The 72,089-nt window shown below is 41.4% G+C and overlaps 2 pseudogenes; one reads left to right on the forward strand and one right to left on the reverse strand.

The window, feature by feature from the left end:
• The first annotated feature begins 23,496 nt into the window (after window positions 1-23,496).
• Window positions 23,497-24,126, forward strand: LOC131291221 (putative nuclease HARBI1; annotated as a pseudogene).
• A 17,855-nt stretch (window positions 24,127-41,981) lies between these two features.
• LOC131291222 (uncharacterized) lies at window positions 41,982-59,204 on the reverse strand (annotated as a pseudogene).
• Between the last annotated feature and the right edge of the window lie 12,885 nt (window positions 59,205-72,089).

A 72,089-nucleotide genomic window follows, 5' to 3' on the forward strand; every position in this document is an offset into this window, starting at 1 on the left:
GCTGAGCACGAATAGCATATTTTAGAATCATGATGGAGTTTAAAACTGTTATTATTATTTTTCCGTACCATAATATTGTTGAAACATGACAACTTTACTCCATAGATGAAAATAATGCGCTGCAACTGTCGTTCCAACCAGGCGTTAACAAACAAAAATACTCGTTCTCTTTTCATCGTTTTTTTTCTTTCATAATAATTGATACGATGTATTTGCTTAAACATTTCTACCCGCTCTGTTGGTCATAGTTCTTAATCCAACAACTATTTCGTTTTGAAAGGAGTTATGCAGCATTCAATACGTTGATAAAAATATTCTCATGTTTTCTAAGTCATGAAACAATGTGGTAAAACGAATCTTATTGTTCCAGTATCTTCGTACCAGTTTTTTGGTATGGTACGCCTAATGTAGTCACGCGGTGACGAGCTCATGTGGGGCTCGTGCGTTCCTAATCCCTCTCTTTCTTTCTCACTTCTCTCGCTAATTTGCCTCATTCGAATTTTCTGTCATCCTGCTTTTCGCCTGATTTTAATTTAAACTCGTTTGCGATTCTGCCCGATATGCATGTCGTTGGCCATACTCTCATTCCGTTACGCTCTTCTTTCTTTTTACTTTAACTATTCCTTATCTTTCCTTTACCCTGTACTCGCTCCCTACACATACATTCAGTTTAAACGATCGAGAACATGGCAGCCGGGGCCTCATTTAACCTGTGGTCACAGCTTTGCGCAATGTCTTGCGGTTGCGTTTTTTTCCATGGGAGAGATAGGGGCTGTCATCGATGACGCAAGACCTTGAGGTTTCTGTGCTAAAAATCAAACAAGTTTGATTCTTGCCGCAGACTCTTGCGTTTTTATAAGTCAACAGTAAATATTGTTCCTAGTAGATTTCAATGAGATTGTATGCTCATATAAGTGGTATATTCAAACATTATAGTATAATTTTTGGCAAAAAGCTGTGCTCGTTTGACAAATCAAAAACGCAACCGCATGCGGTTGCGGAAAGCTGTGACCACAGGTTCAGCCTTTATGGTCAGTGGCCTTCTTTTGGATACATGGCAAACGCATCAATAATTTTATATATGCTCGGTGGTTTTTGAGTTGGTTGCAATTTTTGTATTATGCGAAATGCATTTAACGGATACATATTCAAAAGGCTGGATCAAAACGAGCGAATGAATGTCGCTCCGAGAGCGAATTAATATCGAATTCAATGCCTTCCAATCGCTCCAGTTCCGGCCTTCCACCTCTACTTTGGCGGCAAGTTCATCTGTCATTCGGCATTTCAGCGCCATTTGGAATCTGGAACTCGAAGCTTATTGTGTTGCCGAAAATCGTTTTCAATTATGTCTGATCCCACGTGCTTCAAATTTACCACGACTAATAACAGTTTTACGTTAGACAATGGGAAAGATGCTCGTTTGTTGCTGCAAACATTCGGACCAACGTACCAGGTGTTCGTTGCACCCTACGCCCCTGACGTTGTGAACGTGAAATACAAGAAAGCGAGGTAAGATCGTTGATCGATGCGGCTAACCTTACTTGGTTGATACTACAAAAGATTTACACGGAATTCACAGTTCTGCCAAGAATGCGAAGAGGGCATTGGCGGATGATCCAAGCGTTGTTTCTATAGAACCAATGGACAACTGGCCCTTTCATAACCGAAGTGTCCGCACCTTGTCGAGTGAGCAGGTTTGTATTTCCGAAGAATTGAAACTATGGTAATCTTGCTTATTTTGTACTTTGTTTTTTATTCATGCTAGAAATCAAAATCCAGCTCAAAATCGTCTGATCCCGTGTCGCGAGATCGCACCATGAGGGAAGATTTGCTGGACGGATGCGTGAAATGCCGTAAGATTGATGCGGGTTTCATGTGCGGCATTTGTTTTGCTTCGTACTGCAGCCAACAATGCCGCGATGCTGATTTTGCCAAACATCGCAAAATCTGTATGGCGTAAGTAATGGAAACCACCTTCCAATCTAATTTCCGATGTATGTGTATTTCTCTTAAAATGTGAACGTGATTGTTTAAAGTGAATAATAACCCAGTTCGAAGTCACGCAAATGGAGGTTTGGGTAGTGAAGTAGGAAAGCCTAATCTCCAAGAACACCAAAAACCCGACACAACTAAACTGTGGTTTGCTAGCTGAATTCCCCACTTTCACACATCGTTTGCATTCAGGAAATAATTGTTACTGTTGCAAATCGTTTTACGCGAAAGTAAATTTTGGTCGCTTGTGGATGCGCCACAAATTTAGTGCTTTATTTGGCGATCGATTTGCAACTTGAATGGAGCCTTCCTTTACAATTCTCCCGCTTTTATACTCCTACCTTGGGTAGGCGTAATCCTTAATCGGTGTAATCGGTGTAACTACACCGTAGTTTGCGCCGGCTTGTTGACGAATGTCAGCAGTATCAACCCTACCTTGTTTCCATTCGTGACAATTACCATTTTCTTAGTTGTTAGGGATTCTATGGACATTGGAAACTTTTTAAAAATATGTTGTAATGTTTCTCATTGCCAGACCCTTGTTAATAAAACATCGACCGCACCCAAGTTTGTACTCCGATGGAGCTGCTAATGTGGCCGTGTCGAATGGTCCCAAGAAAAACCCGACGACAGAGATACGCGTACCGCAAAAAAATATCGAAAACGAGCCACAAGTAAAGCAGCAGCCGCAGCAAGAGCAACTCCAAAAAACAAAACAGGATTTGAAAGAGCTACAGAACAAACCGCAAGCTCCGAATCCTCCGGAAAAAAAGTCGAATCGTGTTGCCGTGCCGGAGAATACAAAGAAAGCGGTGCAACAACAACTACAACAGCGAGAGCAGAACCAGGGGCCCAATCCTACACAAGCATCCAATGCTTCTCCGCAACAACCATCCTCGACGCTATTGAAGAGAATGCAAAAGAAGGCAGCGACGACGAAGCGGACCATTGCGTTCGATCCTTTCCCGCCGGTTGGCAGCAAGGTGGCCATTTCGTCCGTTTCGAAGAAATGGCTGCACATTCACGAGGTGTACGGTGGGAATGATGATCCGTTCCTGAGTTACATAACGCGTTGCATGAAGCATGCGGATGAGATAGATGAGGAACTGCTGCAACCACCGCAAGAGGGTGACATTGTGTTCGCTCCGTTTGACGGTTATTTCTACCGTGCCGTCGTCACGAAGGTCGAGGGATACAATGGTACCGTGGTGTTCCCTGATTTTGGAAACTTGGTAACCCTCCCTTGGCGCAAGATGAAGGAAATTCGCGACGCTTCTGTGAAGTATGCCAACTGCCTAACGCATGCCGTTGCCCTTCGTGAAGGAGCGCCGTTTACAAAGGTTGTGAAACATTTCCTCAACGAGCTGGTCGAGGCGCACCAGTTTGAGTTAATGCTTGTGGAGGACGGTCCCACGTCGGGTGTTAAAACGGTGGAGTTGCGTCACGTCGAGTCACAGTATCTTTTGGGCGCCAAAGTGCGTTCCATGACAACCCCACGGCAGTGAAAACGATCAAGCTCGAGGCAACGGATCCTGCAACGTACAAACCCGTTTACGAAAGTGAGGTAAGTTTTTCCTTTTTTTCAATTACCTCTAGAATGTGTCTACTTATTGTCGGGTCTGCTGATAATTAATACTGTCCTTGATAATACAAGTCGCAAGAGATGCATCGTGATAATACAAGTCGCTTTCTATTTTAGTTCGATGAAGCTTCCTTCCGGTCTGACATTCAATAGCAAGAGGAACAAGAGCTCGTCATAATGGAAGTGTCCGAGTTTGCCACCAGCCATCAGGTTGGTGCAATCTTGGCCAATTCCGAAGCTGCTTTCGCCAACATGATGCGGGAGTGCCAAGAGTACGGCCAGTTTAATCGGAACGAATACTTAGGAGAGCCCGAACATAACTATGGATGTTTGGTAAACTTCGAAGGCGCCTGGATCCGGGCGGTCAAGCTAACTGCGGACTGTGAAAATCAATTCTTTTTGATAGACCTGGGACTCTTTTCCCAGCTTGACAAATCGTGCCCCAAGCGCCGATACACCTCAGGGCTCACAAGGAAGCTTTTCTGTTCGGAATATCATATAGAAAAGTAAGTGGTGATCTCTCATTCAGATTTTTTTACCTGAAGGTATGGAATAATTTTTCGTTCTTATCTGTTTTTTTTAGATACTGGATTTCTTTATGAAGGTTAAAGCAAAGGTGTACTTGGATGAAGAATCTGAACTATTTCGTATGAAAATCATTTCTATCATTAATCGTTAAACGCAGAAATCGTAAAGCATTTTAATGGCATCATTTTCTTTGTTTTAAATTTTTATCGTTTAACTTTAAATTTGATTTATTCACGTAGAATTTAACATTTGCTCCATAAGGTTCGTTAGGGATATAAGGATATTAAATGAAATGACTATTAAGAACTAAATGAAATAATTATATAGAACGGAACAAACAATAGCGCTGGAACTATTGACTATTGACAAATAAAAAAATTAGACTTGAAAGCGAAATGAAGCAAATTTCAGCATATCTTTGTAATCCGCTGTCGCGTGCAGAGCCTATTTTTATGACGACAATGCTTCAATTATTGCTTGCCACTGCTAGGTTATTGACACAGCCGGTTTAATTTTGTGAGTCGTCCCAAAACGAACGGCAACGAAACGAAGCGATACTTTGGATGAGCTCGTTACTATTTTTCATGGCATTAAAGTGTCAAACACTATCGGAAAAGTAAGCACTAATGGTAATGGTGGTTCGGTAATATTAAGTTGGCGGTGATCATCAGTGCGTGCGTGTCGAAAAGATCGAACCGGCGACGATGTTCGATCGCGTTTGGAGATTTGCTGCTATTGGTGGCGGTGCTACTGGTACTACCACTGCACTTTGGAGCGAAAAGAGCAAATTGCTGGGATAAAATTCGGAATCAAATGTTTTGCAATTTTTTCATTGTAATATCGTGTATTACTATTACATTACACGAAATTATGCTGTTTTTGGACAATCCTGCCAGGTGGCGCTGCAAAAACCACATATTTTTGGACTGTTCTATGGGTGCATTATTTTTTCAATCTTTTTTTTATATTAACTTAAAGTTTTTTTTTCAGTTTGATTAAAACAAGCTAAATTTACTACAAAGTTTCATTCAAAATATTGTTATCTGGAAAATAATTGATATTTAAAGCATCTAACGCAAACATAACGTATCCTAACTAACACATACTATCTGAATATTCTGAACTTGTACCATCATCTTCTTGGTTTTTAATTGGCAAGGGTCTGTTACTATTTGAGGAACTGTAATCTACGAAGAATGTTTTTACTGCGTCTGGGTATGGGATTCGTTTTTTATTTTTCAACGATTTAGCCAGAGATATTGTTGAAATGTATGGATCGGATGATTGTTATGCTCTCATAAAAATGTCTTTAATATTGAATTCTCGTTACATTTTACAATTTTAATTGTAAATAAAAATACAGGCATTTTGTGCCAATTGTAATTATGTATGTATCTTTGCGATGTAGACTAACAGTTTTTGGATTTAAAGGCTGTGAACAGTTGATGGCTATTAAAATATTTCGAAACCTTTCTATAAGTTCTGTTTCTATTTGCAAAATATCGCTCAATTTTTCTATGTTTGAATAAGCCCAACGACAAACATTTCCCGTCGTACTAATTCCACCAACTTGCCTTGGTTCATCTACTTTAACACCAAATTCCTTGTACATCTGTTCCAATATATTTTTTTCGATCATTGTATATGTTTTATCATTTTTAGTAACCTTCGATTTTTTAAATTCAATTCTGTACGAAACACGAAGCAGGCATTCGAAAAATCGCATCCAACAGTGCAGTGGAGATATTCCATAAGATAAATTCTCAGGATTTGAAATAAATCCATTTTCTAAGTGCTCATTTCTGTTGGTTTTGCACCACATATACAACATGTTTGTATAGACAGAGTGTCGGTGCCAAAATTTTTCCATCAATTAAACTCGTATAAAATGAATAGTTTACCGCCATATAACTTGCTCTCTTTTTCTCAAACTCGATTACAATGGGCCTGCGAAACCTAACACTTTGGGGCATCAAGTTTATCCAGATGATGAACTAATGAACGAATGCCGGATAGGCGTTAATGCCGATACTAGTAAATACACTGTCTGATGCAGTATTTTCTGCGGAGCCATGAAACAGTTGATTGTAAATGCTGTCTCCACTAGATCCGTCAATGCCCCACGAGCGCAATAATACAACGCTTAGTGAATCACACAAAGAAGATGAAAGGTGCCGCAAGATTTCTGCCTTTTGCATTTCAATTAATCTACACGCAGTGTGATTCACCAACTCTTGAAGATTAACTTCAACTTTTACAGGTAAAGGTACAAACAGAACAAAATGTTAGTGTAGGGTACATTATTAATAGGAATTTGGGGTATAAAAAGATGGGTTTGTGAGCTGTAGAACAAGAAAAACCGACCTAATACATTCAAAGCAAACCAACCAAATTTCATTCTTTGCCATTGACTTGGCTTGTCTTTACCCTTTTACGTGATGTTCAACCACTACCCTGCTTCACATTTTTACGATATGATCATCGGTCTATATTTCATTGAATGAGAATTTCATATATTTCTTACCACACATGATGCTGCATATGGCATAATGGAGACGCCTAGTAGGTGATAAACTATAAGCTTCACATATAAAGTACAGAATAACGTAAAGATGCGCGCGTATGCGCAAAAAAAACTATCATTTATTGTTACAAAACATTCTAGACTATCAGTGGGTATGCATCAGTGGGTATACAATCTTTCACAATCCTTAGCGATGGCGTAAGGTTAAAAACAGAAAATTGAAAAAATTTCCAGGAGTTTTGCGAAACAATGCTTAATATTTTGTGACATTCAATTTCAATTTACTTATACTGTCAACAATTACAAAGCATGATAATATACCTTTCCACAACTGTACTTGAAATTCGATTCCGGCCATTATTATAGGAGTTTCAGACCTTCAAAGTTGATGGATTTTTTTCAATTTTTCACGCAATTTTTTTCACAAATCTTGACGGGCTATTTCTCAGAACCTGGAAGAACAGAGGCTCTATTTTTTGGGTCATTTCTTAGTTTCATCTTGTAGTTTAAGAAAACATATTTCATTTTTCTGAAATCCAAAAATGAATTTTTGATTTTTATCCCGGCTTCGCTCCATCGTGCACTGCCAACGATCCTTGATGCGGTAGTGCGCAGTGAGTCGGACAATGGGACGGCGCGGCGGTCTGCATGCATGCAGACATTGGTTTCCGTTTGCCGTTCCACTGCAGCTGATCGATCGTGGTTTGAACATTTCTGTGGCGGAACGCACCTGGGTGACGGGTAGATCCTGACGGCGGCAGATTGCGTGATTTCGTTGTAAGTAGAGTGTTACGATTGCTGATGGTTGATGCATCAAGCTCTGTCTGCTCGTCTGTTAAAAAAAGTTACTTCAATAACAAGGTCAAGTAACACGTTCTTCCATTTATTTGCTTTAATATAAAGATGTATTTTTTTAACAAAATATACCGGTGGACTAATTTTAAGAATAAAGGGGAACTGGGTATACTAACTGATAGAAGCTGGTGATTGATTTGGTTGTTAATATAAAAAATAATAAACTTTTACTGTATCAGTTAATTTGTGAAGCATCTCCAAAAAGTTCATTGATAGACAAAAATAGTATATTTTAGAATCATGATGGAATTTAAAACTGTTATTATATTTCCATGCCATTATATTGATGAAACATGACAACTTTACTCCATGCATGAAAATAATGCGCTGCACCTGTCGTTCCAACCAGGCGTTAACAAACAAAAACACTCGTTCTCTTTTCATCGTTTTTCTTCTTTTATATTAATTGATACGATGTATTTGCTTAAAATTTCTACCCGCTCTGTTGGTCATAGTTCTTAATCCAACAACTATTTCGTTTTGAAAGAAGTTATGCAGCATTCAATCCGTTGATAAAATTATTCTCATGTTTTCGAAGTCGTGAAACAATGTGGTAAAACGATTCTTATTGTTGTTATTTGCCTGTAATTACCATCTGTAACCGTAAACTGCTGGAATCAGTTTGAATATATAAGGTGAGCAGGACAAAGCTTAGGGTTATGGCTCCCCAGCGAACGTCGGTACACTGAAAATCGAGCAGTTTTTTGCCTTTTTCTTTCGGACCCCCCGATTTCCGCTTAACGGGGGGTCGGATTACACGCACACAACGTTGAGTCAGAGGTGACACGCACACCAAGCGCGCCAGGCAAAAAAAGAGCAAAAACATAGTTGCTCTCTTATTCCGCTCGCTACTATGCTCAGCCCCCACTCTTTCTCACAGCTCGTCTTCAATTCTCATCAATGCGTCTTTTTCTACTATTTAGTCGTCATGTTGTCTCGATAGGATAAGTCAGTGCAATAATCACTCTGGGCTATTTGTCAGTTGGCGATGCCCGAGGTTTAACATCCAATATTAACCTAGGAGGAATGGACATCGTTTCCATGACGTTCCATTCTCTCTCCCATCATGGCGCACTACTTTGCTCCGCTCAGGTGTAAGCACGGATGGTTTCGCTCACAGCTGTTCGTAGTCAATGATATGAATGGTGTATGTGTTCGATGCATGCATGGGGATTGTTTTGATTGCGGAATGAAATTGCGTGAAGCTAATGGAATGAAATTGCTTGCATGAAACTAAGTAATTTCTTTATTTGTCGTTTTCCTTCTTCATTTTCTTTGTTATTCGTACGTTTTACTATAGAATTGAATGAATGAAAGAACTACATTAAAATAACGATTAAAAATTTATGAATTGCAATGGGTTGAAATATGGTAGTACTGCGTTATCACATTAGCACAACAACCGCAATAAATCCGTTAATCGCTGTATGCATGTTGTACGGGTTGATTAAGGTAAATTCAATTTACGTATGCTCGTGTCAGCTTGAGTAAAGGTTCATCGGATTTCGGTTCAAAGAAGTGAGCCAAAGCCTTTGGTTAATAATCGCCATTCACATTATTGAAACAAACAGAACCGTGCAGCGATTGCTACTAATTTCGAACGCTTGTAAATTTGGAGACCGCTGCATTGCTCAGCAATCAGCTGTGCCAATAACATAGAAAAAAAATCATAACACATACAAACAAACACAGGTCCAATAAGAGTGAAAAAGATAGCACATTTGAGGCATGCTCTTTTTGCACATAGCAGAAAGCATTGAAAGAGAATCCGCAACACGCATACAATGCATATGCCTTCCGCTTCACGCACACCATCAACCGGTTTTTATTCCGCGTTAACCACAAATGCATGACCCAATGAGGAAGAAAGAGTCAGGGCATAGCATCAATAGCAGCTATCTTGTTCTTGTCCACAGTAGAGGGTCGCGGAGGTGATATTCTCCCTACCCCTCGCCTGTAAAATCAACTGATTCGAGCAAAACCGTTCGCAGGGTACCCTGATCAGCTGATTCGCACGTCGGCAAGTGGGAAGTGCAAGTGGCAAGTTGCCGCGTACCTACCCCGTGCGAATCAGGACCTAGCAAGTAGCTGGGTCCCGCTAGCCGAGGTCGCATGCAAGTTGTCCTCCACTTGTGTCATCAGGCCTCGGGCCTGGGTAAAGGGAGGACGTTTTTATATGGGAGCTTGCACGGGGCAGAACGATGGAGGACGTTCGAGCAGTCGAATAAAAAAGCAAATGGGGATAAATAAACAAAATAAACAAGTCAGACTCCAATTCGAAAAATTATGGAAAATTTATTGAATATTCACTGGACACTTACAAATTCAATCGGATATATTAAATACACACTTTGCAAAGATAGACTTACCAGAATGATGGCACAACTCATTACAATCACCAACACCAACCACTGTTAGCCGGTCTTCGACCAAGCCAGTAGCAAACACATTTTGCACTTTGAAAAGCTTCGAGGTGATGGATTCGCTAGAAGAGGGATCGAAGGATAAAAAAGTACATGTTAATTTACAGGAAAAGGTGTAAAAAGGATTGCCCGGTTGCGTTTTGCTTGACCTTATTTCTTTCTACCGTTAATTACGTTTGTCGGCAACGATACGATGTAGGAATTCTAGGAACACATCGGGTGTAGGAATATCCCGGGCACAGTGTAAGTAAGCTTTCGTCTGTCCGGCGAATAATCTAAAAATGTATTTAGATTTCATTATACTGTACAAAAACTGGTACGGACTGAACAACGACATGCTTGTGCTTACCCTCTTTAGCAAGACCAGGATTGGCGACACCGGTTGCACCGAAACTTCCGACTCCGTCTTTGCTGCATCAGATGAAGATTCCCCGGTCACTCCGTCGACTTCCTGAAATGCTGCTTTTGCAGCAATTACTTTAGGTGCGCAACCGTGTTAGCCCGGCTAGCTCTTGACTACAAATGGCGCTTTGAACTTGTCAAATTTTCACCGAATCGTTGAGCAATTCTAGTACCTACACAAGGAAACACACAAGTGTACAGACACGGGCTACCATGTTTCACACACCATGTTGGATCGAAGCAGTACGTTCATAACTCAGAAGAGGAAGATAGCAAAAAATAGCCTGGGCGTGTAAGGGAGAAAGCATGCACCGAGTCTTGTACACAACATCCAAAGTATAGGTCAGGGGTGGTTGCGGATGAAGGAAAGTACTCGAAATCGCCTAGCGGAGCATCGCTCGATTCTGACAGAAAAATCGGTTTTTGATCGCGTACCATACATTACACTACACTACATTAGGCGTACCATACCAAAAACTAGGTACGGTCTAGCTCCAGTGTACCATACCAAATGCAACCCTGCACTTCTGGGTTGGCTGACGATGGTGTGCTCGAAAGAGCTCAATGAGGTGCTCGACTTTTCATATTGGTAAGAACCCCATTCTTTAGTATGCCGATGTCGGTATCACAGTTAGGTCAATAGCTGAATTTCTTTTCGCACGGTCTAGGCTTATAAACGTTTCCTCCCTGTTGTGCACTAGCATGAGGTTCGTTGCGTTGATCTCTTGTGTGTTGCCCCATGTATGTGTTGCCCCATGTCGTATGGTGGGCATTAAAATCCCCGGTTAAAACTGCTGTCTTGTAAGTTGTCCTATCCACGCTGGATACTATTTGTCGTATAGTTTTCTTGAATATTACTATCGGGGTTTTGGGACTCACATACACGGACCAAACCACCACGTTTAACTCCCTGACATAGACATTTGCAATTTGGACATACTTGTTGGACGTTGCTGCCCCTAGAAGCCTTTCCGTCTTGTAGCATTTTTTAATGGCATACCCGTCATCTCGGTTCTCTGTTATTAACGAGTATCCTGGTAGTGACCCTCTGTCATTTGGCTTTAACCATGTTTCTTGCAGGGTTATTATGTCGGCCTGCTTTTGGGCCGCTAGGCTATGTATTTCCTCCTTGTTCTGCCACCATCCCTGTATGTTAGCTTGCAGAATTATAAGCATTGTAATTCTGCCCCCCGCTCCTCATCCGCGATGTGGATATCAATATCCTCCACATCCGTCATACGCGTCTCCTCAATTATACTCCCTTCTAGAAAGGAAGCTAGAAATTCTATGGTTACTGTTTCTTCTACTTGTATAATTGTTTCTGTATCGTTCTCACTTTCGTATTGTGTTTTTTCCTTCGTTTTTTCTGTGTTATTGTTTATGTTCATTGTTTTCTGTGTTTGTGGTTCTCTATTGGCTGTGTGGCTATTTGTATCTGTTTTGAGCGTGTTGTAATTTTTGTGTGTGCCGTGGTTTGCGTTCTCTGTAATCTGCGTTTGTGGTTCGATATTTACTGTTTGATTATTCTTGTTTTTTGTGTGAGAGAAGATTTGATTATTCTTGTTTTTTCTTCTCGTCAGAGAAGAACCACAACGTGCCTGGCTGCGCCGGGTGCTTCAGCCAGCTCAGCAAGTGCTTAGCGTTGGCAAGCCGCTTTTCGCGCGTTTTTGCTGTTATGAGCTGTCCCCATTTAACGCCATCTTGACGGTGCTCGGGGCCAGGGCCCGGATGCCGACGCCGGGATCGGCCGTCGCCCGCTGCTGCAATCCGGCCAGGAACGCGTCGGTCCGCACACAATCCGACCGCCTGCTATGCTGTTTGCGAACAATAACACTATCCACGTCTTCACCACACTCCTCGAGCTGTACGCGGATTGTTTTTACGGTGTTCAGCGAACACATCGCCGCCTTCCGAATTTCGGCATTCGTATGGCCGGCACGAACCATCATAACACACGTAACGCGCTTGTACAATTCGGACGGGTTCCACATATTTACGGAGCTAGACATTTTTTACACTTGTTCGCACAACTTTTAGCAATCGAATGACATATCAATCATTTCGATACGTCAACTCAACCCTGAGATATAAACCCAAAGGCCAGGTGTCAAATTTAGCCCGCACACCCTGTCAGTATGTGTCTTACGGCTGCATTTGGCACAAGTTCTCTCGCCTCTGCACCATTTCTTAGTGTGGCCCAATTTCATGCAGTTAGTCATTGGCCTTGGTATGTACAGTTCCACTTTTACTGGGTACAGCCCAAAATCAACCTTTCTTGGCACTCGAGCAAGCTTGAATGTTAGGATGCCGTTTTTGTATTGACGATTTCCCCTTCTCGGTTCTTTCTTTTCATTATAGTGACTTCCGTTACCATCTGCTTTGTTAACCCTTCTAATACTTCCGCTTCACTCAAGAAGAGAAGATCTTCGCATCTGAAACCCTTTGACTACGTTTAGCGTAGGGTGCTCCCTTACGCTCACCGTGATGTTTTCGTTGCCATGCGGGATCAAGCTTATCTTCATAAGTTTGAGCGCTTGCCTTTTAGACTTTACCCTCATCAGCATTTTGCCGTCTCTCAAGCGTCGTGCTTCAATAGGTTTGTCGTCCAGTACTTTGTCGAATATTTTCGCTAGGATAAAAGGATTCTCGTTAGCTAGGTCTTTGCCAGGTGTCGTAGATTCCATCAGCATAAACTGTTCGTTCTCGTACACAGCCTCATCATCGCTGATGTGTAATGCCTGTTTCCTTTTTTTCTTTTCCTTTCTTGGCTCTGCCAATAAGGCATAGCCGTTTTTTAGGAGTGTCCTCCCTCCGGGGTCCTCCACCCCCATCACCTTCCTTGGCCACCCACTGAGATCGTTCGCTCTACCTCTTTTCTCTCGTATTTTCCTCTTTGTCCTCTCAACCCTCGTCCACACGTCCAAAAAGTCCTTTTGTCTTCTCGTCTAGAAAAAACCTTTGTACACGAATCGATAGCACTTTATACACGTCCGGTCGCTTTGAAGCCCTCCTGTCGACTGAAACTAAATAACACGGTTAAAAGACCACATATGTCAAAAAGTGGGGATTTCGAAAATTCGAAATAAAAAATTGTCCCTCCTTTTTTCGAACACCCACGTCTCTGTCCTTCGTTATTGCTCTGACTGCTACGTGTTGTTGTAGAGTTTCCTTTTCTGAAAGCATGTAGATTTTCATATATGTATTAGTTAATTTTTATTACATACCTGCATGTGTATCAAACCATCGACTGCATATTTCGTGTTCAGCTCCCCTAACCACTAGACCATTCGATTGGACAATTCTGTTTAGTCAGTTGTCATTTATAAATGGAACAAGTGCATGCAATTCAGTATGTAGAACATTTTGTTACAAGTTTTTTATTCTGAGTATGTATTTTTTAAATACATATTCCAAACGCTCGCACGACTACAAAACAATAAATTCCAATACTTTCCAACAGCCAGATCTTTTATTTATTTTCAATCCAGTAATACAAAAACACCATTGTTACATTTACATGATGCAAATCTTTCAGTCCGTTGTCCGAAATGTGCTCCTGCTGGAATGGATTGTTGGCCAAATTTTTCGATGCGGCCTGAGCCACGGTCTAACTATCACTGTGTTAGGCCGCTAATAGACGGCGCGCGTCCGACGCGTCCGCGTCCTGAATGTTATCGAACATCACTCAAAATGGGAACTAATTGACGTTTAACGAATTGTCATTTACCCGCGTGGGACGCGCATCGTCTAGGTGACCGCTCGCCATTTTGAACGCGCGTCGTCAACTTAACCGTCTACCCGGGTGGTTTTTGGAATTTTGTTTTCAAATAACTTTCTAGAAAAACTTATCGTATTGCTAAAGAACAATTTTTTTCCAAGGAATATAAGTAATTTTTATTCGCGGTTTTTGGTTGATACCCCGTTCGAACGTTCAATCGGACTACCCGGGTAGTCCATACAGTTTGTATGGTAGATTTCGTTTTCCTGTACTTCACACCAAATAACTTTTTATTGAGATGTCGGATCGATATGAAATTTTCAGTGAACATACTCCAGGGGGCTTTCCAAAATATTGTGTAACTTTTATAATTTTAAAAATTCATTAAGTATATTAATTTGAGTTTCCAAAAAATTTTACCCTGCATATCTATAACCCAAACCTGTGTAGCTCCAACATTTTTGGACGGCCATACACACTAAATGGGTGCCTGGTGAGTATGATGAGTGTCGAAGCACCCGTCACTCACCATACTCACTACCATACTCACTACCATACTCGCATCGTGGAAAGAGCCCTTCAAGGGCTCACGCTATGTACCCAGCGAACGGCGGTACACTGAATATCGAGCAGTTTTTTGCCTTTTTCTTTCGGACCCCCCGATATCCGCTTAACGGGGGGTCGGATTACACGCACACAACGTTGAGTCAGAGGTGACACGCACACCAAGCGCGCCAGGGAAAAAAAGGGCAAAAACATAGTTGCTCTCGTATTCCGCTCGCTACTATGCTCAGCCCCCAAGCTTTCTCCCAGCTCGTCTTCAATTCTCACCAATGCGTCTTTTTCTACTATTTAGTCGTCATGTTGTCTCGATAGGATAAGTCAGTGCAATAATCACTCTGGGCTATTTGTCAGTTGGCGATGCCCGAGGTTTAACATCCAATATTAACCTAGGAGGAATGGACATCGTTTTCCATGACGTTCCATTCTCTCTCCCATCATGGCGCACTACCTTGCTCCGCTCAGGTGTAAGCACGGATGGTTTCGCAAACAGCTGTTCGTAGTCAATGATATGAATGGTGTATGTGTTCGATGCATGCATGGGGATTGTTTTGATTGCGGAATGAAATTGCGTCAAGCTAATGTAATGAAATTGCATGCATGAAACTAAGTAATTTCTTTATTTGTCGTTTTGCTTCTTCATTTTCTTTGTTCTTCGTACGTTTTACTATAGAATTGAATGAATGAAAGGACTACATTAAAATAACGATTAAAAATTTATGAATTGCAATGGGTTGAAATATGGTAGTACTGCGTTATCACATTAGCACAACAACCGCAATAATGCCGTTAACCGCTGTATGCATGTTGTACGGGTTGATTAAGGTAAATTCAATTTACGTATGCTCGTGTCAGCTTGAGTAAAGGTTCATCGGATTTCGGTTCAAAGAAGTGAGCCAAAGCCTTTGGTTAATAATGGCCATTCACATTATTGAAACAAACTGAACCGTGCAGCGATTGCTACCAATTTCGAACGCTTGTAAATCTGGAGACCGCTACATTGCTCAGCAATCAGCTGTGCCAATAACATAGAATAATTTGTAATTTTGTAATTTTTATTGAAATTCAACGGACCATATTTGGCCCCCTTGAAGCGATTAAGTTTAGTACAATACATAGCTTAATACTATTTACATCTAACGGGTGACCGGTTGCACCCCACGAATAGAAAACAAAAACGCGGATCTAGACATGTCAGGTTCAAAACGATCACAGACTGCATTAAATTCGCGGCACATAACAAGAAACGGGTCTGAGGATCCAAAACAGGTACGACGAACCTCAACGTCAAGTAGCGTTCTAGCACGGAGTGTTCTCGCAGGGACGTATAAACAGAGCCCCGAGAGAAGTTCCGGCGCGTCAATGTGATGGTCAAGTAGGCCCGCAACAAACAATCTCTGCGCGGTACAGTGACGTTGGCTGAGCGAGTCGAGGCCAAGTAACGCGCATCGTCCATTGTAGTCGACCGGGACACTCGAGGAGCGTAAGGCCAGCCGCGTAGCCTTTCGCTGGATCGACTCGAGGCGCGCCTGTGGACGTGAGCCCGACGGCCACCATACCACAGAAGCGTACTCCACGACAGACCGTACTAACGAGCAGTACAGCATCTTTATGGAGGCGGGATCGTCGAGCTCGCGCGTAAGTTGCCTCAGCAGACCAATCAGCTGGTTGCCCTTCGCGACGACGTGTTCCAGGTGGTCGTGGAAGCTCAACTTTTCGTCAAGGAGCACTCCTAAGTCCCGAACACAGCTTTTCCGCTCCAGGACAGCGCCGTTCAGCGAGTACCCATGAACTAATGGTCTACGGCTTCTAGCAAACGAAATAACGGAGCATTTGTTGGCGCAAAGCTCGAGACCATTCAGGGTACACCACGACTGGAAGGTCAGCAAGACGGCCTGGAGTTGGACCTGGTCGGCTTGGCTTCGGATCGGGAGGAACAGCTTCGCGTCGTCAGCATAGAGGAGGTGGCTGCCAGGGGGTAGAACAAGCGTGACGTCATTGATATACAATACAAAAAGAAGCGGCCCCAGGTTGCTTCCTTGCGGCACCCCCGAGGTGGCACTGATGCTGCGCGACGTGTGCGATGCACATCTGACGCAATATGAACGGTCGCTGAGGTAGGACCGCATCCAGGCCAACTGGCAGTTGGGCAGTCCCAGGACACGAAGCTTGGCGAGCAGCAGGGAGTGCGGAACGCTATCAAAAGCAGCTTTGATGTCCGTGTAGATAGCATCGACCTGGGAGCCGGCATCAATCGCTTTATGGCAGCTGCTGACAAACTCGACAAGGTTGGTAATTGTTGAGCGTTTTGGGGTGAACCCATGCTGAGCCGAGCTGACGTAGTTCGAAGCGGCGACAAGAAGCGGCTCATAGACGAGAAGCTCGAACACTTTGGCGCAGGCGCTTAGCGATGTGATGCCACGATAATTCGCGGCGTTGCTTTTGTCCCCTTTTTTGTGCACTGGGACCAGCCACGAAGCTTTCCAGGTCGCAGGGTAAATTCCCGACCGAAACGACTCGCGGAAAATTGCGACCAAGATTGGGGCCACGGCAGCAGCGCAGCGTTTCAGGATAAGCGACGGAATCCCATCAGGTCCAGGCGAAGTGGATGGCTTCAATCGCTTGATCCCTTTAGTCACGGACTCTACGTCTACCGATGGCAGGTTCGGGGCCATGGCGTCCTGTGGTACGTTAACGAGCGCATCAACTATCCGACTATGGTCGTCAATGTCCGGAAGGAACGTGTCAGCGAAGCGCTCTGCGAAAATGTCACAAACAGCAGACGGGGTGTTGCCACTCCGTCCGTTGTAGCTGACACATCCAGGAAAACCGGTGGATTTCCGTCTGGCATTCACGAAATTCCAGAGAGCACGAGGGTTTTGGCGTGAACGCGTGCCTAGGCGCCGTACGTAACCTTGATAGCGGAATTTATTGTATCGCCGATGTAGAGTGTGAGCAACGTTGAAATTACCTCGCGACGTTTGGCAACCTCGGGATCGATATATGCGATAGGCGGCAGCCCTGGCCGTCTTCAACCTTTGCAGAGTCCGGTCACTCCAGGGAGGACCACGTTTCGGGCGCTTTAACGGCGTGCAAACATTAAGCGCGGACACCATAAATGAGGCAAATCCATCGACAGCGAGGTCAAGCGAAGGATAGTTCGAGCACTCGAAGTTGGCCGCAAACGAAGAGATGAGCGCAGAGAGCTTGCCCACGTCAGTCCGCGCGTAATTGAGGCAAGGTGATGGCGCAGGAACAGCCAAGTCCGCACGAGGAACCGAGAACACCACCTCAAGCGGAGGATGATAGTCATCCACTGGAAGGAGAGGGGTACTGCAGGTGGTTACCGGCGAGCAGGCTGAGGCGACGACACTATTAGCAAAAATCAAATCAAGCACTCGCCCAGAAGTGTTGAAGCAGCAATTTAGTTGGAATAGTCCGCTACGGTGCATTCCATCGGCAAACTGAGCAGAAAGTGCGGAACGCGTACGCGGCTCATAAAATACAAACGGCACATCCGGATCCGGCTGAGCAATAATCCAAGAAATCGCTGGCTGGTTAAAATCCCCAAGGAGAATGATCCCGTCTCCAGGGTGAAGAGTCGCACATAGCGCGCTGATGCAGTCCTCGTATGCAAGGAGCGTGGTAGCGTTAGCGGAGAGCCTAGGCGGGAGGTATCCCGCAACAATGAGCAGGCGAGTGTTTCCCAGGTGAATGATAGCACATGTGAGCTCTAACGACGGCTGCCTCGAAGGGAATTCCCGTGACGTCAGCAAGCGGGAGCACGCAATTAAAATTCCACCGCCGCGAGAGCAAGTACTGTTGACTGAGTCACGATCGCAACGGTACACCCGAAAGCTATCGTCAAAAAATAGCGAAGAAGGCAGACTGGGATCAAGCCAGGTTTACAGGTGGGTTAAAAATTACAAATTACAAATCAACCGGTTTTTATTCCGCATTAACAGCAAATGCATGACCCAATGAGGAAGAAAGAGTCAGGGCATAGCATCAATAGCAGCTATCTCGATCTTGTCCACAGTAGAGGGTCGTGGAGATGGGATTCTCCCTACCCCTCGCCTGTAAAATGAACTGATTCGAGCAAAACCGTTCGCTGGGTAGTCACACCATGAAAAGAATTGAGCAACAGTTTGACAGATGTCACATAAGACTAGTGGTGGGAAAACTAAATCCCTACATGGATTTGAATCGAAAGATTTAAATCCATGTAGAGATCCGGGTCTTCGAATCCGAATCCCAATCCCTCATATCATACATGCTCATCTAATGCCGAGTTTTCATATGATATGTTTAATTCAATGAATGATTTACATAAGAATATCAGTATAGTCGACATTATTCTTCTAATTGTATTCAAAAAACATGAACAATCTAGTCCTTTTGGGGAATATGCAGACTAACTGATTTACCCGAGTTTATTCCAAGAAGAGTAGCATTTGTTATGTTTCAAAAACAATTATGACAGCGTTATCATTCAAATTGAATCCATCGTGGGTCACTGAAACAGTGAAGCAAGTCCTTTTGATGTTTTTTCGCACTTTCGCCTAGCGCCTCAGATATGGCTGATATAATGTACAAGCTGACCCAACGAACTTCGCCTCGTCCCACATTACCAATACGTTAATATTGGAATAACAAAGTATTGAAACTCAAGGGAAGCCCTATATATTCGGTGCATGAAGATGTCGACACATAACAACAGATCCATCTTTAAGTCGCGGCATATCCGATAAATCCAAAGAATGTTTTAAAATTCCAGTTTTTCCATTTTATTGTTCAAAATTTCCTTTTCAAAAGCGATGTGAAATATCTTCGAAGATGTCATTTTCATACGTACCTCACAAACAACGGGACTTTTTATGGCTTCATCGATATAATCTTTCTATTATGTATAGACACTTTAGTCCTCTCCTTCAATGCCAAAAAACGGTATATCCCATCAGGCGACGTACTTGCAAACTTGTTTGATAGATTTCCCTGAACTTAAATACTCAAAATGCATATGTGTTTAGCAACAAAGCTCTTCTGCCACTTAACAAAATACATTCAACGCCTATCAGAACCAAATATACCTGATCTAGGCGATAGCTTGTTGATTAACCAAGATGAAATTATTCGATGATCCGTGAATTCGGATTCATGATTTGTCACAATTTTAATCGGTATGGGTAAGAAGGAAAAAATCTCAGAACTTCTTTAAGATTGGCCAAGCGGTTTATTAGTTTAAATTATACATCGTTTATTTGATTTGATTGTATGGAAAATGCACTTTACACAAATCTTTCCATTTTCCGGCTTTTCCTTAGACAATATCAAAGTTGTCTTTTCTTTAAAACTTGCATGAATGAAAACGAACAAATAATCTGATTACATCGTCAAGATTGGCTCAGCCGATTTTAAGTTATAGCGTTAAAAACAAACACTCATTTTTATAAGTTTCAATTTTTTTATGGAAAAAAGCATTTATCGAGTTTTCTGGGTTTCTGGCTTTTCCAAAGAATTTTTCTAACTTGGATTGATTTTACTGAGCCAAAAGAAACAAATCATCGAAAGACTTTGTTGGGATAAGTCCAACCGTTTTCGTTAGAAAAGGTAATTTTTTTTTATATGGAAAAAAGCAGTTTGTACCGAATTTTCCCATTTTCCGGCTTTTCCTTGGGAATTTTCAATTTCAAATTTTCATCAATTTTTTTTTTCCTAAACCTTCCTTGGGTAAAAAGGAACAAATCAAAGGAAGACGTCATCAAGATTGGTCCAGCCGATTTTGAGTTTTAGCATCACGAACATACAAACATTCATTTTTATAGATATAGAGAAGAGAAGAAGAAGATTTAAAGCTAGATTGCACCGACAGGTAAGTAAACCAAATCCCCAAATCCGAATCCCAATCCAAGAAACAGTCGGAACAGTTTAAGCAGTGGATAGTGTTCCTTTGGAACTGTGGTCTTTGTGTACAAAATTTTGAAAGGCCTGGTACCAACATATTTGCAGGAAAAGATAGTAGTTAGGACTCACACCCCGCTAGGCAATTTCGAGCAAATCGTCCTCAAAAACGTCCTCCATGACACAAACATCGAGCAGTTTTGTATGGTGAGGAGGACAAGGAGGACGATTGCTCGAAAAACGTCCTCCTTTTGTTTCATCCCCATACAAAAATGGAGGACGTTTGTTCGCGCGGAGGACGTTTTGAGGACGATATTTCGAGCTGCCTAGCGGGACTCGTAATGCCGGTGAGCCAAGACTTTCTGGCTATCTGTCTGGAAACGCCCGAAACTCGTTGTTTTTCAAAGGAGTACCAGCCTGCTACACGACCCGCAAACTCCAACCGCAAACTCAAAAACCGTATAAGTTTACGTCAAAATCTTTGCGGTTCGTGTAGCCGCGTTTTGCGGTACCAACCCAACTGGCAGATTTTGTCTTGTTATCATATTGTTACCATGTTGTTAGTTAATTTTCGGGGCGGATAACAAGACAAAGTGTTGCACCAAAAAAGGGGTGGGGGAGCAACATTAAACCGGTTATTTTGTGGTGGTGTTAGTGCCAAACAGGGGGTTATGATGGTGTGCGTGTTATTTCACCAGATTGGCATGCACACATTTATATAATGCGTTTCGGATATCAAATGAGAAAAGAGTGTTGTGTTCTGCGCAATCCGTCGACGCGGAAATTTCTATTCTTCATTAAATTTGGACTCTACTTCTACACTCTGCTCTCCCGGAACACTAAGGGCGGCTTCTTCCTCCGGTGTTATTTCTGTTGAACGAAACAAACAAAGGAAATGAATTAAAGAATCGCTGTTATAAACGGTCATGATGTTGCTCTATCACACTGTTTACTTACCGATTCCATGATGCTTCTAAACAATCAAACTTCTCTTCCGTTTTACGGACCAGATCGTTCATGAGCTGACGCCGTCGCGGACTTGTTGATGGATGCACTTTTTCTTCTATAAGTTTCCCATTGGGCACCATGAACTTTGGAAAAACACTTTACACTTTTCAACACGACTGTTCTGGCGCTGGATGTTTCGAAGACTGAAAACTTCACCGCGTCGCTATTGGCAGTTGGTTTCGTGATAGCATTCATACAAACGTACTTTTTATTCTGTACATGATTGACCGACATAAAGTGCACGAACACATTTGCTTCTCGCTGTGCAGTGTGGGAATGCTACACGATCGGTTCCGCTATTGTAATGTGTCAGCCTGAAAGGGAAGATGTGAAAGGGGAGATGTGACTTCTCCCCTAGCACGCCGGTTCATCATTAGAACGAGTAGGAAGACAAGGAGTGCAAGAGAAAGCTGACAGTTCTGGACTCGCGGGGGTAGGAATCTGTGGAAACAGGGCAATGTTGCATGTCGCAGTCAGTTGGGAATTCTGTGAGCCACGCTACACGAGCCGCAAACTCAAAAACTTTGCGGCGCAAAGTGGTTTTTGTTTTTGATTTTTCAGTTAACTCAAAAATCTTCCTTCAAAGCAAACAAGATCTTATTTCAATGCACACAAAAAGTAAAAGATGGATAATCTGTTGATGAATGAAGTGTGGCTAACTACCCTATCGCGGGTCATCGAGTTGAGTACCCAAAACTTGCAACAACGCAACAAGCAACGCAACAGGCGTATTGTGCGTAGGCAAGAAGATGGCAACCGTTTGCTGGACAATACTGTAGCAGAGCAAGCAAATGAAACTATAATTAACTTTCTTCGCATGAAGAAGGAAGATTTTGATGTTCTCAAGTTACATAAAAAGTGGTAGGATAAAATATTTTAATCTTTATCATTAAACTTTTTGAAGCTTTTGGATAAAATCAGTTGGTGGGCTGGACTTTGCCGACCCCTGATCTATAGCGAATTTATAATTGATATTCTAGCTATAAAATGACAAAATATTACTGTAGCTGCAAAATAAACACGTAAATTTATCACCATATGTTCGATTATTTTGTTTTTGAGATTTGTTATGTTTACATTTATTTCTTCTTCATCTTCTTCTTCTGGCGCATTTGAGTTTGCGGATAGCTGCCAAAAACTTCGCGGGTGCAGTTTTCAGCTCACGGAGTTGAAAAGTTTCTGACGCAAACTTTTCGGTTGTTCCCCTCTTTGCGCCGCAAAGTTTTTGAGTTTGCGGGTCGTGTAGCGGGGCTCGTACAATGGTACAACAGGATGCAGAGAGAGATTAAACAAGCGTGTAATCTTACCCGGGGTCCACACTACCGCGCGACTTCGCCTGACAGGAGCTGAACTCCATATAAAAAAAACCTTGCGCGATGTCGCGCGAATCGCGCTAGATTTTTTTTGCATGGAGTTCAGCGCCTGTCAGGCGACGTCGCGTTACGCGACGGTGCAGTCTGGAAAGCGTGCTTGGTTTTTTTTGTATCTCGCGGTCCACACTACAGCGCGACGTCCCGTCACGGAACGCGACGCCGCCTGGAAACATCGGATTTTTCGTTGTACTACTTATTTTTCGGCTTCACAAATGTAATTCAGTTATCAAACTCCGTTTTAATTGATATTTTTACCAAAGTTTTTTCGGGTGCTGAAACGTAAACAAACTGCTCTTCAGCAAGTAGGAGATGATGTGGAAATATATACTTCCTACGGCGGGCCAAAATATCGACATTGGTACCTATCGCGAAAGCAGTCGGTAAAATTTACCAACCCGGTTGATTATATCGACCGATAAATTTATCTACTCGAATTGGTATCGCGAATGTATTCAACTGAGCAGTCGGTAAAATTATAACAACCCATAAAAATACCTATCGAGTAGTTTCGCCGTCTGTCAAATTACCATGGAAACCTAGAGTTTGTTTACTTGTAACAACGTTACAATTAGTGCGACTTCTATCGTATCGAGAAGCATTTTAGTTTGTGAAGCATCCAAAACATTAGAATGATAAATTCATTATTCTTTTTAAAAGATGCGGAGAATGAAGAGGGAATAAATCTAGCAGCGTACCGTAGGCGATTGAAGAAGCATTTTGATCCGCTTGAATTATCGGATAAAACGTAAGCGTATTAGCTCAACAATCGTTGCCACTGTTTTAACATGTTCCTTTTTCAGCTTCATTAACAATTACCGAGTTCCGAAGAGGCTGTTTGAAGAAATCCTTGACAAAGTGGAACTAGCTCCAGGATAAGCATAAGCGTGGGTTATCGGCGGAAGAAAAATTGAGAACAAAACTGCGATTTTTTGCACAAGGGTCGTACCAACAAGGTGTTGGTAACGATTTTACTATGGCAATTGCCCAATCTTCTTTTTCTGAAACGCTAGATCAAACTCTAGCCGCGTTGGAACGTGAACTAGCGTATTTCATAACCATGGATATGATTGCCGACGAAAAAGCAGACGCCAGGAGATTGTTTATAAAAAATTACCTGTCCTTGTGTAGTGATGTGCACTGATGGAACTAACATCAGAATTGTCGCACTTTATGACATCTCAATTCAATATTTGAATAGAAAAGGGTTTTACAGTTTAAACGCTTTAAAGGTAAATATTAAATTTAACACTTCTTTATAAAATGCTTATTGATAATGATCTTCTAGATATGTGACCACAGACAAATGATCCTATTGGTAGATAGTACAATACAAGCCCAATATCTTTATACTTAGAAGAAAAATGAAACAGTGGTGACCGAACGATGAAGCTGTTGGGTTTGTCTATTTACATATGACATTCTTGTACCCAATATTAATGATTCTTTTTTTATTGTTGTTTAGGGGACTCTGCTTATCCTTTAAAACCATGGATGATTAAGCAACGAATATTTCTATTTTTCTATTTCTTTCTCATACATTCACGTACTTTTTTCTACCAAGTTTTTGACCTGCCATTATTCTAAGGTTGTCTTAGAGTGCTACAGGGCCAATAAGATTCATTTTGTACCAAAACCAAATTTCCCACAGTTTCGCCCCAATGAAATATACTGGGCAATCACAAAACTTTGTCTTAGGCGAAGTGGTGTAACAGTTAGAGATGTTCTTGGCAAGAGGAAGTGGACGGAAATTGCGAAAACGGTGTCTTCTTCCATGATACGGGCGCTAATGCAGGAACCAAAAAACAAAATACGTGTATTTATAAGAATAGGGAACACAATGCATAACTGTACAAAAAAAAAAAATACTCATTTTTTATATCGTTGAAATTTTTTGGAACCTCAAATTAATATACTTAATGAATTTTTGAAATAATAAAAGTTATACAATATTTTGGAAAACACCTTCAAGTATCTTCACTGAAAATTTCAAATCGATCCGAAATCTCTATAAAATGAAAATTGGTCGGAAGCACGAGAAATACGGAACGTTTGAGGGGTATCGACCGACAACGGCAAATAAAAATTATTTAAATTTGGTTATAAACGTTTTTTTTAACAAAACGATAGAAAATTACTATTTCTAGGCATTCTAAAAGTTTCATGCCGATACGACAATCCAATCAATTGTTATTTGAATATAATACGGTAAAAACAAAGTATGATGTCCCCCCCTCTCACGAAAGTCGAGCACTGATCAATTCTGCTCGATTGTGCTCGATCTTGTACGCAAAGGCTCTCGGGTCTAAAATAGCCGTCATATTGCGTCCAACACGAATCGGTTATATATTTTAAGCCGCCAGTATCAATCGGTTGACCCAACAGATGGCACTTTGCGCAAGCGCATGACGAAGAAGCTTACGTAAAAGCTTTATTCGTTAGGCGGGGCAATGTTTATTTATTGTTTGTAGCTACTTTTTTACTTTCATTTTTTTTGTTACTGTTTAAATACAGCATAATTAATTCCAAATCTCTGATTTTCTTCTAAATACACGCGCAAGAAATTTAGAGTGATAATTGTGTGTCATAGTTGTTTGGGATTACATGATTATTGATGTATAGTATGTTAAGTGACACTGATAAATCCTACAATTCGGTTATGAAATTCGAAACGATTGCTTGATACATATTTACTTTTTGTTGAATGAATATGTGCTGACTATTCTACTGATATATTTTTCATAATCAAAATATGTGAATGTTTGGTTCTCAAGCTAGCTATTTTGTTTCAACTCTTTTTCAAGCTGTCATGTATTAAGGGTTTTGGAGACCCGAACAATTTACCGGATTTATTTGATCATCATCATTAGCCAGCAGTCAGTAAATCTGTTTTAATTTGTAAAGTTTAGCCAGCAAATTTGGTATGGAATAATATTATCGTTCTACGAATGTACATCGGTTAATATCAATTATTATATGTAGCTGAAATAGTTTCGCAGTTACATCTAATTGAAATTATTTTATTTATATTTTATTGAAAGTGCAAAATAAGCACTTATCGTAGTGTATCAAATCATAGTGAAGTGTACCAATTTTTTCACGAATTTTCTTTATGATAACATAATATTTTTCAAATAGAAAATAATTGGTTGTTTGAAATAGTTAGCATGATCGGCTATATTTGTTCGAGTTCATTTATTTGTTCAGTTCAAAAGCTTGATTCATTTGTTTAACGATTTTGTATAACTAAATGCAATAAGCAGTACAATTTAAAAAAAATCAAACGAAGTATTATTGATATATAGTTAAACAAGGTGCCTCCTTGTTTTGAGAGCAAACCTAGTTTCCTTTTAATTATTCGATCCTCCTATATCTTCTACTACATTTCGAGGTGATTTTATTTACATTTAATTCCGAGGATTTCGGATACTTTTCTCCAGCCTTTTCATATTTCTTCATGGAATGTGCTGCTTTGACATGTTTCCAAAAATAACTCAAGGTTCAAAATAGTTACTATGTGTCGGGTCCTGGAATTGTTTAGCGGATTCAGCTCTTTGGGTTTGAATTTCAGTCCTTCGGCTTGGTAACACGCTATTGTATGATTCGCTTAATGTTATGATGCCAAATTCGGCCAAAACAGTACTCGATGATTTTGTTTTCTAATTATAGGAAGAAGATGTCGTTGCAAGCAGCATCTAAAGATTGTAACGGATGTCAAAGCATACAACACTCGCAAATTGCTTGTCAACCCATTTCTTTTTCTAGCGTTTTTTCGGTCAAAATTACGCGAACGATTGTAGCTGCAAAATTAAGCTTCCGATTCAATAGACAGTTGTCAGTCTGACTCAGAATAAAAAAAAATGTATTGGTATCTTAAACAATTTGTCAAGTACAAATCGTGTAATACAGATCACCCGGAAGGGTCTCATGAACAAATTTGACTATGTTGTGCCATTATGCCTTTCCGTGATCGATTGTACTCCTGGAGGTTACCAGCTTTGTTGTTCCATATGGTACGGAAACGCCCTTTTTGTCACCTGTCCACGGTTTGTACTTTAACCCCTTTTGTACGTGCGATAACTATCACAATGTTTTAGTCACGTCTAGGGTTCACAGGGTCTGGTCTACGTTCAGATTCAACGATAATCCCATTTTGCGTTTCTAACTGTTCCGACACTTACACCTTTCTATCCCGGCACAGGCACTTGAGGCCGACTGATTTATTTTATATTTATCATGATTTTACGGACGTTGTCGTATTGTTAAGCTGACTGATTCATATCCTTAAACGTAAACTATCATATACAATAATCATCAGCTACAAATAATGACAACCGAGTAAACACAAAGTCGTACAAAAAACGGATCTTAGGAAAATATGAATTGTATAATTTGAATGTACTTATTGTGGATGCAAAGTAAACATATTCTTTTGCCGCCGGATTCTTTACGAGTTTCACGCAGCTGGGAATTTTTAAAACGACGAAGAGTAAAATGTGATCGAGAAAGTCTAATAACAGTCTATGAATATGTCGCCTAGTATTGAACACCTCATACAATAGTTTCAACGCCAACTCGATCAAATTGTTGAAATTTTATAAGTTCTTTTTTAATTTTGCTCCGAAAATTTTCTTACTTGCCAGATCAGCTGGCTGTCCGGATTTGTCCGTACTATGCTGACTCCTACTTTAGTGGGATAACTCCTACTTTAGTGGCCTCTCTCTGAAGATACTTACTGTGACCGAAAGAAAGTATATAATAGATTTCTGGTCATCCGTTCGTAATACCGGAGAGTGCGAGACTCGAGATTTGGTTAGATCTAATAAAAATTGTCGATATCTGAGCAAACATATATCCATACTGAGCGTTTCCAATCGCTTTTCAGAAGATGTGCAGACTTGTTGTGACATTTATTCGACAAAACATCACGTTGATGAAGTGTTCCAATTCTGATTTGATTTGGAGCAATCATAAAACATGGAAGCAGACTTAACATGCTTAGTTTAGGTTTGCTTGAAAAGTTCTTAAAGGAAGTAGTTTTTAATGTTGTTAAACAGTGTAAAGATCTTTTGCAAGTGAACTTATTTTGTTTAAAAATCGAACATAAATATTATACATTTATGTTTATGTATCTTCATTGTCGGTAGCTTAGAAGAATACGATTAAAAGCAGAATGTTTGATGACTTCAACATTATGATAGGCTATTCCAGTTGGGTTTCAAATGTAGGTGATCCAAACTTGAAACAACATTTATGTCATGCCATACTGTGTTTGGATGAGCTTTGCGCTGAGAAAAGAATTCAATCTTTTCACCCACTTACGTGCAAGGATCATAGATTGCGGTTAAGTTTGCTTCAATCTAAATAGTAATACTGAGACAAAAAAAAACATGCAAAACGAACAGTTTAAACATAGAGAGTTTTGTGCAACAAATCCTGTTCCAACCCCATATTGTAGCACCTAAGATCCAGAGCACACATAAAACATGTTTTTTTAATATGATCTTCATTTGTCACAAGACATGAAAGCAGTGATGAATGCAAAATTTACAATATTCTTTCATCAAGAAACGATTTCCCACAACAGTTGTTGTTACAAATACCAAAGCAGCATATTTTTTGCCACACGTAAATTCAGTGTGAAGCGACGACATCGGATCGAGATTGGTTAATCGCAACCGTACAATCTTCTATATTTCATTTCATTTTGCAGTGCAGCTTCTGGTTTTCTTTAGCAGAACATTCCAGAACATTTTTGCTCAGAACTCCTGATTTTTAAAAGAAAGGATGTAACAAGTGCTGACCTGCCTGTCGTACACTAAACGTTGATGAATATGAATTACCTTTATTCGCCATAAAAACTACTGATGCGTAAATAATTAAAAACGAAATGGAAATTGTGCATAAACATGTAGCGCATCTAGCCGCCGTACAAAAGTAAACAAAGATTTTTAGCCGCGAGTGCGGCGGCTGTGCCAACGGAGATGCTCTTCATTTCTCCCTCACACACGTGGATGGGTACCAATCGCGTGTTGGCGGGAAAATTTAAAGGGGCGCGTGCGTGAGCGCTTCGACACATCAAGCGGCCAACTTATCATCTAGCCGACACACAAAAGGCTACCTATAGATGGCGCTGATACCAACCGGTTGAACTTTTAGCGTTGAAAGTTTAATTTTAAAATTAAGCTTATCGCACTTCCTTTTTGTCATGTTTCTAGCGCTGTAATTGGCTTATCGCTTGGTACCACTGCCATTTTGTTCCCACGACCAATATTGATTGCCAATGAAGAGAAATTTTGTTTTTTACTCCAAATAACCGGAGATAATAAAGTAGATACAAGTACAATCGACATTGAAATAAATGTTTTCATCTGCTATGTTAAGCTGATTTGAATAAGGAGGCAGTTTAGTTTTCATTTCACTCTACTGCCTAAGTTTGTCGCTATTCTACTGCAATATGTCTTTTAATGCATATATTGGAAAAAAATGCATACAATTCGTTACAATTCGTTTCCATTGACGTGAGATGAATTAAAATTGATAGCTCGATTTGATCGGATTAATTCGATTGAAGTCCATGCTGAGGCTGAAAGACTTTCTCCGCGCAGAATCGAGGAAGAATTCACTTGTATCATTTTATCTTTCTCTATATTTTAAAGTAGTAATAAAATCAGTCGGGTCAACCTATGCCGACCGAAAATCTACCGATCGATCATCTCTTGGTCTCCTTACGATAACAACGGTAGATATAAGTACCGTCATGTCTGGTGAGCGGATATGCTGCCAACCTTGCCCACTAGCTACCGTTTACTAGGTATACATTTATGATTAACATTCTTCGATATAGCTACATATATCTCTATTTTAATCTCGTTTTTGAGCTAACTGTCTTTGTTCATACTTGATCTAAAACTGGTGATTAAATTATTTGATCTAACAATTGAAAAAAAGAAATACATATTTTATTTTTTTTTAAAAGACCAATGAGGCGTCACCTTTTTCAATGAATGTTCAACTTCAAAACGATAATTTTCTCATTATCACTATTATAAAAAAACTGCCTCTGTTGCTTGATCGTTGTTTTTTGTTGTGCTATCAAAATTGACGTTTGATAGATAACGCACAGCAGAGATAACGATCAAGTAACGGTTCGATGATAAGCTGGGTCCCGCAAAATCCCGGTAGATGGCACGAGATTGGAGAAAGAGAAGGAACGATCGCTCGCACTCTACCGTCCGGCTGACCACAGGTCGTTGCTACCGGGTTGCACCGGCGTCAGCTGATTGGGTAAATGACCTGTGGTGAAGCCGAAAAGTTCGGTTGCAGTGGGGGCGATCGTTCTTTCGCTATCAGACCGCCAAGAAGTGCAGTGTGAATTTTTTAAACGACAAATAAAATTCGTCGCTTCAAGAAATTACTGTTTTATCTTTTGGCGGGAGAAAGAAAGCGCCTTGCCGCACCAGGTGCAGCAATATTAAAAAATTCACATTTTTTGCGATTCACAATTATTGCAATTCCGCGAGTGAAGTTCAACAGGAACGGTTCAAATCGAAGAAGAAAAGTAACATACGCAATTCAAACTAAAACTGTGTTAACACTGTGTTATTCTTTTGTTTCTTCTGGTAACCCAAATTGAACATTCTTATCATGGTAAGTTTCTGCAGTTCAATTCTTGGATACTTTTGCACACTTTTGTGATGCGCGTACTTTTTTTTGTGCGCAGAGTAACATGTATGTGATGATGTGATGAAAATCACACCCTTGTTGAATCAAACACATTGCACACACTATTTAATTGAAAAGGTGTTGCTGAATAAAAAGATGAAAAAAAAAGATGTTGTATGATACCTACAAGCATCATATGCTACCACAAATGCACAGCACAATAAACTGTGTGTGGTACCACAGTACGGCACACCAAAGAATGTTACTTGAACAAAGGGCACAAAAACATGCAACACATTTACCATGAAATTTATAAAATTTCAATGTAGAATAAACCAAACATTTGCAATACGGAATCAAAATTAAATAGAACTTTAAAATTAACGTTTGGCAGAGCGAACAAAAATTGTAGTCTTTTATTGGTTTATTTCCAAACTGCGTGATTTTAACCTTACGCGCTCTATTTATAAATTCAGTCCAGTGTCGATGGACGACCTAAGAAACAATTGATCTTTACGATCCCAGTAACCAGCCAGGTAATCACTGAAGATCCCTTTTTTGGTGTTTACATTATTGATCATGTCGATCGGTATTTTCTGAACCGAATTGGCAGGAAGTGTTAGGAACGAAAAGTGTTTCTAACAACATTAAAATATACCTGAATCCATTGCTCATTTTTCAATAACAATGATGGACACATAGTCCAAACCTTATTTGGCATAGCAGTAAGAAAGCACTTGCTAGCAGAAAATTCGCAAAACGTGCCGCACTTTTACATGCCGAACTATTTGTAAATACAAAGACTGGTACGGAATTATTTTCTTATTTAATCTATTCTGCATTTGCATATTTTTCATTAGTTTCCCATTCACAACATCATCAACGTTTTATCAACACAAAGTAGGAGGCGCATGGATTAGTAAGACCGTTATGTTCAAACCAATTAGTTTTTTTAAACTGAACCGATCTGACCGGTTGAAGCAGTTTTCTTGCGGAAGGTGAAAACTGGCCGCCGTGCTTTAACTTTCATAAAAGTTGCTTGTGTGGTACACAATTTTCTGTCTTGCTCTAGCGCACGGGCTAGTGCGGAAGGTTCGTTTGGTTGCATACTTTGCGGAGTTAACTAAGGACTGTTGCATACATCGCGGTGTTAATTTGGCCGGTTACCTTTCTCGAGCAGCGGCTGCGTTTTGCTAAGGCGGCTGCAAAATGACGTCACACATACCATATGTTTACGTTTTGCTACCACCGACAGGGATCATGTCATTATGATCAACGCTTAAGTAAGCATTCGAAAAAAATTCTTTTGATTTTAGAATTGCATTCCATCATGAGATTTCTAAATGTCGTCTTAAATTTGATTTTAAAAGCAAAATGATATTATGCTGAAGACAAACCAATATAATTCGATTAAACTCATTTCAATTCTTGCTGCTCATTAAATCATATGTCATTCTATGTTTCAAAAACACGTTTCTTAATTTTGTACGTACGACACGGTTTCATCAACATGCGGTAAACATATTTTCTATAAAAAAAAATCATATTTTCATTGGAACACAGCTTAAAATTTTCTAATGGCGTTTTCATTCAATTAATAGCTTGTTCCGAGGAATAACGTTAGAATTAAACAAAACAGAAAAATTTTAACGACTTTCCATGCAAAACCGGAATACGCTAGCAACTTTCTGTTGAAAGCTAAATAAAGAGTAGCATTTCTTTTAAATTCAGAACAAGAATGACAACTGTATGATTTAAGTTGAATCCGCCGTGGACAAAACAGTAAACCAACTACATTTGTTTATATGTTTGACCAAATATTATTTAAAGCCAGTCGACGACAAGTGGGAAAAAATCCCTGGTACTTTATGTTCCTTTTGAAGCTTTTTCCAGTATATTTTGAATGTTCTGGGGCCCGTTAAGTCCCATAGAACGCCATATCGTGGCTGAAAACCAGCGAGCACAAAGTCGTTGTTTTTCCTGACAAGACTTGTGGCGTCTGGAGAAGTGTATAGTGTGCAGTTCATTTCGTAATTAAGCAACTTTATCAGAAAACAATCATAAAGAGTATGATTCAGTGGTTTGGACATACCCGGCCACAGTAAATCATGCGCAAATAGCATCGGAGGAATTAAACGGGTCAAAAATAATTTAAATACCCCACATTTCTAACCCTCCGCATGCATCTCAACTACAACCAATCGAAAACCCATGAACAGCACCCTAAGGTAGGACCTATTCCAACATTCTAAAGTCCAAACGGAGAAGCATTTGATCGTGAATGCCACACAACAGCTGAAAAAACTCCTACATGAATGATTTTGTCGGCTATGGCTAAAGTTTCAGCCAAGGACCGTAAGGCTTTCTTAGTGGGCGTCGAAATATTTTTTGAAAGTACTAAAAAGATGAAACTATACAACAAAATTTACTTCATTCACTTAGCTTAGTTAACTTTTTTCTTTTCGCAAATGAAAATTTGTCTATTTTTTTAATGCAAACGTTACATCAGTTCCGTGTTCTTCAATTATAGTATAATATGATCCCAACAGTAAACTGGTGAAGATAAAACATCATCAAACTAAAAGTAAAAAGCTATGTGAAAATTTGTTTAGTTTCTTGCGTATAGGTCAAAAAGCCATGTCAAAATAGATGATGGCTTTTCACGGGTAGCAATTATTTCAAGTTCAACTGTATTTGATCTGCTGATCAGTCATGGCAAGAATTTGCGAGATCTACATATTGACATTCAATAAATCTTAGGAGTAAATTAGGAGTTATGCAAACACCATGCCACACTTTTCTGATCTATGTTCATCAAAACGTTTGGAATGATCCAACTAAAAAATTTGAGATAGGCGTAAATGAATTATTGATACCATTGCCGAAAACATTTGACGAAAACACAATATTTTACTTGTGTAATATGGCCGATGAGCTTCATATCCGCAAATAGTTCATATACAAGGAACCTGAACAATAACTGGGCTGACAATCGAAATATTTGTACGTTTTTGTTTTTTTTTCGATTTAATAGATTGGTCCTGCACAAGTTTCACAAAGTTCACAATATGAAGATTTTGAGCCTCAAAATCCAAACACTTTCCAGATAGTTGAGATCATATTTCAAATCTTAAATGACAATAAGTTTTTTGCAACATTTTCCGTTCATGTTTTACCAGATGAAAGTCATAGGCCCGCGCGGCGCACAAGCACGACTCATACATTCGTCGACCTCAATTCTTAGGGAATGGCGCGAGTTGAACGCAAAATTTACTGTCAGTCCTTAACATGGTGGGTAATGTATAAACTATGTGAATTTTTCGTTGTCAGATTGATAAATACTGGCTGAAAGGAAATGCTAAGCTGATAGCAGCTATACCAACGAATCCTTGTAAATCAGATTATAAATACTTTTGAGTTTGGGTAATGAGTTTCACTGTAGAATATAAAAGAATTTAAATATATTCATATTGGCTTTAAGAAATATTGATAATACAAAAACATTTATGGAATACAATCTCATCGATAATTTATGACGAAAATTGAAACATTCATGGATTGATTGTATTCATTTTTAATTTGCACACTAATAATACACACATGTAACCATTCTAAGGCATTTATGAAAAGGATTGAGAGTTGAAAAAAGAACATCAAAATTTATTTGATTTAAACTTGTACCATATTTACCCAACTTAAAACAAATAAAATATGTTAGCCAAGCTAGGTTAGAATACGTTTTAACCAACAAAGTCAATTTGAAAATCTATGTCACTGCCATCTAGTGGCGTGCGCAGTGAATGCGCGGCTAATTTAGAAATAACCGATTCAGCAAAGACACAGATTTGCATACAATGCGGCTATTTAATAATGTCGCTCACTTCCAGCTCGAATTCTGCTCGAAGTCGCTCAGCGCCGCACTCGTGAGAGGGGGGGGACATCATACTTTGTTTTTACCTATAATACTACAAAAACTACCCGTGTAGGCGGTTAAATAAAAAAGCAAATTTTAAAACAAAAAAAAAATTCACCAGAAAAATAAATTTTTTGATGGGCTAAAGCGGTTAAAAAATAATAAGAAGCGAAAAATTAACACAGAATAACATTTTTACATTTTTTTAAATAAATTTTTCCACGGTCAACAGCTCTTTTCAGTATATCGGATGGGTTGAGGCAGTAGGTAAATATATCGGTCGATATAAAAAAAATGTTTCGTTCGCGATGCAAATTAAAGACTTTTTTAACCTTCAGATCTACAACCGCCTACCTGGGTAAGTTTTCCCCTTTTATTTTGCAATTACTTCGAATTGAACAGTTATATCGAATCGAAATTCCTGGAATGCCTCAAGCAACATGTTCTCTATCATTCTGCCGAAAACCGACTTTTTATTTTTATTCTAAGTATTTTTTTACACCATTTTTCGATTTATACCCCTTAAATCTACAACCGCCTACCCGGGTAGGTCATACGTTTTGTACGAGAGTTTATATTTTTCTGTACCAAGACAAACCACCAGTAGGTGAAAGGAGGTGCCCCTCGGGTTTTTCTTTTTATATTTATATTGAAAACAATCCAAATTTATCTAAGACACACTATGAAAGACTGTTTTACTCCTCGAACTCCTCGAACAATTAGTAATGAGATAAACTCAAAGACGATCTACAAATATGCAAATTATGCTACATTTTGGACCACACAGCGGCATCGAAAGCATTCTAGGTGAACTTTCATCATTTGCTACACAAAATAATAATTTTTTAATTGCAAGAAAATCATGATGCAACGGGTTGAATTAAATACAAAAGAAACTGTTATCGTTTGAAACAAAACGATCGAATTTATGTATATGAGCTAAGTTTTAAAATGTTAAGGCTTAAATATCAGATGTAACAATGTATAATGTAGAATTTCCTTCAGATATGCCACTGAATTTACTGAGGAACATGAACATTTCCAAAACGTAAAATTTAATAGAAAAATATTTCTACATCTTTGAAACTTCAATTTATAAGCAAAAATGTTGAAGGCACCAAGAAGTTACTTCACCAGAAACTTAAGAAATATAAACAAACACAATAACTTATGGAAAATGTATGGTTTACAGAGTTGGCGATTGTAGATCTATGGGATAAAATATATTTGAATGAAAAAATTACTTACTTATCGAATTTTTAATATTATCATTTGAATGGGATGTGTTAGAAAACATTCTTAAGTATCATTACTGAAAATTTCAACTCACTACGGCATCTAGAACAAAAGATGTTAGCTTTGAAGCACAGCAAAATGCAAACCCCCATACAAAACGTATGGCCTACCCGGGTAGGCGGTCGTATGTTAACGTAGGTATTTTTGGTCGTAGACCTGAAGGTTAACAACTGCTCGATTTTTTCCCCACGATTTGTACGGTAGCCATGGCAATTGTACACGCGTTTTTACGGGTTGATAAATTTGATGCGTTGCGATATCATTCCGTCATTACTGTCATTATATCGGTCGATATGTTTATCGACCGGTTGTTAAGTTGGTTCGCGATAGGTACCATTGTTTGTTTAAGTTTGTTTTCTCAGTGAATTTCAAATGTGGAAGCGCGAAACTCACTCAGGGTGCATAAAATACGTAGCTAAACAAATATCATGCATTACTACCTCAAAATTCAATAAAAAATTTTAGCCGAGTTTGCGCCCCAATGTGATACATATTTCCACATACTCTCCTACCTCTGTCGCGCTTGGTTTGCGGGATTGTTTTGCCAAACTGGGCTACTTTTGAAACGGGACGTCGCGCTGCAGTGTGGACCCCGAGTATGTTGTTCAGCGCCTGTCAGGCGACCTCGCGCTGTAGTGAATCTGTCAGATGGGATTCGAATCTTGAGTTTCTGCCAAACTGGATTCGAGTCTTTGAAATTCGTCTAGGGATCGAATCTTCGAATCTTCCTAGTCCCGATTCTGCCAACACTAGTTCATCTGTCATTCGGCATTTCAGCGCCATTTGGAATCGGGAACTCGAAGCTTATTGTGTTGCCGAAAATCGTTTTCAATTATGTCTGATCCCACGTGCTTCAAATTTACCACGACTAATAACAGTTTTACGTTAGACAATGGGAAAGATGCTCGTTCGTTGCTGCAAACATTCGGACCAACGTACCAGGTTTTCGTTGCACCCTACGCCCCTGACGTTGTGAACGTGAAATACAAGAAAGCGAGGTAAGATCGTTGATCGATGCGGCTAACCTTACTTAGTTGATACTACAAAAGATTTACACGGAATTATTCACAGTTCTGCCAAGAATGCGAAGAGGGCATTGGCGGATGATCCAAGCGTTGTTTCTATAGAACCAATGGACAACTGGCCCTTTCATAAACGAAGAGTCCGCACCTTGTCGAGTGAGAAGGTTTGTATTTCCGAAGAATTGAAACTATGGTAATCTTGCTTATTTTGTACTTTGTTTTTTATTCATGCTAGAAATCAAAATCCAGCTCAAAATCGTCTGATCCCGTGTCGCGAGATCGCACCATGAGGGAAGATTTGCTGGACGGATGCGTGAAATGCCGTAAGATTGATGCGGGTTTCATGTGCGGCATTTGTTTTGCTTCGTACTGCAGCCAACAATGCCGCGATGCTGATTTTGCCAAACATCGCAAAATCTGTATGGCGTAAGTAATGGAAACCACCTTCCAATCTAATTTCCGATTTATGTGTATTTCTCTTAAAATGTTAACGTGATTGTTTAAAGTGAATAATAACACAGTTCGAAGTCACGCAAATGGAGGTTTGGGTAGTGAAGTAGGAAAGCCTAATCTCCAAGAACACCAAAAACCCGACACAACTAAACTGTGGTTTGCTAGCTGAATTCCCCACTTTCACAAATCGTTTGCATTCAGGAAATAATTGTTACTGTTGCAAATCGTTTTACGCGAAAGTAATTTTTGGTCGCTTGTGGATGCACCACAAATTTAGTGCTTTATTTGGCGATCGATTTGCAACTTGAATGGAGCCTTCCTTTACAATTCTCCCGCTTTTATACTCCTACCTTGGGTAGGCGTAATCCTTAATCGGTGTAATCGGTGTAACTACACCGTAGTTTGCGCCGGCTTGTTTCCATTCGTGACAATTACCATTTTCTTAGTTGTGTGGGATTCTATGGACATTGGAAACTTTTTAAAAATATGTTGTAATGTTTCTCATTGCCAGACCCTTGTTAATAAAACATCGACCGCACCCAAGTTTGTACTCCGATGGAGCTGCTAATGTGGCCGTGTCGAATGGTCCCAAGAGAAACCCGACGACAGAGAAACGCGTACCGCAAAAAATATCGAAAACGAGCCACAAGTAAAGCAGCAGCCGCAGCAAGAGCAACTCCAAAAAGCAAAACCGGATTTGGAAGAGCTACAGAACAAACCGCAAGCTCCGATTCCTCCGGAAAAAACGTCGAATCGTGCTGCCGTGCCGGAGAATACAAAGAAAGCGGTGCAACAGCAACAACAACAGCGAGAGCAGAACCAGGGGCCCAATCCTACAAAAGCATCCAATGCTTCTCCGCAACAACTATCCTCGACGCTATTGAAGAGAATGCAAAATAAGGCAGCGACGACGAAGCGGACCATTGCGTTCGATCCTTTCCCGCCGGTTGGCAGCAAGGTGGCCATTTCGTCCGTTTCGAAGAAATGGCTGCACATTCACGAGGTGTACGGTGGGAATGATGATCCGTTCCTGAGTTGCATAACGCGTTGCATGAAGCATGCGGATGAGATAGATGAGGAACTGCTGCAACCACCGCAAGAGGGTGACATTGTGTTCGCTCCGTTTGACGGTTATTTCTACCGTGCCGTCGTCACGAAGGTCGAGGGATACAATGGTACCGTGGTGTTCCCTGATTTTGGAAACTTGGTAACCCTCCCTTGGCGCCAGATGAAGGAAATTCGCGACGCTTCTGTGAAGTATGCCAACTGCCTATCGCATGCCGTTGCCCTTCGTGAAGGAGCGCCGTTTACAAAGGCTGTGGAACATTTCCTCAACGAGCTGGTCGAGGCGCACCAGTTTGAGTTAATGCTTGTGGAGGACGGTCCCACGTCGGGTGTTAAAACGGTGGAGTTGCGTCACGTCGAGTCACAGTATCTTTTGGGCGCCAAAGTGCGTTCCATGACAACCCCACGGCAGTGAAAACGATCAAGCTCGAGGCAACGGATCCTGCAACGTACAAACCCGTTTACGAAAGTGAGGTAAGTTATTCCTTTTTTTCAATTACCTCTAGAATGTGCCTACTTATTGTCGGGTCTGCTGATAATTAATACTGTCCTTGATAATACAAGTCGCAAGAGATGCATCGTGATAATACAAGTCGCTTTCTATTTTAGTTCGATGAAGCTTCCTTCCGGTCTGACATTCAATAGCACGAGGAACAAGAGCTCGTTATAGTGGAAGCGTCCGAGTTTGCCACCAGCCATAAGGTTGAAGCAATCTTGGCCACTTCGGAAATTTTCAATTGGATCGGAACGAGTACTTAGGAGAGCCCGAACATATCTATGGATGTTTGGTAAACTACGAAGGCTTCTGGATCCGGGCGGTCAAGCTAACTGCGAACTGTGGAAATCAATTTTTTTTGATAGACTTGGGACTCTTCTCCCAGCTTGACAAATCGTGGTCCAAGCGCCGATACCCCCCAGGGCTCACAAGGAAGCTTTTCTGTTCGGAATATCATATAGAAAGTAAGTGGTGATCTCTCATTCAGATTCTTTAACCTGAAGGTATACTTTATGGAATAATTTTTCGTTCTTATCTGTTTGTTTTAGATACTGGATTTCTTTATGAAGGTTAAAGCAAAGGCGTACTTTGATGAAGAATCTGAACTATTTCGTGTGAAAATCATTTCTATCATTAAACGTTAAACGCAGAAAACGTAAAGCATTCTAGTGACATAGATGATTTGATGAAGAATCTGAACTATTTCGTATGAAAATCATTTCAATCATTAAACGTTAAACGCAGAAATTGTAAAGCATTTTAATGACATAATTTTCTTTGTTTCTAATTTTTGTCGTTAAACTTTAAATTTGATTCATTTACATAGAATTTAATATTTGCTCCAAATTTGATTACAAATTTAATTTTTGCAAGAATCTTCCATCTTTCTTTTTTCAAATCTAATGCACCCCGTGAAGGTTCGTTAGTAAGGATGTTAAATGAAATAACTATTAAACTTCTAAATTTAATTTAATTATAAATTAACTAAAGAACTTCATAAGTATTACGCGATTATAGCACGGCGCAAACAACAGCGCTGCAACTATTGACTATTGACAAATATGGTTTATGCTATGCTAAACACTTCAATCATGTAGCAGCAGCGAAAATCGAAGGGAATGAAGTAAGTAATTTAACTTTATTCTTATTTCTCTATAACATTGCTTAGAATTAACAAAAGTTTAAATTGTTTCTTTTAGCTCTGTTAGCACACTTCAGACAAACTTTTGGCGGCTTTCGGTAAGTAGGATTTTTGAATGTTGATTAATTTTATAAGGAGCGAAAATTTGGAAAAGTAATGAAGAGGAAAATTCATTCATTTTGCTCAGTATGCAACAGCTTGTCAGGTGTCTAATAAGCCACCTTTGGTTTCCTCTCATTTTCATCCGCAAAGCCGTGCAAGTGTAACTTCCAGGAAAAGTGATAGTGAAGAACGGTGTGTGAATTAAGTTTGTCACGGAAAATGGCGCACACTATTTGGCATTATGGAAAACAAGCTTATACTGTTAGTTCCGTGCATTATACTGTAAGTTCCGTGCATTCGTGTGTGCTTTTGTAACTGGATTACAAGATAATTGAGTGGAAAAACACAGTTCATTTACTATTGCCGCTAGCTACGAAAGTTGATTGTGGTTACTGTGATTGCTTTGTACACGATTTGAAGCTTTGAGATTGGTAACAAGACGTTTGTTTCTAAATGTTGAACAAAAATTTCAACTTGGTTAGTCGTTTGCGATTCCTCGATATAATCTGTTTCACTAAGCCTATTTATGTCTTGTTGAATCATGTTAGTAAAACCTATTTTTTTCGTTCGTCAAACTATGTGTACTTGAGAAACGAATGGACAGGATGTCTATCTGCATTGTTCACGTTTCTTTGAAAACAGATGCATTGTCCATTCTGTTTCAAAACAGAAATGACCGTTTGATCATTTTAGTGAGTGTATGGTAAGTATAGAAATAAAATGTGTATGAGTATGATGTAATACATTCTTTTTTATTTTTCTCCGTTGTAACACTTGGATAACTTACGCTTTTTACCTAAAACTAGCTGCTCTCACCGAGGTTCGCCGCGAGTACGTTCACGAGCATAGCAACTAGCAATGGTAACGAGCAATTACACGAGCATTCCAACGAAAAATAAGGCCGATATTAATCGGTTACGAACGAACAATCGAAATGGTAACAACGTATCGAACAAATAAAACAAATGTTCTATTTACACTAGAGCTACCGCGATTTTCACGCTTGAAACTTTAGCGCAAATATTTTCAATATTAAAAAGAAAATTTTATGTTTGAATACATAAAAATGAACATTCCATTGGATGTGTGAAAGTTACGCATTAACATTTGGTGGAATTGTTCAGCCTTAAGAAATAAATTTGATTGAAAAAGTACCTGACCAGTCAAAATGGCTGGTAAGGTAGTTCTAGTGTTAAGCAAGCCGTGCATCGGTGTGCACGGATATGTTCGTCTGCCCGTCAACATTGTGCAGTCAAATACAGATGAAGATCTTCGTCTCCAATCAACAAAGTGTTAAGCTTAAGGAAGGGGTTTAAAAAAGTAGACAATGATGCAATTGTTGATTATTGTACAAGCAGAATGGATACGAGGCAGTTCTGTTTAATCCACGAATAAGATGCTTTTTGCAACACTTCAATCATTTAGCAGCAGCGGAAATCAAAGGGAATGAAGTAAGTAATTTAACTTTATTCTTATTTCTGTATAACATTGCTTAAAATTTACAAAAGTTTAATTTGTTTCTTTTAGCTCTGTTAGCACACTTCATGCAATCTTTTGGCGGCTTTCGGTAAGTAGGATTTTTGAATTCTGATTCCCTTGTTTTTTGTAAGGAGCGAAAATTTGAGCCGTAATTTGAGTAACCATCCCGTGCTGGAATAACCCGAGTGTCTGGAGCCATGTCGCCTAGCCGGTGGAGGATGGCGACGGTGACGGGTAGCCGTCCTGTAGCCTGTGGTGGAATAAGCCGTGCGTCTGGAGCCGTGTTGGGTAGTCGGTGAAGGATGGCGACGGTGGGAGGTAGCCGTCCTATAACTTGCCCTCTCTAAAATTTGAGGCTCCGTACGAAAAAGTTCCATCATTGTCAGCGGCTGGTAAGATGAACTCTTGGATTCGCTGGACGCTGGCGATGTTGGCTGTACTTGATGAGTGTTGACGATCAATTCGGTTTTCTTGTTGTTCCGAATTCAAATCAGGTAGCATACTGACATGACGATGATGCACAGAAGTAGCGTACCTATTAGGCTTGGAAGCGACCATGTCGTCCATGTGATGCTGTCTGTCTCCAGCCGTATCTGCCTCATCTCGCTGCGTAGCTCGAGATGTAGGGAGTGAAGATGTTCTAGGCTCAGGTTTCGCATCTTCTGTGGCTCGATGTGTACGCCGTAGATTGGCAAGCTCAATGGCGATCCCGGGAACTCTGTACGAGAAATGATCCAGTTAGGTTTCTCCTTTCAATTCCACATGTGGAGTCCAGTATGAAATCAACGGCCGAATTGATTATAACGTGTGTAGCATCTAAGTTGATTAACTCTTTTTCGGCGGTATCAACGAAGAAATTACATGCTGGATTCCCGCCTTAAATGATTTTGGGAACACACGACGAGTTGTCTTCCTCTAGGTCTTCCATCTTATAGATCATTTGTTCCAATGTTGTTACCACGAATGCTTTCTTATCGGAGGATAGGTAGAGGGAGTGTGGAACCTGTATTTTCTTATCTCTATTCGTAACCGCATACACTTGAATTTTTTTTATGATTCGATCCTTAGCTTCGGACTGCTAATTATGAACAAAATTTCGTTATTATCCGTCACTATCTTCGTGTTTATAAATGAAAGCGCCTCGGTTGTAGTATGAATAGTTAGATTCTGTTTTCGCACGTTTCTTACAATCATATCCATTTCTTTTCTATTCAAAATACGAGGGATTGTTACTCCCAACTTCGCTAAGACAATGCTGTCTGTAATTAAACTTAATTTTCGGACAGGATTTTCAAATTTAATAGAATATTTAGAGAAAAAAATTCTATTGAGGTGTCTCTCGTGATTCTCAACTTGACTCGAATACGATCTAAGGTGTCCGTGAGCTGCTGTGAGAGGTCCCTATTAATTTTAACTTGTGCTGTTGCGTCCTGCAACAGGTTTTCGGTCAACTCTTTTTCTTTCTCCTTCTTTCTTTTTCAAAACACGTTTTTTAAGCAGTGGTATTCTTTATTTTTGTTCTAGAGTCCCAAACGCTAAAATTTATGTGTTCCTTTTTCCACTTATTTTGACCGAAAAAGCCATTGTCCCGGCTGGAGTGTTTATCATTTTATCAGCCGCGCCCGTCAGCTGGTCGTCTCTTTCTTGGATGGACCCTACGGTCCTTGACCAGCTAGCGGACGCAGCTTCTCACCACTACTACTGCTTTCTGTTGACGGCTCCAACCGGTTCAATTTAAACTTGCCTATCGGACCGTTGTTTTCACAACATGTACATTGTTATTGTTTATGAGCTCATTTATGGAAGAATTTATTAATCTTAAATCATTCGCAGCAGGTGTACCTGCTATAAATTTCCATACCGTACCTAGCGTTTCCCATCTTTTAGTTCTTCGTATAGGGAATGTGTTTTTCAACATTTCGTACGCGTTCGTAAATTCTTCTTCGATAATCGTTGTGAATTGTGTTTCAATTAGGGAACTAAACAGGAGCACTAGGCAGGATCCTGCGAAAAAATAATTAAGCCTTTTTAATTTTAATGTCATTCTTATGTACTCTACTTCCTTGCTTTGTTGTAACTGTGGTTCTATTTATCTTATCAATATCAATTTTTTTATACGGTTTGGCATGTTTTAATCTTCGTTTCGTTTTCATATAAGCCATCGCCTGGTCTGGTACAATAGATTCTGTTTTATCCCTTTTGTAATATCTTACATCTTTTTCTTGTTATATCTTAATATTCTCTAAATCTTTTTCTAATATTTTGGGATTATTATTTGTTGGTGTTATAATTTTAAACTTCTTATTTGAATAACGCTAGCTCCATGATTTCGATCGTAGTAATGCTTGGATTCTCGGATTTTGTGATCCGATAAATTTCCAAAAGGGTTGAATGGAATCGCTCAACAATGCCATTCATCTCACTTCTGCCTGTTGCTGTTACACAAGATTCTATATTGTAAATGTTTAACAGATTTGTGATTTCTCCAGAATTAAATGATTTTTCGCCGTCCATTACCAACATCTTGGGTGGTTTTATTTTCATTATCATGTCTTTCAAAGCGGGAATGATATCCACTGTGGCTCTAGATCCTATTTTCCTTGCCTGAGCTTACTTTGAAAATTTATCTATGCACGTGAGGAAGTAGTGATTCTCTAAGAAAATAATGTCTATGTGCATTATTTCTAAAGGTTCCTTGGGTAATGGGGTTTTTTAAATTGGTTGTTTTAAAGGGTTTCCGTCATTTTTACATTCATTACATAAGCGACAGTTCTTTATAAATTGTTTCACTTTACTTTATTTTCTTAAAATTTTCGCTTTATTTTCCTCCAATCCGCGATGGGCTTTATTATGTTCATCGTTTATAATATCCATCTGTCTGGTACTAGATTCTACATCCTCTAGTTTTCTTTGAGTGAAACGTATTTTCAAAATATTTGTTGGCTGAAGTTTTTCTTGTATACTTCCTGTATCTTACTCATTAAGGATTCTGAAGTGAAAAATCCGTTCAACTTCGATGGATTAAAATGGTCTTTTAATAGTTTTAGTATATTTCGTTCATCTGTGTTTTGTTTTTTTACTGATATCCGTTTAAAATTTGGGAATGGGTGAGATATTTCTACATTATCTTGTCCTTCTTTTAAAATGACTTGGTGCCTAAAGGCATTCAAAGGAGCCTCTGTTGAAGGAATGTAAAAGGTATCGCTCTCTTCTGCAGAATGTTGCGTAGCGGTCATTGAATATACTGCTCGACTTAAGGCATCTGCAACAACGTTCGTTTTTCCAGGCTTACAGCATTTTCCGGCTTTTTACAGCATTTTACGGCTTTTTATTCCAAAGTCCCATCAAAACAATAACAAGTAGCAGGTTTCATCTGACAACTTGCGCTCTATAATGGCAACAACGCATCATCGATGGCATGGCAACATTACCGTTCTACAAAGCCACATTCATTATCTAACATGTTTCATTTTCATTTAAAAAATGATATTAAATGTATGTTTGATCCACTATCTATTAAAAATGGAAATTCTTCCGACACTGTCCGCAAAATGATGTATGGGAGGAATGGTTTTACCAATTTGCGGAATGGTCTAAAAAATTCGTTTCAGCATATCCCTGGGTATACGCTTCGTCCCTTGGTGGCTGCATATTGGACCGTTGTGGCTGATATTTCTGATTATAGTCAGCTTCGGGCCTTGCTGGTGGACCTGTATTAGAACCTAAATCTATCAGATAAGCTGATATTTGCTGTGAAGAAGCAGGCCTATATCTTTTCTGATCCGGTTGATTTGTAAAATTTGTTCTTAAGGATGGATCCACCTCCATTGGTTCTGGGTATTGTAGATTTCGGGAAGGATTTTAATTTCCATGATTTGTGTTATTATAAGGCTGCGTATAATAATTTTGAGCCAAGTTATTTGGAGGAAAAACATATCTTTGATTTGAAAAATTTCCCGTCTGTGGATACATATTATACCCATTGTTTCTGTTTTGGGGAAAACGACCTTGTCCAGATTGTCCTTTGTGAAAATTATTTCGTTAGTACTGCTGGGGTGGTACCATGTTGTTTTGGTTACTGTGGCTGTGCGAGGCCTGGTTAGGTATAATGCAGCGAGCTTCATACATGCAGCACCTTTGGAACGCATCTGCCAAGCTCTTTGGCTTATCGTTATTCAAAAGGAAGTTATTAAAAAATGTTGCATCTAGACCTTTACATAATGCCATTATTGCTTGATCTGCATATAGTGCTAATAAGTGCGGTCCAGGGGGCAAGGGCATATGCTGTATCCATTTGTAATAATATCCGGATTGCTTCGTAAACCTCATGAATCCTTACGAAGAAGCTATGGATTGATTCATTCTTGTAGATCCCGGCATAAAATTTCTAAACTTCTCATATCTTTATAGTGCAGAAGAAATTAGATTTGATTGTCTCCCAGTCGCTTAGAACAGCGTTGGTACTCAAAAGGTTTGCCGCTTCTCCTACAATTTTCCTTGCTATTGATCTAGTTAAAATATTATATTCGTTTGAAGTCTTCCCGTTGGTTCTGTTCCAGTTCAGTGACACGCTGGAAGTGTGCAAGAAACGTTCGCGGGCGATGGCAAGCTGCGGCCAATCTACGTCGACAAGCAAACGGAGCAACAATACAAAACAAAACCCTATAGACACGTGGAACTGCTGCCGCTCAGCTCCATCCCTTAGGAGTTTAGTTAAGGGTTTGGCTATTTTATAAAAATCCTTTATAAACCTCCGATAGTATCCCATCATTCCTAAGAATCCTCTGACATGCTTAAGATTTTTGGTTCAGGGAATTTTTTTATTGCTTCTATTTTTTCTTATTTGGTTTTATGCCTCTGTCTGTAATGATGTAACCAAGAAATTCGACTAATTTATGCAGGAATTCTGTTTTGTCCAACTGGATTTTGAGGTTGGCTTCGTGCTGGGTTTTTAGGACGATTTCTAAGTTTTCCAGGTGTTCTTCGAGGGGTGTTAGCTACGACTATTACGTCATCGATACAAACGAAACATCGTTTACCGATGTGGTCTCGCAATACCTTTGAAAAATTGCGGGCGCGTTTTTTCAAGCCAAATGGCATACGAACGAATTCATATTTACCATAATTGACTGAGAATGCTGTCTTCTCGATGTCTTCTTCTTTCATTTTGATTTGGTGGAATCCCGAAGCGAGATCGAGAGTAGTAAAATAACTATTGCCGCCTAGTTGGTCTATGGTGTTAGCTATTTCGGGCATGGGGTATTTATCTGAAATTTTTTTTTCATTAATCTTACGGTAGTCTATTACTAGTCGGAATTTCTTTTCACCTGAAGAGTCCATGTTTTTGGGGACAAGCCACACAGGTGAATTCCATGCTAACCTAGATGGTCTAATTATGCCATCGTGAAGCAGTTTTTCTAATTGCTTCTCTACTTCTGCCTTGTATGCTAGTGGGTATGGATATGTTGTTGTGAGTATGTGGATAGTTGAACAAGTTAGCTTCCTGTCAGGATTATAGAAAACTGGTTTGTGTTTATGTTTATGTTTATTTGTTTATGTTATTGCTTGCCTCTAGGGCTATGCAAATACTGCTTAAGATTAACACAGGTATAATAATACTTTACTACATTGACTTAGGCAGATTGAAGACGGCCAGAATGGTACTTGGTTCGATATCTCGCGTCAGCCAGAGCGTGAATAAGGTAAGGAAATAAATGGAAGGAAAACTTCTAGGAAGGAAGTGCATGTGCTGCAAGGAAAGAGCGGAAGGCAGATATGGAGTGCTGGAAATCGAAGTGGTCAGAGCAAGCATTGAACAGTCGCAGACATTCAAGCAGGGGATCGTCACTACCATAACGAGTACGGCGGTTGGGAAGAGCCAATGGGGGACGAGTTCTTAAGGATCGGGAAGGGACATAGAGTGGAATTTGTTGGAGTAAGGAGGGCGCATCAGTTGTACCCAATAGAAGGCCAGCAATCAGTAAAGCCTGAGTATGTGCCCGCCTGGTCTCCAACGAAGGAAGGCCCAGAATTTGACACCTTACCTCCTAGGGCGGGAGAGGAATGTCATGGTTCGGTATAATGCGGCGAGCTGCAATCCGGGTAAAAAGTTATTGCACCCTTTCAATCCTAGCGATCCAGGTAACCTCCTTCGGACTCCATACTACGCTCGCATACTGTAGTATTGGGCGAACTAGGACACAATACATTTTTTTCAAACATTGAGGATCCGTCAGTTCTTGAGCGAGGCGGCGGACAAACCCCAATGTTCTTAATGCCGAGCTAAGCACCTGCGCGTGATGTTTATGCAAGAAGAGTCTAGAGTCCAATATGACGCCCAGATCCCGAATTTCAGACACCTTTTGGTTAGCGTGTCCGTTTAGAGTGTATTGTCCCATGTGCGGTAGTTTAGAGCGAGAGAAAGAGATAATAGAAAGATTTTTAAGTCATTTGCAAAGAGAAGATGACCATTAGAGGGAAGAATTTGACAGACATCATTAATAAAGAGAGAGAAGAACACTACCCTGAGGAACACCTGAAGGACATCCAAAAGCTGCTGAACAAGCATCGTCGATCTTGACAACACCAGTACGTTGGGACAAGTATGACGTAAACCAGGTGCATAGGCTGGGCGTAAATCCCAGTTTTGCCAGCTTGGCCAGTAGATCGGATGGCAGACACGATCAAACGCAGCCTTAAAGTCAGTGTATATGGCATCCACTTGACCACCACGATCAAGTTTCTCCAATGCAGCTGATACGGACGATATTAGGTTCGTGACAGTAGAGCGGCCTGGCATGAAACCATGTTGCTCGTGGCTAATATAAGCTTTGCAATCATGCAGTAGTGATGGGAAGATTGTAGATTCGAAAGTTTTAGCACAGGTGCTTTGTAACGAAATGCCTCTATAATTAGACACTACTGTGCGCGACCCTTTTTTAAATCGTGGCATAATCCAGCTAACCTTCCAGATTGCAGGAAAGCTGCCTTGTGAAATAGAGAGAGTAAAAATTTGGGAAAGTAGAGGAGCCAGAATATGGCGGCATTTGATTAACACAGCAGCTGGAATGCCGTCTGGGCCAGGAGAGTAAGATTGGCATTCTCAGGTGTGAGATCTAGACCATTCGAAAAACCGCCAACAGGCGCATCAAAGGCGGATGCAAAATAGGCAGCAAAAAGGGAAGCCTTATCATACGCGGTGGAGGCTGAGTTCTCACCCAAAGTCAACTGACGGCAGAACCTGTGACCTTCTACGGGAATTAACGAAGCGCCAAAAGGAGTGAGGGTTGGCATGGAAGCGGATTTGTAGCCTCGCTTTGTAGAGCCGATACCTAGCCCTGTTGTATATACGACAAGCTGAAGCGGCATGTATTTGTATAAACGTTTGCTATATTCAGATGGTCGACGACGAAGGGAGCGAAGATAGCGGTTCTTATCCCTTTCAAGTACTTTAAGTCTTCTATCAGCCCACAGCGGTTTAAGAGGAGGGGAATAGGTGGTGGGGGTACAGGAATGGACGGCTGACACGATCTGGTCGACAAAACGCTCAGCGATATGGTCAACTGGCGGGTGATGTGGGTCCGCGCTTGTTATAGTAGATTCGCACATAGACATTTTTGAGCACAATGGTGCATTGTCAGCGTTCGTCAAGACTAAATCTGGGACATGGTTCGAGCAGTTTATAACCCCGCATAATTGAATAAGGTTGTTATAGTTCAAGCAGTCAACAAAGCAGGAGCCCGCCGCTGAGGTTGTGTGCGGTTCAAATATTTGGCCGTGTGAACCATGCGTATTCCACGAAATAGAAGGCTGATTAAAATCGCCCAGCAAGAGTATACAATCATTGGTGCGTAATTTGCTTAATACTTCGCTCACACTGTCACGTAAAATGTTTATTATTCGCATATCGGAGCTTGACCCCGGCGGAATGTAGACAGCACCACCCAAGCGCCACAAGCTTCGGGTTTAGGCTGGAAATTAATGGGCAAGAGCGAGCTGGTGATAGCCTTGTCTCTTTTATACCAACGCAGAAATTTTTCAGTCCCGTCTCCGCCTGAAATCTCTCCTTACCGCGCCCATCAATTCGCTCGGGTTTGTTCCAGCGCGATCGATCGCTACATGAAGAGCAAAAACCGAAACGCGTTGGCCATACGAATTCGCTCCGCGAGAGGTTTAAATGCCTCCGCTCTGGTCGAGCACGCACTCCGGCGAGTAAGAGCAGCTTGGAATACTCATAACTGTTTGGCTCTATCGATGGTAGAGATTCTTTTTTGCGCTGGTTTGTTTTGTTCTCCATCCGTTCAAACAGCTGCAATGAATCGCGCACCGCGGCTTGCTTGTACTGTTGTTGTTTTATAAACATTGTGTTGTGTCATTACGAAAGGAATATTCAACGAGAGTTGTACTATACCCTGCGATTTATCAGATAGTCAAAAGTCAGCGACGGCAAAAATGGCAGATGACAAAAATCGATTTGTTCAACAACGTGCAACCGGTAGCCATGCAAAACGTGTAAGGCAGATAGAAAGTGAACTTGCGCAAGAGGGAACTTCTTTCGTTCCTTGTGATAGTGATGAAGAAGTGGTGCATGTTTCTCCCTACGAGTGCGACGACGAGCCTCAAGAGCCTAGATATGAGCCCTACGATGAGTTCGCGATGTTCGACGTGATGGAAGCAGAGGAGTGCTTTCGCACGTGGTCTGTGCTGAAAGATGTCGATCAGGATACATTACGGATGTTCCTCGCTATCATGAGAAAAAAAGTGACTGAGTTTGTGTTGCCAATGGATCCAAGAACCCTGCAAAAAACCAACAGAAAAGCTACAGGAATCAGCGAGGTATCAGGAGGCAAATTGTGGTACAACGGACTTCGGAAATGTTTGGTGACCTGCTTCAAAGACGAGGACATGACTTCAGTGTCGGAGTTGAAACTAAATTTTGGATACGACGGCATTTCGATCAGTGCAAGCAGTACTGCTGTACTTTGGCCTTTGATGGCTAGCGTACATGGAATGCCTCATATCAAACCGATGTACGTTTCTGTGTTCCATGGATATAAAAAACCACAAAGTGTAGAAGAGGTCCTACGTCCTTTCGTCGAAGAGGCAAATGTGGTTATCAACGAAGGAATAAATTTTAACGGCCACATTGTTCGAGTAGTAATCCACCTCATCGTGGCAGACACCGAAGCCAGGACAGCGCTAAAATGTGTATATGGTCACAACTCGCTGAATGGATGCCAGAAATGTGTTTGCGTAGGAGAGCACAGCCATACGTCCGGTACAACTGCTTATCCGGTAGAGAAAGCGTCTGCTAGGACTCATGAGGTTTTCGCCGAACATGGCTATCCCGAGCATCAGAAGACGTCTCTACGATCCCCGCTCCTAGATTTGAATCGGTTCGATATTATCAAAGATATGGTCGTAGCTGACCGACTGCATCTTATCGATCACGGAGTCACTAGACGATTACTGAAAGGACGCTTAGTTGGAAAATGGGGATTCCCCAGCTGGCCCTCGGAGATCAGCAAAATAATTTCAACTAGGCTGTTGGAGATCACATTGCCGTTGGAAATCAATCGTAAGATGCGGTCGTTGAAAGACATCAACAATTGGAAGGCAACGGAGTTTCGGAGTTTTCTGCACTACGTGGGTCCGGTCGTTCTGGAAGACATCATAGAGGAAGAAGATTACAAACACTTTATGTTGTATTCGTGCGCTATCACCATTTTATCAACAGTGGAGTACAGACAACATTGGCCAAAAGCGGATGATATGCTACAATGTTTCGTTCGGCAATACGGTGAAAAATTTGGCAGGGGTTTCATTTCCAGCAACGTTCACAATCTACTGCATATTTTTGAGGATGTAAACAGATTCGGGCCTCTGGATAAAATTTCCACTTATCCGTTTGAGAATGCAGCACAGCCGTTGAAACGACGTTTGCGACATGGAAACAAATGCTTGGAACAAATATCGAACCGTCAGTCGGAGTGCGATAAAATTCGAATACCACATCATCAGCTGCGTAGAACTGGACCGTTTCTCATTCCACGAGGCGATAGAGTTGGATTGAGAATGAACGACTTTGAGCTTTGGGATAACAGTATCAACGGATGGTTTTTGACCAAAGATCTTCGAGTTGTGCGCTATAGCAGTGCAAGGAGAGCTGGTGGAGCTATAAAAATTACAGGAAAAGAAGTAATAGATGCGGATGTTTACTTCTCCTTTCCTTGTAACTCAACCTTCCTTAATGTTTACCTGGGAAGAATGTCCAGTCTTGCCGCTGAAGATTCTGAATTCAACACAGATACGATAAAGTGTAAATTAGTGGCACTTGATTCATACAAACGACCCGGATTTACGGTGTTCACTCCATTGATTCATACCTTAGTGCCATCTTAATTGTAAACTGCTAAACTGAGTTTGTAAAATAATTGTGAATAAATTTTTTTTTTAAATGAGGGAGTCCGCGACAGCCGAGCGGTAGCGCCGGGTAGAAAATCGGCCCATGAGCGCCGGGGCTCACCACCTCGACGGCGTGGGTTCGAATCCCAACCGAGACCGGAGAGGACTGACTATCCACGTACAACACGGAAACAAGTCAGGGAAAGCATGACCAAGAGGTCGTTACGCCAAGAAGAAGAAATGTTTTTTTTTATGATTTATAAATCAATCATATAAACATTTAAATGAATGTAAACAAAACCATTCTTTGTATTATTATTCAGTGGCCCTGAAAAGGGCCGTTTTTGAGTGTGTCTGTATGAACCGCCTGAATCCCACCTGAAAAAAAAAGAACAGAAAATACACAACCGGCTTTTTTAGTTATAATATTGTTTAGTATTTCATTGCTTACTTATTGTCTCCGGTTATGTTTGCAAAACGCAACCCTCCCTGGGTTGAAATTTACTCGAGCCGCCGCCTGATGCAACCGACTACGCAAAACCTTCTCGACAAACACTTTGGAAGCCGCATCTTCTTTTCCAGCTACCCGGCATAACAAATTAATTATATTTGTGTAGGAGTGAAAAGGAATTTTAGGATGATGACGACCAACTCCAGTCCAGCTGCACTCCGCGAAAAGTGGGCGACTGAAAAGGGTATCTATACTTCGCACGATGCGAGTTTTTGCATCGCAACTCAAGATACCCTGTTTCAAATGCGCAACCGTTTCATCGGCAAATGAAGTATCCCTGCGAAGGCGTTCCTCGAAACCATCAAGCTGCTCCTTTGACTCAAGTTTCACAAAACTCGAGAGACGAGTCGCGGAGCGGTCGAGCGTTAGAATAGTCACGGATTGCTCCAATGCAACCTGCAAGTCGACTACTCTTCGCTTCAGGTCACGGATTTCTCTTTCACAAGGACACTGCGCAGCTGGACTGATTATAGGAATGTCGGAACGAGACGGAGGAGGAGCAGAACTAGGAGGAAGCTGAGAGGAAGTTGGTTGCTCCATTGGGATGGTGGATACGTGAGGGCGCCTGATTGGAGGCGGACCAAAACCAAAAGGATCTTCCGTTTCAGCTACGAGCCTGGCGAAGGTGCTACTCTCTTGTGCAACCGGCGTTAAGGGTGTCGCAGGACGGGTAACATCAGCTTCGAGCCTTGCTCCAATCGTAACCGGCGTTAAAGATGTCACGGGACGGGCAGCTTCGAGCCTTGCTCCTTGTGGAACCAGCGTTGATGGCTTTGACGATGCACGAACAAAATAATGTAGCGGCGGTGGTTCGGTTGAGATTGACGCCGGGGCGCTTAAGCGCAAAGGTGGCGGTGCAACACACTGAGCAGGCGATGAAGCGGCCAGGGGGAGTAGAGGTGGTGGCAATCGGTTTGGTTGATGCATGCTACCGAAAAATAAAACTGGCTTTTACTTCTTGTACCTGCGGCAGAACCCATGGTGCAACCGGTAAGAGCGATTTCTTACTCACCTCGTAAGTGATCACAACACGTCGGTGTTCAATTACACACTGCTGACAAAAAAGATACAAGTGCTCCAAATGCAAAACGAAAACCGTAAGTAACAAAAATTCTGACTAATTTCATAACCTACCTCATTACTGAGAAAAATCTAGCCGTGCAAAACCAATCACCAGTAAATCACCAACGGAAGCCAAGCAAACTTCTCCCTCCCCCACCATACGCATCCAGTCATGATACGGGCAGCCGCTAATAGTTGCAGCAGACGAGCATGTATGTGTCCCCCATAGAATGTGAGGTTGAAAGAATAGGAAAGAAAAAAAAACGAATAGCGCCGGTGATACCAGCAATACAGGGCACCGGCCAGTGCACGATGGAGCGAAGCCGGGATAAAAATCAAAAATTCATTTTTGGATTTCAGAAAAAAGAGACATGTTTTCTTAAACTACAAGATGAAACTAAGAAATGACCCAAAAACTAGAGCCTCTGCTCTTCCAGGTTCTGAGAAACAGCCTCTCAAAGTCAAGATTCGTGAAAATATTGCGTGAAAAATTGAAAAAAATCCATCAACTTTGAAGGTCTGTAACTCCTATAATAATGGTCGGAATCGGATTCCAAGCACAGTTTTGGAAAGGTTTATTATCAAGCTTTAAAATTATTGACAGTTTAAGCTAATTGAAATTGAATGTCACAAAATATTAAGCATTGTTTCGCAAAACTCCCGGAAAATTTTTCAATTTTCTGTTTTTAACCTTATGCCATCGCTAAGGATTGCGAAAGATTGTAATATGATGCATACCCACTTATAGCCTAGAATGTTTTGTAACAATAAATGATAGTTTTATTTGCGCATACGCGCGCATCTTTACGTTATTCTGTACTTTAGATGTGAAGCTTATAGTTTATCAGCTACTAGGCGCCTCCATCATGCCATATGCAGCATCATGTGTGGTAAGAAATATGAATTCTCATTCAATGCATTCAAATTTGAAAGTCTCATTCAATGAAAAATGTGAAGCAGGGTAGTGATTGAACATCACATAAAAGGGGAAAGACAAGCCAAGTCACTGGCAAAGAATGAAACTTGGTTTGGTTTGCTTTGAATGTATCAGGTCGCTTTTACTTGTTCTACAGCTCACAAACCCATTTTTTTATACCCAAAATTCCTCGGAATAATGTACCCTACACTAAAATAATAAATAATAATAAATGTACCCTACACTAACACTTTGTTCTGTTTGTACCCTTACCTGTAAAAGCCGTGAATTTTGGGTAGATATACCTGTCACTCTTTTTCTACCCTAATGGTAAAACGCCGCTAATTGTGGGTGGATAACTCATAGAAGTGAACACAAATATTTGATAATATTTGCTTTTGAAAACAATATACCCTAACCATACAGTAACAGCTAAGGTAGATGTTAAAATTTTGACCTTCGAACGGCATACCATAGCGGTATGCATTTGAAAAGATACATATATAACATACGTTCGTTTATAAAAACATCATTCAAGCTTTACCTTGAACAGCATAAACACCAATTGTCAGAAAGCTCCTTGGAGAACGAACAACGTTTTTTTAGTTTTCAAGTAAATAATCTATCTGAGATTGATTTAATAATTTCACGATGGGTTCCTTTATAATCAATGATATCATAAACGTTTTGAAAAACAATGCTTCTTGCAAGGAAAACATTGGGTATGCTTTACAGTTCATTGAAAGTAAAGTAAGCATCAAACCGTGTGATAAATTGAAAGTGACTAATAAGTTGATGATACTGGAAAAAAGTTTCAAGGCTAGATTGAAGAAATGTGCTAGAAACTCGAAGAATTTTCAAAAGGATTCGAAAATCTGGTTGAACAAACCATTTGACATTAGTGCCTATACGGAAAACAAAAGTCGTGGACGGCCAAAAAAAGAGTTTAATGATCTCTGCGTGAGGAATAAACGTCGAAGTGTGGCCAAAGAGACAGATATCAACGGCAATCTCGAAAAGGAATTATACTCAGTGAGGTTGTTAGCTTTTAAAGAAAAGCAGTTAAGGCTGATGAGTATGATAGACATGTTTTTGAAAAATCCTTCAAGTGTTATGCCAATGACAACCAAAAGTGATGTTTTAGTATCTGCCGAAGAAGCGTTGGCATGTTTTATAGACAATAGTTTCTCAAAATCCCAGTATAATGATTTGCATAAAGTATCAAAAAAAGTTTTTCCGTCATATTACCAAATCAACAAACTTAAAAAAACCTGCGCACCAAGTGAAGATTTTATTTCTATTAGTGAAACAAAAGCTGAAGTTAATCTACAAGAGTTGGTTAATCACACTGCGTGTAGAATAATTGAAATACAAAAGGCAGAAATCTTGCGACACCTTTCATCTTCTTTGTGTGATTCACTAAGCGTCGTATTATTGTGCTCGTGGGGCATTGACGGATCTAGTGGACACAGCATTTACAATCAACCGCTTCATGGTTCCGGAGAAAATACTGCATCAGACAGTGATTTATTAGTATCGGCATTAACGCCTATCCGTCTTTCGTTCATCAGTGACGATTCAGATATCATCTGGATAAACTTGATGCCTCAAAGTGTTAGGTTTTGCAGGCCAATTGTGATCGAGTTTGCGAAAGAGTCAAAAGAAAAAGTTTTACAAACAGTAGACGAAATCAAAAGCCAAATAACCAGGTTAGTTCCTTATACAATTCAGCTAAATGAAACAAGTAATGTGACGGTAAACTATTCATTTTACATGAGTTTAATTGATGGAAAAATTTTGGCATATTTAACCGACACTCTATCTATGCAAACATGTTGTATATGTGGTGCAAAACCAACCGAAATGAACAGTGTAGAGCACTTAGAAAATGGATTTATTCCAACTCCTGAGAATTTATCTTATGGAATATCTCCACTGCACTGTTGGATCAGATTTTTCGAATGCTTGCTTCACATTTCGTACAGAATTGAATTTAAAAAATGGAAGGTTACTAAAAATTTTAAAAGCATGTACAATGATCGAAAAAAAATTGTATTGGAAAAGATGTACAAGGAATTTGGTGTAAAAGTAGATGAACCAAGGCAAATGGGTGGAAATAGTACGACGGGAAATGTTTGTCGTCGGGCTTTTTCAAACATAGAAAAATTGAGCGATATTTTGCAAATAGAAACAGAACTCATAGAAAGGTTTCGAAATATTTTAATAGCCATCAACTGTTCACAGCCTTTAAATCCAAAAACTATTAGTCTATATTGCAAAGATACATACAAGTTTTACATACATCATTACAATTGGTACAAAATGCCTTCCACTGTCCATAAAGTTCTTGCGCATGTAGGTGAAATCATTGTAAATGCCCCAGCTCCATTGGGATCCTTAGGAGAGGAAGCAGCAGAAGGTAGAAATAAAATATACAGAAGGGATAGAAGAGAACACGCCCGTAAAATGTCACGAGAATTCAATATTAAAGACATTTTTATGAGAGCATTACAATCATCCGATCCATACATTTCAACAATATCTCTGGCTAAATCGTTGAAAAATAAAAAACAAATTCCATACCCAGACGCAGTAAAAACATTCTTCGTAGATTACAGCTCCTCAAATAGTAACAGTCCCTTGCCAATTCAAACCCAAGAAGATGATGGTACAAGTTCAGAATATTCAGATAGTAGCTCTTCGTTAGGAGACGTTATGTCCGCGTTAAATGCTTTGAATATCAATTATATTCCAGATAACAATATTTTGAAAGAAAATTATGTTGTATATTTAGTTTGTTTTACATAAAACTAAAAAAAATCTGTAAAATTAATGTAAAAAAAGATTGAAAAAATAATGCACCCATAGAAAAGTCCAAAAATATGTGATTTTTGCAGCGCCACCTGGCGGGATTGTCCAGAAACATCATAATTTTGTGTAATATAATAGTATTACACGATATTACAATGAAAAAATTGCAAAACATTGGATTCCGAATTTTATCCCGGCAATTTGCTCTTTTCGCTCCATAGTGCAGTGGTGGACAGAAATAAAGAAGAAAGAATAACATGGAGGGAGCGTAAACAGGTGAAAACATCAGGGAGTGAGAGTTGAAAGCATACATTTTTTTGGTCATAGCGCGAGTAGCGAAACGCATTTGAAGAGTGCATCTCTTCCACACGGGACGGCAGAATATCTCTCTTGGAGAGCATGTTCCAAGCACCCGTACTCATGAGCATTCGGTGGGATTCGTTTGAACTTCGGCTCACCGCGTCTGCCGCGTCGCGATAAATCTGAAAACGAAGTAAAAGTCACCATGCGTACGAAGCGCGTTTTACAAAGCGCGGTGGCGCTCGGGCAATGTACACAAAAGAGTTCGGGAACGCCAGCCTTACCCACACAGCTTCTAGGCTAGTAACACTAGTAGAGACTAAACTTGACGCATATTTAGACGAGCATACAATCATCACCCCTCCGCCTCGAGTGTGAATGCTAGTGTTAGACGAACGATCACAGCGAAAGCATTCGAAGCTTTCATCCAGAAACAAATTATTAGGGATATTGTCATCTAGCCACGTTTCAGTGAAGACTCCCACATCAAAGTCAGCTTCCGACAGTGCGAGACGAAAATCGACTAGTTTGGTTCTAAGGCCCCGAAGGTTTTGGTATGTAAAATATAGTTTCGATAACTTAGGCGCAGCGCAAGGACCACAACGTGAATTAGCTCGCTGAGTTTGATATTGGACGAAAGAAATCATCTACTTTCGGCTGGTTTGGGCTAGTTTCACCACCAGCTGGACCTCGCCTCCTTTTACGTGGAGGGGCCACGGTTGCACGTGTAGCCTGCGACCAGGTACGGGGGAAGACGTAGTGATTCCTGGCGTTGACGCTGAAGACGTGCGTAGCGGAGTGTAGAAGTGTCCGGTTAGTGTAGTGAGGAGCGGTGTGGTGGTAGTGACCGTTTTGCATGGTGAGATGCGAGTGAGAGTGAGAGTGGTGAGTCAAGTAGTGCTGGTTGGTTTATACGATTCTCCTGGCGAACGTATTGTACAAACTCTCTGACTCGCACCCCAACAGGAGAGAACGCTTTCTCCCGACAGGACGTGGGGATTCGTACCTTGAAAGAGAGGGATCAATTCCCTTACCCAGGAGCGAGAAAGCGATCACATCATCGGTGTCGAGCCGTCCTTGCACTGATGCAATTAATTGGGCCACTGTGACCATCGGTGCAATGCCCACTACATGCAGCCAGAAACGCGAAGGCCTTCTGTCCTGGGTGGCAATCAGATTCGGCGAGGAAGCAGTGTTTGATCCTGCAATAATATCGCGATCAATATTACGGGATCTTCCGACGATTGCTGCGAATGAGGGCGAGGACCGGGCCTGCTGGGTGGTCACAATGGCTTCATTATTTACGCCTTCGGTGATGGTCCTACGGGCCCGTGGAGTAGCGACCAGAGGATGGGATGGATCAGGTTGTACGCAATCTCGCCTGAATTGCGCTGGACAGCCAAGGCTCGACGAAGGCATCAACGCGCGCACTTCCGCGGCCAGTGGTTCGATGATAGCCTCCTTAAGCGACGCAGCGATTGCGCTTATTGCGGTAGTGAATCCCGCCTGCAAGCCCACCTCTTTCAACGCTTTGGCCCTAGGGTTGGATAGGGCCTTGGTGCAGCCGGGACAGCTCCAGTGCACATCGACTCGCTGCTTGAGGACCACAACGATGTCTTCTGGTAAGGAGCGATGGTTTAGATTTGGTGAGGATTTTGAGAAGCGAAGCTGTCTCAGTGTAGCAGTAATAGTAGTAGTATACATTTATTTCCATTCTTTACATTTCATACCTCATTTGAGGGTTTTCAATTTTTTTTATAGATAATGGGTACTAGCTATTTGCTGTATATCATATTTAACCCTTTCAGGACCGTAAGTTATTCAAGACTAAAATTTGCAATACAACACAATATTTTGGCTAGTTGGGGTGTAAAATAAGAGAATATCACTAGAAAAACCTAGCTACATGCAAAAACCTAGTTTGTGTAGGTTTTTTATAATTTCATGGGAAATATGTTTCCCTATGGGCCATAACAGTAAATAAACGTCGAGTATGGTTTATAATATCGAAATTTCTTTTATTAGCTTTACAATACAATTAAGATGATACAAATTCTCAAAAACAAGTAAATTAAATATTATTTATGGTAATCCTCGAAACAATTACGTTTACTTGTGAAACACAAATGGACGTTGCACATAACACATCTATTATGTGTCCTATTTTCTATTCGTCGTTTTGCACAATTGACACATCGTTTAAGGCTTTCTGCCTTTTGCATGTTATGCGCTGGCAAATTACGTTTACTTCCAATCCGGAGCTTATCAGAGCAGACTAAAGAGGGTCTTGATCGCTGTCTACATGTAACATTATTTATAAGACATCGTGCTACATGTTGGCGATATTCAAGGCTGCTCAAAAGAGGACCTTCTATTCGGTGATTTGCGTGCAACTTTGTGTACACTAAAAAAGAGTTATTCATAGAAATATCTAACATGTCAAAAAAGAGGCGCAGGTAATATTTGGTTTTGGCTTTGCGATCAACCTCGTAGCATACTTTTCGTTGGTCCATAAGGTCCACACCGCCCATAAATTTATTACAGCGTATCACTACTTCTGGACATGTAACATTTATTTTTTGAGCAGTTCCTGTCTGCCTCCTCTTTACTGTGCTAGTTGGCACCGGAGATATGAAATTACTCAACATATGGACTGCTTTGGTATCCATCCATTTTACGAATATTATACCCTTTGTACTTAAGGCATGGATGTCTCCTCTTTTCATACTTTTATCTGCTGGTAAAGACTTTGGTACATTTTTTCTATTCGTTCGAACCGTGCCGCAGGCTTTGGTGTTCTGCATAATAAGTTTATGTTGCAAAGCAGGCGAGTTGAAAAAATTGTCAAAGTATACTTCACAGCCAAGACCCTTTAGTTGTTCCGTCAGGCAGTGTTGCGGCTAGAATGAGACCGCAACACCGTCGCTGTCAGCTGCACCAGCAGTCAATGTGACAGCGGCCGAGGCCCATGCAGCATCGATGGGGCTTAGGCCACGAAGGGGATAAAAGGGCTGCGCGAGCCACCATAAGGCCTCTTCGCGATAACGTTGGCGTGATAATTAGATCGGAATAAAGACACTAATTTGTGGTTTCTTCGATACCGAAAATTCCGACAAATTTTATTTCAATATCACTGCCAACATTCCACAAATTAGGTTTGTGAGTGTGGAACTAACATTCCACAAATTATTGTGTGAGCATTGTGGAACCGACATTCCACAAATTAAGTTTCCTCTATTCGAACGGTGCTGTAAAACCGGAGGGTTTGCACCGCGGATAGAAGTGAAAGTGCCCGGTCGTCTAAAACAGTGTTGCGTCGCGAATTCGGTGTTATTCGTACGGTGTTATAAAACCAAAGGGTCTACATCGCGAGTCGCCGGTCCAATGGAGAACGAAACACATAGTGACGCGGGTTCAGATGGAAGCGCGAGTGCAGCGTCGTCATTGCGCGCAAAACGAACCATCATCGATCGCGAACTAGAGCTGGCGCGGAAACGTCTCGCGCTGGAACGAGAAGCGTTCGAGATCAAAATCTCGCAAAGGGAGTTGGAGTTTGAGGAGCACCTCATCGCGCTCGAGAAAAGGATGGCCCAACGGGAACCGTCCAAACTCCAAACTGCTCCGGGAACGCGGCCAGCCGATTTCGCGATGGCGACGAGCGACCCGTCGAGCCACCACACTGCTCCGGGTGCGCGGCCAGCCGATTTCGCGATGGCGACGAGCGACCCGTCGAGCCACCACACTGCTCCGGGAACGCGGCCAGCCGATTTCGCGATGGCGACGAGCGACCCGTCGAGCCACCACACTGCTCCGGGAACGCGGCCATCCGATTTCGCGATGGCGCCGAGCGACCCGTCGAGCCACTGCACTGCCGCCGAATCCACGATGGCGCCAAGCGACCCGCCGAGCGTTCACCTCACTTCGGGTGAACAACCTGTCGCAAGTCATGGCGTGGCAGCATCAACGACCCCAGACCCCAGCGACCGAAGCTGGCCCCACGCACTGACGATCACGGATGATCGTTCGACCCGGTCGGGAAGCATCCAGGAACACCAATCGCAGGATTTTGCGCGATGGAGTCGATGTTCCGATAGTTTGGACTATCCCCGAGCCGAACGGAGGAAGCTCAGCATCGGAGACCGGCACGAAACGATAACGGGTACGGCAACGGAGAGCGGTGGGCCGTCGAGCACCGCACGCGAGACGCGTGAGAGCGCGATGGGGACGAGATCGACGAGCGATGGAGGCGCGATGGCGGATGGGTGCAACACGCATTGCGGAAATGCGGAAGTGGCCAGCGAGTGTCACAGCTTGGCACTTGCACACGGGCTGGAGTTTACCCACAACGCGGACAGGAAGGATGACCACGTCGCGACGAGCATCTCCTCCAGGAATAGCTGCACACCCCATCGCGAGCTAACCGTATGCAAGGGTCAGTTTGTTTACAGTCCACTAATCGTCACTGACACCCCGGAGATGAACGTAAACACGGGACACGAATACACCAACACCACTACCGCAGTCACCGATCGAGGACGCGTACTCGAGAACTCGAACCCGCACTTGCTCGGCTACGACACTGTATCGGTTGAAATGTATGACGCTGATGGACGAAAGGTCAACCCATCCGATCATTCCATTCAGGGGACATCATCGACTGACGATGATCGGCTGTTGAGGTTGGTCAGGGTTCCAGATCAATTGTGCCTGCAGTGGACGGGAGATGGAGTGAGACAGGACGTACACTCCGTTGGATTGAAGGAGAGTGTTTCGGGTGTGCTGTCATCAAAAAAGGCGCATGCACTGCCGAAAATCCTCACGGTGCAAAACGTCTCACGTCGCAGGCGATCCGTTTACGTTGAAGGTTCGGCGAAACACACAGCCGAGCGGATTTCGGACGTTGAAAACATTCTCCGCCTTCAAAAGGATCGCAACGGACCGGCGTACGAGGCGGTGGATCAGTTTCTCTTTCACCCGGAAGGATTGAGCGAGGCGATGAGCGCGTTGCGCGAGGAGTTTCAGCAGCTGAGGACAGTTACGACACTGTCCGTGAACTATCATCCGCGTGTCGGAATTGGGCCGGAGAACCCGCTGAGCGTGGAGCGAGACCAGACGGCAAAGCTGGAGTTCAACATCGACGCGAAGCCGAAGCCGAAGCAGGTGAAGTGGACGCGTAACGGGCGCTTTAGTTTGTCGCACCCGACGCACACGATCCACCGGATGTCGCTGCAGGACGCCGGCCACTACGCTTCCTCCGCCGACAACGGGCTGGGCAAGGAGGAGATCCCGGTGAACGTGTTCTACCAGTCGATCATGCAGATCGAGGCGAAGGTGAAGTCGGCCGAGGATAAGGAAACGGTGCAGATCAAGTGCAACCTGGCGGCCAACTCGCCGCCCGTGAAGATCGAGTGGCTGAAGGAGGGCGACACGCTGGTGCTACGCGACGTCCGTGCGGAGGATACGGGCATGTACGTGTGCCGGGGCATCAACATGATGAAGCCGTGCGAGGGCAAGTACAACGAGCTGGGCAACGGTGGGATGACGAGCGCGACGCTGGAGATCCACCAGCCGACCCAGTTTCTGGCTTACCTGCAGTCGAACATGATCAAGAAGGCGAGCGAGGTGGATTTCTTCGTGATGTGCGGTGCGAAGGGTAAGTCGGAGCCGTTGACCACCTGGTTGAATGATGTCGTGGAGATTACGCCCGAGCTGCGCCGGTACGAGGTGAAGACAAACCGGGAGAGGGGAGCCAACGGTACGGTGACGGTTCACAGCACGCTCATGTTCACCGGCAAGGCGCGCCCGAAGGAGAACTGGCTCATTTCAACTGATCGCGGCCAGTACACGTGCCTGTACGAAAACGCGGTCAACAAGGCGAATTCGATGATGCACCTGACGATCGAGCACGCACTGATCGTCCTGCACCATATCAAGGAGACGGCGGAGATACCGTGTAAGGTGCAGTCCTACCCGAAGCCGGAGTTTATGTGGCAGTTCGGCACGAGCCTGCTGAACAACGGTGGCCACTACAAGATCGTCACCAACTCGGACGGCAACGATGTGTACACGAGCATCCTGAAGATCAGCAACGTGCGCCACCAGGACTACGGCGAGTACCACTGCCGGGTGGCGAACACACTCAACAACATCCAGGTGCCGATCCGGCTGCAACCGAAGGTACCACCGGAGAATCCGACGAAGCTGAGGCCGGTGGAGTTGGGTTCGAACTTCGTGACGCTTGCGTGGAACCCGGGCTTCGATGGTGGGCTGGCAAACACCAAGTACTTGTGTCGTATCGCAAGATAGTGACCCCTAGTGGGCCACACTTTGGAGGGTGCTGGGAGCGGTTAGTACATTCCGTGAAGAACAAGCTTCAACGGATGAATCTCCCACGCACGCCGATGGACGAAGTTTTACTAACCACACTAAAAGAAAAGAAAATGTTATTAATTCTAGGCCGCTCACATGCGTACCACTGAACGACCTGGATGACTTACCGATTACGCCAAACCATTTTCCTTTAGGAAGTGCAGACGGGAGAAAACCGGCATCCGCTGTTGATAAGCCAAGACCTGCAAAGAAGGAAGATGAAATGGTTGCCGCAGATGGTTACTTACCTCGGGGCAGCTGGCAGAGAGACGACAAGACCATCGTGGCCAAGTATGGACGGGTTCGCCGGTAAACGAAACGCCGGTAGCAAAGAATTGCGGTGTCTACTAATCGACCGCCACGAAATTGCCGTTCTGGAAGTCGTGCCACATGGTTTTCTGGATGCCAGCCGACAGCAGGACGGACAGAGAGAGTGACAACACTTTGTTTTGTCACTGGCCGGGGGAATGTTGCGGCTAGAATGAGACCGCAACACCGTCGCTGTCAGCTGCACCAGCAGTCAATGTGACAGCGGCCGAGGCCCATGCAGCATCGATGGGGCTTAGGCCACGAAGGGGATAAAAGGGCTGCGCGAGCCACCATAAGGCCTCTTCGCGATAACGTTGGCGTGATAATTAGATCGGAATAAAGACACTAATTTGTGGTTTCTTCGATACCGAAAATTCCGACAAATTTTATTTCAATATCACTGCCAACAGGCAGAGTACTACTGATTCACCTAAATTAATTCCTGTGTTTGTTCTTTTTCCTGTATATAAATCAAACTGGTATAAATATCCAGTTGAACTCTCACATCTACACCACATCTTGAAACCCCATTTTATAGGTTTATTTTTTATGTATTGCTTCATAACGTTGTGCCCTTTGAATTTGATCATATGTTCATCAATGGATTGCCTTAGTGAGCTATTCATTGCTGCTTGAAAACTCAACTTGAAATGTTGCATAACAGATCTAATTTTGTACGCTCGATCACTTGATTGTGATTGATTATTATTATCGGCGAAATGCAAATTTTGCAGAATCTCCTCAAATCTACTTCTTGGCATAACATTAGCAATGTAAGGCACACCCATGTCTTCATCAGCGGACCAGTAATTTCGAAGAGTTGGTAAAATATGATAGCTCATTACAAAATTCATGCCTAAAATGCTTTCATTTCTTCCAAGCTGACTGTAAAGGTCTTCCATTTTGATGCGCGAATTTGATACTTTCTGGTACTATGATATTAGACACTAATTGATCCGTTTATGTAACTTCCATAAAAATGTCGATTGGCAACAACATGCCATTCCGGTCAGATAATGCATTTATACGGCCAAAATCATAGTCACTTTTATTAAATGTGTGAGGAGTGTAAGAGTTATTTCTCCATTTGAAGATAGGAATAGTCTCTGAAGCACCTGAACAAGTGGGTGATGAGGTTTGATTTGTATGTTCTTGAACAGAATTTTCAATTTCAACAACATCGAATCCATTTTCTATATCTTGAGCTATGAAATGCTGATCTTCTTCGTCTAACTTCAAGTCAGCTTCGTCATCACTGTTATCTGCCATTAATAACTGCAATATTTCATCATCTTTAATGTGAAATTCTCTGCTCCCTTTTTTAGCCATTTCTGTAAAAAAAAATAATGTAATTAAAATAAACACACAAGAAAACCATACAACATCACTAAGCACTACTTATCATAACACTGCAATGAATACACCACTTATGGACCATAGGGAAAAATATTTCCCTTAAGATGATTTGGAAGTTTAAGATGATTGTGCTTATATTTTGCAGTTTTTCTTCATTAGTACATACATTTATACTTACCAAATCATAAAAAACGAGCCAAAACACAGTAATTTCACTTTCTCTAGTCTAAAAATCTTTTCAAATTCCAACACTTGTACGCACGAATGGTTTGGTTTTGGCGCATTTAATTTTGACAGTTCTGTTTTGTTTATTCGATCAAAACAACATTTGTCACCTTTGACAGAAAGTTTTTGTTGATGTTTCGTTTCAAAAATATCGTTTCGATAACAGTTGGACGAACAGTAACGAGTTTTGTAGATGGGAAAAATGTTTCCCTTGGTCGTGAAAGGGTTAAGTAATTGTTATGAGAGGATTGATGTGTATGAGGGAAAAAGAAATTGATGGAATGAAAAACCCTCGAGTGGAGTAATTGTTAAATTAAATCTAAACCTACGCTGACATCTATTCTAAATAATTCAATAATTTCTACATAATAAATTAACACTTACTGACTAATATTCTAGATATGATGATCTATGGATTGAAGTTCCCTTATCATTTGATAGGTGCTGGTTGCACATCTATCAAAGAATCTGGTTTTGTGGTTAGCTAAGAATGTTATCCTTTCCTGAGTTTTCCTGGTTTGCCTGGGGAAATACCTTTTTCCTGGTTCCGCTTTGAGTCACTTCGTCATGCGCTCGGTTCGACGCGCGGTTCTCACGCTTTCTCTAGGTGTCGTATGACACATGCTTATGCTCCGTTAGCGCCTCGAAGGTCGGCGTTGTATTCTTTCTAATTTATGACTCACTAGCTTGAAGCCCCGGCGTAGCCTCGGGGAGGGATAATGCGATTAAAGTTTTTATTTTTGGTTCTTTTTTTTTGATTTTCTAAGCTTTATTCGGTCGGCCTACAGACATATTAGTACGTGTGATATCACGCGGCAATTTTCTTTCATCAATAGTCTAGGGGGCAAAGTGCATGGGTATTATTCCGGAGGATCGAAGTTCGAATATAGTCTGGGTAAACTTTTTTTGTTGACGGTTGTAAATTTTTTTTTTTCATGATTTAGATATTCTATGTAATTTTTCAAATCCGATCATTTTTTGATGCATACATTTCAAACTATCATAACCATCAATAAATTAAAAGCTTGGTGGTTCAATTCATTAACATAGCCATTTGTACCAGTATTTTCCCATTGCAATCGACTCGCATAACGGGTGTACTGGTAGTGGTGCACGAATCTTGTCTCAGAGGTTTGGTTGTGCGAATCCAGGTTGGGATAGTTTTTTCTAGTTCGAAATAAAATTTTTCTTCAAAATCAACGTTTGCCATTCAAGTAGCGATAATTCCTCACTATTTCTAACTTTTGCTATGGTTCCTCGGCAAGACTACGGCTTCGCTCTTGGTAAACCCGTGTTCGAGTCCCGTTTCCACTTTAGAGTCAAATTGTAAAAGCATGCTTCACGTGCATTGTAAAAATATAGGGTTTATTGCCTCATCTCATCACGGGACTTTGAGACTGACACTTATAAAAATAAAGATTAGCTTTAAGACTGGGTTGACATTGACTTTCGTTGCATGTTATGTAACATTGTAACCTAAGTCAAGGTTCTTCCTTCTATGGGTCACAAGTGGTTGGTGACTGCAACATTGTAACAGTTACATGGTTTGTGTTTTGGGTTCTGGGTTCTGGCTTTCGTCATAACTTTCCTGACTGTACATTGTGTTACAAAGTGTGGATTAAGAACGTTGTGTGGTTCTAGCATGTTGTGTTGTGTTGTTACAAAGTTTGATAAGTGTGATAAGATGTGGGTTTGAAATATAGTGTGTGATATGATAAGGATACGTGAGAATTGTGTGTTGTGCGTAGCGTATGCTACACTGTTAAAGTGGTCCGATGAAAGTTTAGTTAATGTTTTAAGACTGGAGACTTCAGAAAAGTTGGTTAGTACTATATCTATTGTGGAAGGGTTACGGGTAGGGTCAGCCGGAAAGTAGGTTGGGGTGTCAGGGTAGTGTATGGAGAAGAGACCTTTGTGTAACTCTTCGAACAAACATTTTCCCAACGAGTTCGTGGATGCACAATTCCACATGGTGTGCCTGGCATTTAAATCACCGCAAATTATTAAATTTTCACGTGTGTTTGTTAGTTTTTTTATGTCGTTTCTGAATTTAGCTACACATGTGTTTGCTCCGGGCTGGTAGGCTGCTATTACACTAAGTAAGCCCTTTGTCGTCCTTATTTGGATTCCTATCGCTTCAACTGTTTCTAGTTCGAATGCTCTCATTAAGCTATATTTGATGGTATTTTTAACTATGATTAGAACCCCTCCTTTGGTACTTGTCAGTCTGTCAAATCTGCAGCAGTTGTAATTATTTATAGTGAATCTATGCTCGGGTTTTAAAAAAGTTTTAACAATTATCATCACATCTATCTTACTATGTTGTAGGGAATAAAGTTTAAGTTTTTTTAAAACTCTAACACCAGCAGCAGTGCGTTAACTGGCGCCCGAATAGGGACCGCGCTTTGTGAAATTAAGTACAAGTGAAGGTGAAAGTAACTACGCTAGAGTGATAGTTACCACCGAATCCCAAACTTAACACGTTGCGTACCAAGCGTTTTAGCACAATTTTTAGTACAATTTTTCAAATTACAATTTGTTTATAATATTTGTTAAACCGATTATTTTCGAAGGCCAAGCAAAAACTTAGCTTCTCAAAAATTTATAGAAAATATTACGGCTAAACCTCAAACGGTGGTCGCAGTGATGAGCGTGAGCCAGCCGTTAATTTCGGCTACGCAATCAATCTAAGGGTGCGGTATGAGGGGGGCCCGAGGGCCACCGTTTGAGGTTTAGCCAATATTACAATTATTTTTATGTTGCATTTTCATTTATTTATGGGTCAAAAACTTTTTTGTACTAAAACTGCTGTCACCCATATTTGGGAGACACGGTACGGAACGTGTTAAAAAGACTTTCCTGATCGCCGAGTGCAGCCGTGTAAAAAGGATCCTGAGTCACCTGTGCAGTTAGCAGCTCACACAGGACAAAAAGGAGCTATCCATTACACCGAGAAGGAAGTCATTCACAGCCGGTTTTCATTAACTAAACTACGCCCGCTAGAGGAGCAGTAAAACACAACGCCCGTCAGAGGAGCATTATAAATCGTAAAACCATCGCCCGACACAGGATGTGTATGGTACTGTAAGTAAAAAAAAATTGTGAAACAAAAATCAAGTGATTACAAAAACGCGATTAACTGTGTTGACTGTGGTGCCGTTGCTGTTGATTGTTTCTAATTTGATCAAGTCATATGGGTCTTCTTCTAGCTTTGGAATTTTTACAAGGAGAATGATTCTCTTGCTGCCAAAAGAAATGCTGCCACTTGTGTGCTTTAATATTTCGTCTACGAAATTGCTTTCTAAGCCCTGATTTTTAAGCTGGTTGAAGATGTAGTTCTTTTCCTCTGTTGACAAAATGTTCTTGTTTATCAAAATCAGTTTAGCGAAAGCTATCTGTTCCTCTATGTCTTCAACGATCTTTATGATATTGTCGCAGTTGCGAATTAAGTTTACTTTTTCCAAATCTGCTAGGTTTTTGTTTAATTGATTCGTTAGTTGTGCGTTTATCTTCTTCAAGTTTGCCAAAATATTGCTTGTTCTGTTTTGTAAGATAGTATTGATTTTGATTTGCCTATCTTGGTTCTCGTTTATTTGATTAGATTTGTTTTCCAACGTACTTAGGCTTTTTTCGCTAGCTTCTAGGCCCTGGCTGCCTGGGTTACCAGCGATGTATTGTATAGCCGATCCTAGAATATTGACGAGTGCTCTCTTTGATCTCTTGAATTGGCGGCTCTTTAGTTTTTCGTTAGCTATTCTGATTTTTTGGTTCAGAGTGTCTTTAAGGTGGCTTGTATTTTTATATGTTTCCGCAATGTTTTGAAGAGTTTCTAAATTATGTTCAATGGACTCCAAATCTATTTCATGAATTATTCTTTCATAACCGACTCTGATTCTTACTGATTTCAGTTCAAACGCTATAGCTGCAGATAAATGACAGCAACTTTCATGCAAGAGAAACTTTCAGTCGTCTTCATTCCAGTGGACTGGAAGTTTCCGAACGCATCACACGTTTACACGACTCGCAACAAATTAACGTTAACTGTCAACCGGCATTTGGCCCCGTATGTGAGGAGGGACAATGGAGGAGCCGTTATAACGACGAGCTCTACGAGCTGTACGGCGACCTTACTGTCGTACAGCGAATTAGACTCGCCAGGCTCCGGTGGGCTGGTCATGTCATGAGAATGGCACCGGACGACCCAGCCCGTAAAGTCCTTTTAGGCTGTCCCCAAGGACAGAGGAGGCGTGGTAGGCCTAAATTGAGGTGGAAGGATGGCGTAGACGAAGCCGCCAATAAAGCCGGGATACGGAATTGGACCAGCGTGGCGAGCGACCGTGAGCGGTTTCGGATGGAGCTTCGTCAGGCCAAGACCGCTCAGCGGTTGTAGCGCCACATAAGTAAGTAAGTAGTCAACCGGCAATGATGAGTCGGAAAACAAATTATGTAGAATTGTAAATGAGCTGTATTATTTCATCTCTAAAATTAATAATAATACTCATTTAGTGTTGTGAATCATGCAAGTGAACTTAAATCGCATAAAACAACTTTGATTATTTCGTTTAACGATCATTTTAAATGGTTGTATACTGTTGACGCCTTCTAAATCTGTCAGTTGCACGAACTGTCAAAAAACTTTCATTGCTGTGAAAGAAATTTACAGCCCGGCTACGTTAAGTGAAATTTTAATTGCGCAACTCAAATTGTTTGTTTATTTCGCGTTTAGACGTGCTAAGTTGGGTTTCACATGAGTGAAATGAGTGTTTGACAGTTGCTGTTAAGTGAAAGTTGCAATCATTTAAAACGCCTTTATGATTCCATTGTTGTTAAAGATTTGCTTGTAGTTGTTAGCAAGTGTTAACTTGGTAATGGTTATGTGGTAGTATATACGGTATCCATAACTCGTGGTCACCATGTATCTACGAATACTGCGTGAAACCACTCGCGGTCGCGGACTGATCGAAGCGGAGGGTTTGTCATCGTGAACAACTAGAACTCAGATGAAAACTCAGAAGTTTTTAGCTTACTGGATGCGCGACGGGCATTACGACCACGTCCGACCTACTTTACAAAAGTTGTTTATCGGTTCTATAAATGCTGATTGGATGTTTGATGCTTTTCAAGAATAATTAGGTTGTTGAGTTCGATCGCGCAAAGCTTTTTTGCGCGCATCGTTCCCTATCTGTTTTCATAACATCCGGCCCGTTGTGGGTCATGCTTACTTGGCCCGAATGCTCGCGCACAATCGAGTCGCAACCTGTTTACTAGTTGCGCTGTTTCGATGCGTTGATCGGAATTTGCTTATGCTTATGTCTTTATGATTTCGGTTGAATCAAGTATGAATAGATTGGCATCGATCAATAAAAGTGTGTCTGGTTAAGATTGTGCATATCGTATGCTACAGTTAGTAGTCTACAATTAGAAAAAATGTGTTAAGGTGTTATTGGATAAATTGTTAGTAGCTTATTTATGTTAGTTTTTGACACGATTTTTGTGTACCTTAATGTTACTGTTATCCTCAAAGACTAGTTTGTTATCTTTCTTTACTGTGAATATTCGGAAAGGGTTTTTGTCTTTTGTTAGCCTTTGTGTTATTTTGGCGTATATGTCGTCGCCAGTGTTGAATTGTTTTGGTGCTTCATTATTTTTGTTACGGTCCTCGTATTTGTTTTTTCTCTTGTAAAGCTCCAGTCGCACTGCCCCAGCGAGGCTTCGGTGCGCTCCGGCTGCACTTGAGATGAGATCTCCATTTGCATCTCCTGCTCAAGACTCAACGGCTCAGAGCCGGAGTCCACTACGATAGTGCCTGGATCAGATGCATGAAGCTGCACTGCCAGGCGCCTGGTTCTCGACAGTGATCGCTGATGCGATCGAACTGTCATCTTGTTTGATCCTTCTCCCTCAGGGGGCGAGCCGGAGGGCCGCTTGCCCAGTCCGTTCAAAACCTCAACGCTAGCGTCCATCGTCGGACGAAGCCGAGGTCGTTACACGACTTGAGGGGGGAGTGTGGGCACTCAACCCCGGCCCCAGATAGTTACTGCGTAAGACCACTTACCTCCAAAGTACCGTGATCTTGACAGGGAAGATCCGGCCTTCGATGGGTCGAAAGCAGCTTCCGGGGTACACCTTGCCACCTACAGCTACTTTAGTCGATACCCAGCACACCGTTAACCCCCACCTAATATCCGCTAATCCGCCTCGTAAACCGCGAAACCGCAGCAAAAATCACGTTAGCGGGGGGGGGGGGGGGGGGGGTTAGCGAGTGGGTGGAAGCACTTCCACTCGAATTTGCTCCAACTCGCCGTTTGCTCAAGGGCCGAGTTTTTGCCA

The sequence above is a fragment of the Anopheles ziemanni genome, chromosome X (genome assembly GCF_943734765.1).
Source record: "Anopheles ziemanni chromosome X, idAnoZiCoDA_A2_x.2, whole genome shotgun sequence".
Classification (NCBI taxonomy): domain Eukaryota; kingdom Metazoa; phylum Arthropoda; class Insecta; order Diptera; family Culicidae; genus Anopheles; species Anopheles ziemanni.